This window comes from Aotus nancymaae, unplaced genomic scaffold, assembly GCF_030222135.1.
Source record: "Aotus nancymaae isolate 86718 unplaced genomic scaffold, 86718_ANA_hifiasm-v0.15.2.pri h1tg000040l, whole genome shotgun sequence".
Lineage (NCBI taxonomy): Eukaryota > Metazoa > Chordata > Mammalia > Primates > Aotidae > Aotus > Aotus nancymaae.
The window spans coordinates 8,257,219-8,329,307 of NW_026988454.1; the positions used below are offsets into that span (position 1 = coordinate 8,257,219).

Sequence of the window (72,089 nt, forward strand, 5' to 3'; positions counted from 1 at the left end):
GCAAGACTCTGCTTCAAAAAGAAAAAGTCACATTGGTTGCCTCTTCCAGGTGGAGGGGAGATGGTGGGAGCCCAGTCTTTTGTCTTTTCCCTTTTCTAGAAAAGAGATGAGGTTGCTGGTGCTATTAAAGCTATTCTGGACCATGAGGCAGTTTGAAGACAGACAGCCTGCATCCTTGATGACTCCTTAGAACTTCATCCCAACCCAGGACTGACTGCCCCAGATCTTTGTTACATGAGGGCATACACTCTTGTGTGTTTAAGAAACTGTGCCTGGATCTGTTACTGGAATATGGATGCAGTTAATAACTGGCTCAAAATGACTTCATCTCAACCCACATTGGCTGCCTCTTCCAAACAGTATATAGGTCTGCTCTGTGGTGGTTCTCAGGATGGCTGTGATGTAGCCTCAAGTTTATCCATGGGAAATATTCATGGTGTCCTGATGTTGCAGAGGACATACTGAGCTGGCTGGAGAAACCTGAGACACAACCCAGGAGACTGTAATGTAACTTCCAAGCCCATTCAGGACCCCTACAGTGGCCACCTAAAAAAGGTGGCCAGGTAGGGTGGCTCAAGCCTATATAGATCCCAGCACTTTGGGAGGCCAAGGTGCGAGGATCACTTGAGCCCAGGAGTTTGAGACCAGCCTGGGGAACATGGCAAAACTCTGTTTCTACAAAAAATACAAAAAATTAGCCAGGTGTGGTGGTATGCACCTGTAGTTCCAGCTTCTTGGGAGGCTCAGGTAGGAGAATCACTTGAGCCCAGGAAGTCAAGGCTACAATGAGCCGTGATCATGCCACTGCACTCCAGCCTGGGCAACAAAAAGAAAAAGAAAACAGAACCTGTTCACTGGGTGTGGTAGACGAGGTGATAAACTTTTCTTTACCTCCCATACCCCACAACCTTGGATATGCCCACTCAGGGCTTTCTTTCATAATGATGTAGCTAATGACAGATGTGATGTTGGAAATTCTGACTGCTGCTGCCAGTCCTACCAGCCCCCAGCATTTGGTGCTTGTTCTAAAGGGCATATCCTAGGAGTCACTTTAAACTCTTAAAGTATCACTCTGTACAAACAAGAAGTGCAAGGAAGTGGCCTGAGCTCAGTCTCCCTATAGGGTTATTTTATTATCACTAGATCAGGTCTTTCCATTACAATGACCTGTCTCTGAATCCTGTTGGTTCATCTTTCAAAATGCCCTTTTCTTCCAGTCCTCATAGCTAGTGCCCTAAAGTGACCTGCAGTACCTCCTGCTGAGATGAATGCACCAGCTTCCTAACTAGCCTGCACTCCCTTCATTCTCACAAGTCAGTGCCAGACCACCTTGCCTGAAAACCCACTTTCAGTGTCTCACCTCAGCAGAAATGTTTCTCAGGTTCCAGGTTCCAATTAACAACCACATCACACCCCTGCTCTTGTCTCTGTTTTAAGGGTATCTATAGGCTGGGTGTGGTGGCTCTGGCCTGTAATCCCAGTACTTTGGGAGACCGAGGTGGGCGGATCACTTGAGGTCAGGAGTTCAAGACTAGCCTGGCCAACATGGTGAAACCCCATCTCTACTAAAAATGCAAAAAAAAAAAAAAAAAAAAAAAGCCTGGAATGGTGGTGCATGCCTATAATCCCAGCTACTTGGAAGGCTGAGGCTGGAGAATCACTTGAACCTAGGAGGCAGAAGTTGCAGTGAGCTGAGATCAAGACACTGCACTCCAGCTTAGGCGACAGAGTGAGGCTGTGTCTCAAAAAATAAAAAATAAGAGTACGTATAACCTGGTTCCAGCCTGAATTTCCTTCTTCACCCCAACACATCGCGCTAGTCACATTCTTCTGACGTCTGTAAACAACAGCCCTTCCTGTTGTGAAGGCAATTTCTGGTGGTTTCTCTTTGCCTGAATGTTTTCCCATTCCACTTACCAGAAGCCTTTGGGAGGGGCTGTATCAGGGTTGCAAGAAGCAACGGAAACCATTCGGCACCTGCTACCTTCTATCATACTCTCTTCAATAAAGGGGCAACTCCCACCAATGGCAGTGTAGATTTCCTAACCTCTACACATGGAGGATTCACACCATTCGGGATTGTTTAATGTTAAGAGAGTACTTGATATTTAACAGCTTACTAGGGTACAAGACAGAGCAGGAAAGAATCCTCTTGTCTTTTTATGTTTTCCTGAACAGTTGGTTCACAGAGTTACTGTAAACACACAAAACTTGACTGCTAAGGCTTAGTGGTCAGGAAAGTAGGAACTAGTCCTGACTCATTAACCGTGCCCAAACGAAGCCGCTTAACCTCAGTGAGATTTCATTGTCACCTGGAATCAACAATACCAACCGTAGGGGTAAAATAAAGATAAATGTGTGCAAATCCTGCCTGAAGTCTCGGGGACGTTGTGGGTGTCCAAGAACTGTTCTTAGGCAGCCGGTGGGGACAGTCTGTGTGCCTCTGTCCTAGAGGAGGTCTCAAGGTCGGCTTACTTGCAAAGCAAGGACAGGGCGCTGGCCCTACCCCTCCGCTCACAGGCCGGCTGGGCGGTGCTGACCAGCAGCTAGGCCCCGTCTTCCCTAGGAACGGCCCCGAGGCCCCTGGGAGGGTACGAACGTCTTTTTGAGGCCTCTGGACCCCGCGGCCGCCACAACTCAGCCAAAGCCTAGAGTAGGCGCTGCAGCCGCGTCTTGCAGCACGATCCCCGCGGGCACCCGGAGTGAGCGGAGCCGGAGGCGGGGCCTTTGGGCCGTACCAACTTCACGGGGGCAGAGGTCGCCTTCCCTCGGCTGGCCGCCACCCAAGTACGGCAAACAGGCAGCGAGTTTTCCGAAGCTGAGGTTAGCCACCGCCCTCTTTCTCCAGGGCACTGGGCGCGAGATGTGCGGCCACCGCGGGCGGGCGGACAGGCCCGGGGCCTCCCTGTGTACCCCCCGGGTTTGGCGCGGCGGGTGCAGGGCGGAGCCCGCGGGGGGCGGGGCGGCGGTGCCCTTGCTGCGCCGCTAGGGTCGCTGCGCGGCTCTCCGCGCTCTCATAAGGCCGGCGTGCCGCGCGGGAGTAGGACTTGTGGCTGTGGCGACCTCGGCAGCGGCATCAGCATCAGCACCAGCAGATCCGAGGCTTCAGCGGTAGCACCAGCACCAGCACCAGCACCATGTTGAGCCGGGCGGTGTGTGGGTGAGACGAAAGGGGATCCGGTCACGGCCCCAAGGACGAAGGGGCGCGCGGCGGGCAGGGCCTCCGTGGCGATGGCGACAGTGACCGCCGCGGGCCTAGTGGGGCCGGGGCACGTGCGGGCGGTTCTCCCGGGAGTGCTGGGTGCGGCGGCGGGAGCGGGGATCCGCGGGGAGGGGACATGAGGACTCGGGGGACGCCGCGCACTGCGGTTCTCGGCAGCCCAGTCTGCGTAAACGGTCCTGCCGCGCGGACTGACCGGGCTGTGCTTTCGCGTCTTCAGCACCGGCAGGCAGCTGGCTCCGGCTTTAGGGTATCTGGGCTCCCGGCAGAAGCACAGCCTCCCCGACCTGCCCTACGACTACGGCGCCCTGGAGCCTCACATCAACGCGCAGATCATGCAGCTGCACCACAGCAAGCACCACGCGGCCTACGTGAACAACCTGAACGACACCGAAGAGAAGTACAAGGAGGCGCTGGCCAAGGGTAGGTTCCAGGCCGAGCGGCGGGAGGCAGTCCCCTGCCGACGCTACCCCAGGGGAGCAGGGCCCCACACGGACCGACCTTTCCGTCGGGGAGAACCCGCTTCGTGTTTGTACCGGTTCGGAGTTTTCCAGGCATGACAGTTTCTCTTAAACACATGGTTTACTTCATTGTAGAAGGAGTGCCTCGATGGGTTTGAACACACTTCTGTTATCTCGGGGAACTTGGGGTCCCGCGAAAGAGCTTGTCTCTCCCGTTACCCACATTGCCAGCATTGATGAATTGTAGGCCTTGAAAAGAAAGCTGTACCATGTCACTCGGGTTTTTTTTTTTTTTTTTGCAAATTAGCAAATAATAATTGTTCTTGTTGTATAATGTGCTTTGGGGAAATGTTTGGTTTCAGATAGGTGTGTCAGCTGTTTGCATGAGGGCTGAGAACGCCTGTCCACGGGTGTACCAGACACCATTGGGTCCGCAGGTGTCTCTGAGTGTCAGGGTCACCTCCTGATGGACGTGGGAGTGACGCCTTGCTGCCAGGTCACACTGATGGTGGGAGACGGGAGGACACTGCTCCGTGCTAGGAACCGTGGTCCTTGTCACCTTCCTGAGAGCAAACGGGGTGGGGAGTCCAGCCTAGGACTTGACGATTCCCTGCATCCCCAGCTGCCCTGCGTGTGACACAAACTTCACTGAGCCCGGTTGTTTACTTCACGTGGGAGAAGAGAAGGCAGGAGTTAGCGCTATGGTGTGCGTTACCAAAAAGCAGTAACCTAACAGTGGAACAGTTCAGGACCTTTAGACTTGATACTTTTCTTGATTTAACTTAGGGGTCAAAGTTCACCAGGAAACTAGTTCTTTGGTGGGAAACTGAAACAGGCTTGTGTTTATTTGCTATTTACTTATATTTGTAATGCAATTCAGAGATACGGCGTTACCTTTTTCTTTTTTTTCTTTCAAGAGCTTAGTTGATAAAACCGAGGGTATGTGGACTTTTTGAGTCTATGCCTTTTGGAGTGTGGATGGGAATGTTATGTTTTAACGTTTTTTACAAAATAGCATTGTCCTTTTAATCTATTAGTTAGTGGTTTGCACACGGAAGATAATCGATAGTCCTGCTTTCAGACTCTCTGTATTGCTTGGTAAGCTACATAGTAAAAAATACTTACTTTTCCTTAGATGTTTTGAATTTCGGGGTTATGAAATTTGTTGAGTAATTTTTAGACAGTGACATCTTGTTGACTGGGGGCATCTAGTGGAAAAACGTGGTATTTCAGCCTGATTGACTGAAGTACATGACTCAACTAAAAGAGGAGGAAGTTACCACATTCTGGAAGATTTGCTTGAGACAGATGAACCTTGAATACGGGAAAAGGCCCCGTGATTTAGAAAATAACAAATTCGGGAAAGATGTCATAGGGAGAGACTGGGGAATACCCCAGTTGTGAAAGTACTTCCTGAGAGGCAACATCTGACACCCGGAACCTTTCTCAGTATTTTCAAAACAGTTTCAGTCCTTTACTTATGGAATCCGAGCTTTTCTTATGTAATGCAACCTACTGGGAAAAAGCTTTGTATTATATTGTACTATATTGTTTATAAGTGATTGAATACCTGCAGAGCTTTCTTTTACTTAAACACTGTATTTTTAAAATTATTTTATTTATTTATTTATTTTCGTTTTATTTTCATTTTCTTTTACTTTTTCTTTCTTTCTTTTTTTTATTTAATTTTCATCAACCTCAAATAGCAAAGGTAGATATAAAACATTTTAAAAGTTAGATTTTCATGTTTGAAAACTTGGGAAAAAAGATAAGTAAAGCAATGTCAATCTCATCACATGTAACTAATATAAATACTTTCAACCAAAAGCATTTGATTTTTATTGTGTTTGAGGTAAAAACTAAACTGAAACCAAAGAAAATGTTAAATTTCAGAAAAGTATTCTTAAAAGCAGATATTAAACCTTCAATTTTTATTAATTTTAAAATGAGTAAGCAAACTCTAAGATGTTAAGATTATTGGTTTTTTTTTTTTTTTTTTTTTAGACAGAGTCTTGCTCTGTCACCCAGGCTGGAGTGCAGTGGCGTGATCTCGGCTCACTGCAACCTCTGCCTCCCAGGTTCAAGTGATTTTCCTGCCTCAGCCTCCTGAGTAGCTGGGACCACAGGCGTGTGCTACCACACCTGGCTAATTTTTGTATTTTTAGTAGAGACAGGGTTTTGCTATGTTGACCAGGCTGGTCTCGAACTCCTGGCCTCAGATGATCCTCCCTCCTCAGCCTCCCAAAGTGCTGAGATTACAGGCATGAGGCACCGTGCCCAGCCAGATGTTAAGATTATTAAATTATCTCTCATTAAGCATATATCTTTCTCACTTGAAAAATTTAGTTACTATCAATTTATTTAAAAACAATAGAAAACTTACATTTATTTTTAGGGTGACTCTCAAGAAAAAATAATAAGGGAAACAGATCTATCAGAAAATTGTTTGTAAAAATAGCAAAGGAAAAAAAAGTTGATGTCTTTAAAAAAACCCTTAGAGATTAGCTGTGTATTCAGATATCACTTGGTCCTCTCCTCCTTTCTGAATTGCTAAACAACTGGAACTTGTTTCAGAAAGCAGCATTGCCTACATATGTTCCTTTTTTAAAAAAATGTTATACATTTTATCCAAAAAATAGACAATGTCACACTATGTTGCCCCAGCTGCTCTTAAATTCCTGGGCTCCCCCGTCTACCCACCTTGGGTTTCCAAAGTGCTGGGATTATAGGCATGAGCCACCGTGCCTAGCCAGACATATGTCCTTTTTTTTTTTTTGCTCTGTCCCCTGGGTTGGAGTGCAGTGATGTGATCTTGGCTCACTGCAACCTCCACCTCCTGGGTTCAAGCAATTCTGCCTCAGCCTCCTGGGTAGCTGGGATTACAGGCGCATGCCACCACACTTGGCTACTTTTTGTATTTTTTTTAGTAGAAATGGGGTTTCACCATGTTGGCCAGCCTGGTCTTGAACTCCTGATCTCAAGTGATCTGCCCACCTTGGCCTCCCAAAATGCTGGGATTACAGGCGTGAGTACTTCTTTGTTGTTGTTTGAGATGGAGTGTTGCTCTGTCGCCCAGGCTGGAGTGCAGTGTTGCAATCTCGGCTCTCTGCAACCTCTGCCTCCTGGGTTCAAGCGATTCTCTTGCCTCAGGCTCCTGAGTAGCTGGGATTACAGGCATACACCACCATGCCCAGCTAATTTCTGTATTTTTAGTGGAGAAGGGGTTTCATTATGTTGGCCAGGCTGATTTTAAAATCCTGACTTCAAGAGATCCGTCCGCCTTGGCCTCCCAAAGTGCTGGGATTATAGGAGTGAGCCACCGCACCCAGCCCAGACAGATGTTCTTTCAGAATAGCAGTCAAGAACTTTTTCCAAATGTAAGCTTCTTCAGAGCAGAGCTCTCAGTGAATCTCTGTGTCCTTTACTTTGCTTCTCTTGGTATCCTGTAGATAATACACACACAATATTTATTAAACAAGGGAATTTCCATTTCTTTCTAATATTAATCGTTAAGTTAATCTATAGCTTCTTGAAGGCATAGAAAAGAATATTTTATTTTGCCTACTTGTTTGTTACTCATGCAGTATGTCAGGAGTTACAGGGCCTATTGAGAAAGAGTAAAGGGTCTGGGAGGGGTGGCAGGGAATTGCTAATTCAGGTATGGTGGCTAGAGAAGGCTCTACTGATGGGGTTGATTCCCATTCCTTGAAAGCGGAATCGGAATGCAGCATGACACTGTCTTGGGGAAGAGTGTTCGGCAGAGGCAGAGTGCTCAGCTGGCCTTGAGGGGAGCATGCAAGTTAGTCATGTGAGTGCAAAAAGGCCAGGGTGGCTGCTGCTGGTGAGCACGTGCTCAGTGACGGGGTCAGGTGCGGCACCTCTTGGTAGTGAGAGTAGCTGAGTGTAAGCACCTAGAGTTCACTCCAGTGAGAAGTGGAGCCTTTGGAGGGGGCAAAGTGCCCCTCAACAACTCAGGGGACAGTGGCACCAGTGCGGTGGGAGATACTGGTCCTTGGCAGCAATGAAGTGACAGTAGAGTTAGGAAGAAGGGATTGGGTTCTGCTTTTTTTTTCTTTTTCCCTGTGTTCTTTCATGTAGATTGGATGTATGTTAAAGACAGAGCTGGCTTTGCTGATGTATATGCTGGTGGATTGGATGTAGGGTGAGGGGAGAGGAGTCAGAAATGACATCAGGTTCCCAAGGATGTCCTCAGGGACGCAGCTGGCATTTACTGAGATGGGGAGGACAATAGGGGAGTAAGTTTGGGGCTGAACATCAGGAGTTCAATTTGGAGTATGTTGAATTTCTTGTTAATGTGACTTGGAGATATTGCCCAATCAATGGTGGTCTGTCTGGAAAATGAGAGTTGAAAGTTTTCCGTGTAGTCTATGTTGAGCCATACATTTTAGCATTCTGTTACTTTGTTTGATTGTCCTTTTTGGTGTTTAATTTCCTGAAATCTTTTCTAAGAGAACCCTGAGCCTAGCAGCCAGGAGTGAATTTTCCAGCTTTTCTACCTTTGCTGGGCCCTTCATCAGTTGTTCAGTAAGTCTGGGACAAATAATTTTTTCTCAGTTGGGGACTGGTTGTTTTTTGTAGAATCTGAAATTGCTGAATTTTAGGACCAACAAGGGTATTATAGATAAGCTGGTCCCATTATCTAATAGCTTACAAGGGAACAAAAACAGTGTATAGAATGGTTGAAAAACTAAGAGTTATAAAAAATGTGTTTGCATTTTAACTTTTCAGGAGATGTTACAGCCCAGATAGCTCTTCAGCCTGCGCTGAAGTTCAATGGTGGCGGCCATATCAATCATAGCATTTTCTGGACAAACCTCAGCCCTAACGGTGGTGGAGAACCCAAAGGTTGGTATATACTGGTGCACCCTTATCTGCATTTTGTGCACAGTAGGAATCGATTGTTGATTTACTTAAGTTACCTTTTTCTTACCAGAGGTATCATAGTGGCATATTTTTCATAGCAAGGAGTACAATAAAGTTGTAGCTTTCAAAAGGGCACAGTAGGAATGGAGAATGCCTTCAGGGAATTATGTCATAAGATTTTATGTTCACCCACACATAGACTAACACATCAACTCCACCTTCTGGTTTCATTGGACTGTACTTCATATTAGAGAAAGACAGATAAACTTTGTTTTTAGAAAATATGAACTTTCTCTTTTTTGAGGTGGAGTCTCACTCTGTCACCCAGGCTGGAGTGCAGTGATGCTATCTTGGCTCACTGCAGCCTCCACCTTTCAGGTTCATGCGATTCTCATGCCTCAGCCACCTGAGTAGCTGGGATTACAGGCATGTGCCACCACTCCCAGCTAATTTTTCTACTTTTAGTAGAAACAGGGTTTCGCCGTGTTGTCCAGGATGGTCTCGAACTCCTGGCCTCAAGTGATTCGCTCACCTTGGCCTCCCAAAGTGCTGAGTATGGGCGTGAGTCATCAAGCCCAGCCTAGAAAAGATGAACTTTCTATTTACCAGCTCTAGGGCCTGGGTTAGATGGTTAACCATCTGTACCTTTTTTCATCTATGTGATACAGGGATAGCAATGGTGGTGTTTTGAGAATTAAGTTATAGTGCCATTTGCTATTTTTCACTGTTCCTAACTGGTAAAAAGCCAGTTGTTCCAGAAAATTGGGTTTTCTGGATTTTTTTAAAAAATCTTCAGGGAATGAGGAGAGTGCAGGGCTAGCTGGTCTTGTTCGCTATCACTGTTTCCTTGACTTCCTGTGTAGCCTGTGGAGGCCCAGATGACTTTAATTATCTTCCTCACCCCAGGGAAGGCATGAGACATAAATATAGTTCTTCTCCCTTGTTTCTGGGCTCCATATATGCACCCTAAGTTTCTGTGGTTTTATTGTTCATTTTTAATCAGTGTTATGGAAGGCAACCTTACGCACTTGAAATAAGCAATTTCATTTTAAGGTAATGATGAATGAGAGGAGTTAAGCATGGGAAACTGGGCAACTTATTTTTTCTTTATTTTTATTTTTATTTTATTTATTATTTATTTTGAGATGGAGTCTCGCACTGTCGCCTGGGCTGGAGTGCAGTAGCCTGATCTCAACTCATTGCAACCTCTGCCTTCTGGGTTCAAGCAGTTCTGCCTCAGCCTCCCAAGTAGCTGGGATTACAGGCGCCCGCCACCAGGCCCGGCTAATTTTTGTATTTTTTAGTAGAGACGGGGTTTCACTATGTTGGCAAGGCTGGTCTTAAACTCCTGACCTCGTGATCTGCCCACCTCGGCCTCCCAAAGTGCTGGGATTAGAGGCGTGAGCCACTGGGCCCAGCCTATTTTTATTTTTATTTATTATTGTTATTTTTTGAGATGGAGTTTTGCTCTTTCACCCAGGCTGGAGTGACGTGGCTTGATCTTGGCTCATTGCAACCTCCACCCCACCCCCCTGGGTTCAAGTGATTCTTCTGCCTCAGCCTCCTGAGTAGCTGGGATTATAGGTGCCCACCACCACATCCAGCTTTTTTTTTTTTTTTTTTGTATTTTTAGTAGAGATGGGGTTTCTCCATGTTGGCCAGGCTGGTCTTGAACTCCTGACCCTCAGGTAATCCACCTGTCGCAGCCTCCCAAGGTGCTAGGATTACAGGTGTGAGCTACCGTGCCTGGCCAACTTCTTTTTTTCTGGGTTAAGTCTTCTAGACTATCACTTAATACTTCTGAAGTTTTGTCAATTACCAGAATATCTGATACATTCGTATGCAACCAAAGGTTTTGGTACGTTGCCGTTTTGTTTTTTATCTGTACCACTTCATTCCATCATTTGTGCTTATGAAGATGATTACTTTCAAACCCGTAGAATAAGAGAAGTGAGATTTTTGACCCAGTTGATTTAGTTGATGTGATTAATCTAGAATTATATTCTGTATTGCTACAGAATAAAAGGGTTATAGCTCTTTTTTTTTTTTAATTGCATTTTAGGTTTTGTGGTACATGTGAAGAACATGCAAGATTGTTGCATGGGTTATAGCTCTTAAAGTATACCCTTAGTTCAGTCATAGAGAAACCCGCCCATTTTAAAACAATATAATCAAGACAGGAAGATCTGAGTTGCTTGGAGAAGAACAATAACTTTATTCCCAAATGTAGACATAGAAGAAGTAGGGTAGAAGTCAAAGGAAAATTTTCTATTCAGGGAAAAGAAAACGACAGAAGGTAGTATTTCTTTCCTAACGAAAACAGCACAGTGAGTGAAGAAATCCTAACACGCTTCATTAAAAAATGTGAACTATGCAGCCGGAGGCCGTTATCCTAAGTGAATTAACGCAGGAACAGAAAACCAGATGCCACGTCTCACTTACAAGTGGAGGCTAAACATGGGGTACTTATGGATATAAAGATAGTAACAACAGACACTGGGGACAGAGCAGGGAGGGAGGGAGGAAGAGGGGAGGGGGTGAAAAACTTGTGTACTAAGCTCACTACCTGGATGGGATCATTTGCACCCAAGACCTCATCATCACGTGATAACCCATGTAACAAACCTGCACGTGTACCCTGTGAATTTAAAATAAAAGTTGAATTTATACAAAAAACCAAAACACGTGAATTAAAATTGTGAAACTTAGATCCAGGTGTCGTGTTCTGATGTTGTCTAGTTTCTTGGGCCCTATGACAAAAATATTTGAATACATGTAATACAACATTTTCTTGTAATTGTTGAAATCTGTTCATTTGTGGGTGTTTTTGGATTTTTTTTAAATAGGGGAGTTGCTGGAAGCCATCAAACGTGACTTTGGTTCCTTTGACAAGTTTAAGGGGAAGCTGACGGCTGCGTCTGTTGGTGTCCAAGGCTCAGGTTGGGGTTGGCTTGGTTTCAATAAGGAACGGGGATGCTTACAAATTGCTGCTTGTCCGAATCAGGATCCACTGCAAGGAACAACAGGTTAGATTTAAGAATTGTTATTTCATTTGGGAGAGATGCTCTACTGTAAAGCATTCAACTAGAAGTAAGGATGCTAGCAGTGTTTTAACTTACGAACATGTAATAATTTGTGCAAATCTTAACAGATAACACCCAGAGTCTTGTGTAAGTAAAAATGTTTTAGAAGTCCTGATATTTCATAAAATATACATAATTTTATAGGTACATTAACAAAAATGTTTTAGTTTTATTTATTTATTTTTTTGAGACAGATCTCTCACTCTGTTGCCCAGGCTGGCGTGCAGTGGCACGTTCTCGGCTCACTGTAACCTCTGCCTCCCAGGTTCAAGTGATTCTCTTGCCTCAGCCTCCCAAATAGCTGGGATTACAGGCTCATACCGCCATGCCCGGCTAATTTTTGTATTTTTAGTAGAGATGGGGTTTCACCATATTGTCCAGGCAGGTCTCAAATTCCTAACCTCAGGTGATCCGCCTGCCTTGGCCTCCCAAAGTGCTGGGATTACAGGCATGAGCCGCCACCACACCCAGCCAAATGTTTTACTTATTAACCGTGCTTCATTCTACAGAGAATTAGTATCAGCTTAGATAATTATATGTACTAGAATTTTAAAAAAATAGCTATGGAACAAGGGTGAGGAAAAGAAATATAAGCTGACATTGATTTCAGAGCTTGTACTGTTACCTCCTCTGCTGAGCATTTGAGGTCAAACTGGGGCTAGAACTCAGGTTTCCAGACTTCTGCCTTTGGGGCTCTTTGGTAGAGTATATGAAAATATTTGGCTTAGAAGTGCCAGACTGGCCTCACCAAATACTTTTCTACTGTTGAGGCTAACTGGATTAAAAAAATGTCACTGAAGTGTATGGGAAATAGAGTCATGAGTTGTCTGGCAGTGGACTGGGACTCTGCACTTAAAGTGAAGCCTTCATATTAGCAACAGTCATTCTCTGCCCCTTCTTTTACCCCTGACATCGGGATGCTCTTGCTGTGTGGCTCACTTCCCAGGATAGACTCAGATTTTGGCAGAATCTGAACAGCTCTTTTGGGACAGTGAAATGGCATAACAATTTGTAAAAGCCACAAAAAATTTGTGAGCACTGATCTGTAGAGTCGGGTTATTTATAGAGCCACCTGATCGGAAAGGCTGGTATTTATAAGTGAATTCCAGCTACACTCCTTCCTCTTCTCTCCTGTGGAAAGCCCATTAGAAGGAAAATCAGGGAATATCATGGCTTTTTGTTTACAAAAGTCATTCATAAGTTTTGCTACTTGAAATTATTAATAAATTATTAGTCATCTCCCTCACAACCAATTCAAGACACACTGGTTAAGAATTGTTTGAGAAGAAATAAAAAAATAAATAAAAAAAATATATATATAAAATAATTGTTTGAGAGGTTTTTTTTTTTGAGATGGAGTCTCTGTTGCCCAGGCTGGAGTACAGTGGCACAGTCTTGGCTCACTGCAACTTCTGCCTCCCGGGTTCAAGCAGTTCTCCTGCTTCGGCCTCCTGAGTAGCTGGGATTACAGGCGCCTGCCACCTCGCCCTGTTATTTTTTTGTATTTTTAGTAGAGATAGGGATTCACCATGTTGGCCAGGGTGGTCTTGAACTCCTGACCTTGTGATCCGCCCGCCTCAGCCTCCCAAAGTGCTGGGATTACAGGTGTGAGCCACCATGCCCAGCCCGAGAGTTTTTTTAAATAAATGTCTTATAGATAGAACTAAATTCTTCATTTGCCTCACTTAATTTCTGAAAACACTGTCTTTAGCCCTGTTGGTTTTCCTTGTTAACGTACTCTATTAGTGTCCCCCAACTGCTCTATCCCAAAGATTAAAATTAGCGTTGGGGAGCAGAGCTGGTTTCTCGTAAATTACCCTGAGTGCCCAGACCCTTTGGAGGAGATTCTCGGTGGGCCTTTGCCCACTCCCACGGATGTAACACACGCTTCCTGCTGCTCCTAAGACCACCATGAGGAAGACTGGGAATTGGCTCTAGAATGAATTTGTTGATGTTTTTATTATTATTATTATTATTATTATTATTTTTTGAGACGGAGTTTCGCTCTTGTTACCCAGGCTGGAGTGCAATGGCACGATCTTGGCTCACCACAACCTCTGCCTCCTGGGTTCAGACAATTCTCCTGCCTCACCCTCCTGAGTAGCTGGGATTTCAGGCACGCGCCACAGTACCCAGCTAATTTTTTGTATTTTTAGTAGAGACGGGGTTTCACCATGTTGACCAGGATGGTCTCGATCTCTTGACCTCGTGATCCACCCGCCTCGGCCTCCCAAAGTGCTGGGATTACAGGCGTGAGCCACCGCGCCCGGCCCCAAATTTGTTGATATTTTTAAGAATAGCTATTAAAACACTGTAATTAATTTTCCCAAGTCTATTTTGTTTTTAGTAATTTGTCACATTTTCTTTGTAAATAGTAAATTAAAAATGTTTTATAGGAATATTCATTCTTATCTAGATATCCTATTTATATAAAAAACAAATGAATGAGATTGTTACAAAGGGTAATTTTGTGTGTGTAGAATAATAAAAGTTGAAATTGAGAAGATGCAGTGATTCAGACTGAAATTGATGGTTTGTTCTTTTTTCTCCTTCTCTCTAACAGGCCTTATTCCACTGCTGGGGATTGATGTGTGGGAGCATGCTTATTATCTTCAGTATAAAAATGTCAGACCTGATTACCTAAAAGCTATTTGGAATGTAATCAACTGGGAGAATGTAACGGAAAGATACATGGCTTGCAAAAAGTAAACCAGGATCATTATACTGAGTATGTTAAGCTCTTTACGACTATTTTTGTAGTGGTATAAAATACTGCAGATACAGTAAGCTGCTCTATTGTAGCATTTCTTGATGTTGCTTATTCACATATTTGATAAACAACTTAATGTTCTGAATAATTTCTTACTAAACATTTTGTTATTGGGCAAGTGATTGAAAATAGTAAATGCTTTGTGTGATTGAATCACTTGATTGGACATTTTCTTCAGAGAGTAAAATAGCTAGCAGATTATAATTGTCATTATAAAACCATCAAAAATATTCCATCCCTATACTTCGGGGGCTTGTAGGGATGCCTTTCTAATCTAGTTATAGAAAATCTAGTCTTTTGCTCCAGTTACTTAACAATAAAATAGTAACAGTTTCCCAAGGGAAACACTCAGCTTTCTATAGAAAATTGCACTTTTTGTTGAGTAATTCTCTGCAGTGATACTTCTAGTGGATGTCACCCAGTGGTTTTTGTTTATGGTCAAATGTTCCTGTATAGTTTTTGCAAATACAGCTGTATACTGTTTAAGTGTAGCAGGTGTTACTGAACTGAACAAGTATTTGCTCACCTGCCGCAGTAAAGCCAAACTTCAACACTAGAACTGCAAAAAGGTGGGTTTTGTAGCAAGAGAAGGGAGGATGTTTATTTGCAGGACACCAAGTAAGGAGAATTGGGCAGCTTACGCTCAAGACCCATCTCCTTGATGACTCACAAGCTAGAGTTTTTAGAGGCAGTGGTACATTTCAGGAGAGCAGAAGTTAAAGGCAAAATTGTAAATCAGATGAGATCGGGTGCATTCAGGGTGGTATGGCTGTACACCAAAATTGTAATCAATACGTGAAGCTTATATATTGGTTTGGCTTGAGAGGTTAAGTGGGATAGGCAGGAGGCGGACCTACTCCCTGATGTGTGATTGGTTAAGGAAGCAAAGCTTTTTCTAAAAACTTGGGGTCTGCAGAAAGGAACATTAAGATCTGGCCAGGCCCCTTAGGAAGAAACTTAGAACAAAGAATTGAGGTCAGAGTATAGTCCCTGGTTCCCCCTTATCTGATGTCTGCGTGGATCCATTTGGTGGGGGTCTGAGTTTCTGAAAAGCAGCTCAGGGACATATGTTAAGAGGTCTCTACGTGACTCTAACTTCCCTGGCTATTGTTTGAAACTGTTACTACCTTCTTGCTTAGCAGGCTGCTCGGTTACTTCTCAGGGCTAGCTAGGTGCCTGCAATTTTCTGGGAAGGAACTCAAGATTTTCCTTTATTTCTGTGCTTGTGGGAATCCCCCTGGCACATTCCAAAGAGGTGTCCCTGCTCCATCTCACAGAGACCTTTTTTTGTATTTGGCTTAACATGATCATGCACCTCCCATGTTGTTTCATCATCTTCCTAATTATCTTTAGTGGCTATATAATTTACCAGTTGGGCATTTTCTAATTTACTGTTTTAATTGTCGTTACAGATAATGCTGGGGTGAGTAACTCTGTGCACATAGGTTTTATCTCCTGTTGGAATATTTTCTTTATAGAGGAAAATTTTTTTTGGAGACAGAGTCTTGCTGTCTTGCCCAGGCTGGAGTGCAGTGGTACGATCTCAGCTTACTGCAACCTCCATTCCCAGGTTCAAGCGATTCTCCCACCTCAGCCTCCCAAGTAGCTGGGATACAGGTGTGCACTACCACACCCAACTAATTTTTTTATTTTTAGTAGAGACAGGGTTTTACCATGTTGGCCAGGCTCATCTCGAACTCCTGACCTCAAGTGATCCATCTGCCTCGGCCTCCCAAAGTGCCAGGATTACAGGCGTGAGCCGTTCCACCTGGCCTATGTAGGCTTTTTTCTTAAACCATTTTAGTAATGTTTTCCCAAGTTTTTTATTTTTTCCCCAAACTTTATTTTTCTATTTTTTTCTTCATGGAAAAATGGGGTAACTTAGCAGTTTCAATATTGAAGACTGAAGTTTTAAAATAATTTGAATTCAAGGCACTTTTAGAATTCAATTAGAAAAGTAGCCTTTAAAAATTGTTAGAGACAAGAGTATTGGAACTGTGTGTGTGTGTGTGTGTGTGCATGCTTGTGGACTGGAAAAACTTCGGAGACTGATTGCTTTTCATTTTATATGTATCACAGTGAAATGGCTTTCATGTGTCATGTGATTACTGCTTGCCTCTCTAAACAAGGTCGTGACTGTTTAAATAGATGGGCAAGTGGAACCATTTGAAAGATGAGCTTTTGAATATAAGTTATCTGCTAGATCATGGTTGGCATTGAACTAACAAGATTTGCAGATCTACTGACCTATATAAAGCTTTTTGATTCCTACTAAACTTTAAGATTAAAAAAAAATTCAATGTTGAAATTTCTATGGAGCTCTATTTTTGCTTTGGCTTTCTGGAGAGAGAAGGAGGAAGCATTCTTTCCTTCACTAAGTTTGTCTTTCTTCTCTTCTAGATAGATTGACTTTAAGAGACTAAGAGAATTTGCAAAGTAAAGATTTTAATCATCGGGTGGAAAAGGAGACTTTAAGATTGTTCAGGGCCGGACGTGGTGGCTCACGTCTGTAATCCCAGCACTTTGGGAGGCTGAGGTGGGCAGATCACTTGAAGGAGTTCAAGATCTGCCTGGCCAACATGGTGAAACCCTGTCTCTACTAAAAACACACACACACACACACACACGCGCGCGCGCACACACACACACACACACGGATTCTTTAGCCTGTTTTTCATAATAGAAATAGAAAAAGTAAAATTGCCTTTTCTTCTGAAAAGAACAAGTATTGTTTATCTGAGAAGGGTTGTGGCTGAATCAGCAGGGCCTGCCCTAGTCATAGTTATACTTCAGCATGATTAGTGTTGGAGCAAAACAAGGAGGCAAAGCAAGTCCTGCTTTTGAAATTCTGTCTGTTGCTTGAACTATTTTGTAATAATTAAACTTTGATGTTGAGAAATTATAACTTTATTGCACGCTTTATTGCAACTTGAAATTCATGATCTTAAAGTGAGATTTGAATTTCTATGGAGTGCCTTTAAAAAAGTAATACCAAACCCTAAGTTAAAATTGATGTATATTGAGTCATATCTAAAACCAGGTATAAATATAAATTTTATTTCCTGTTGGGAAGGCTGTTAGGAGGTAAAGGTTTGATAAATTACTATTTCTCATTTTCAGTCATACCCTAATGATTCCAGCAAGATAATGTCCTGTCTTCTAAGATGTGCATCAAGCCTGGTACATAGTGAAAATCCTATAAGGTCCTGGATAATTTTTGTTTGATTATTCATTGAAGAAACATTTATTTTCAATTGTGTGAAGTTTTTGACTGTTAATAAAAGAATCTATCAACCACCAAAGAGGTCTGCATTATGTTTGCATGTCAAAAACATTCAAAATCATATATGTTCCATCATTTTTATGGAGTTTCCATGGGAAAGGAATAGTAAATGATAGGTAGTTGAAATATTACTCTTAAGACCAAGAACTGTATCTTCAGTCATATCTGTAATAACATCATCTGATAACATGAAATCATAGTATTAGGGATACAGGACAAAACCAGTGTTTTTGCTGTTGTCACACACCACTCAATACTTGTACACCAGGTTGTCCAGTGGACACCAGCTGGATGTCCTATAATTCAATTCTGACACTATCTGCCTGGAATTGGAGTCAGATCCCACAGGTGGAGGGCTCAGACCACAAGTCTGCCCCACTTCAGATACCAACCACAAGTCCCAGGTAGTGACCTGTACTTCTGACCAATTGTCTATAAATTGGGGATCCCATGACCCCTTCCATGGGTTTGATTTATTTTTTATTTATTTATTTATTTATTTTTGGAGACGGAGTTTCGCTTTTGTTACCCAGGCTAGAGTGCAATGGCGTGATCTTGGCTCACCGCAACCTCCGCCTCCTGGGTTCAGGCAATTCTCCTGCCTCAGCCTCCTGAATAGCTGGGATTACAGGCACGCGCCACCGTGCCCTGCTAATTTTTTGTATTTTTAGTAGAGACGGGGTTTCACCATGTTGACCAGGATGGTCTCGATCTCTTGACCTCATGATCCACCCGTCTCGGCCTCCCAAAGTGCTGGGATTACAGGCATGAGCCACCGCGCCTGGCTGGGTTTGATTTATTTGCTAGAGCAGCTCACAGAATACAGGGAAACACTCTACTTCTATTTACCCATTTTTAATTTCATTACTTTATTAAAACTACATATTGGGTACAATACCCTTTTATTGTAAAGGCTATTTCATTTATTTATTTATTTATAGATGGAGTCTCGCTCTGTCACCCAGGCTGGAGTGCAATGGCACGATCTCAGTTCACTGCAACCTCCGCCTCCTGAGTTCAAGTGATTCTCGTGCCTCATCCTCCTGAGTAGCTGGGATTACAAGTGTGCACCACCACGCCCGGCTAATTTTTAAATTTTTATTAGAGACAGGACTTCACTGTATTTGCCAGGCTGGTCTCAAACTCCTGACCTCAAGTGATCCACCCACTTCAGCCTCCCAAAGTGCTGGGATTACAGGCGTGAGCCACTGCCTCTGGTCTGTAAAGGATATTTCAAAGGAGGCAGATGAACAGCCAGATGGAAGAGACGCACAGGGCAAGGCATATGGAAAGGGGCATGGAACTTTCATGCCCTCTCTATACCATCAGCTATCCAGAAGCCCATCTGGACCCTGACCCTTTGGGTTTTTATGGAAGCTTCATTATGTTGGCATGATTACCATTGGCCATTGGTGAATAACTCAACCTTCAGCCCTTCTCCCCTTTCTGGAGGTGGCGGGCTGAGGCTGGGAATTCAAACCCTCTAATCTTGCCTTGGTCTTTCTCATGAGCAGTCCCCCATCCTGAAGCTACTAGGGGGTCCCAGCCACCAATCATTTCATTAGCAAACAAAAGACACTTCAAGGGGTTTAGGAGCCAAGAAACCAAGCCAAGGATTAAGACAATATATATATTTCTCATAAATTACAATATCACAAATAGCATTTTATATATTTCTCATAATAGCTGGGTGCGGTGGCTCACACCTATCATCCCAGCTACCAAGAGGCTAAGGCAGGAGGATCACTTAGGCCCAGGAGTTTGAGGCTGCAGTGAGCTATGATTGTGCCACTGCACTCTGGCCTGGGTGACAGCGTGAGACGCTGTCTCTGAAAGTTCTTGTAAAATCTTAGAACATTAACCAACCACAGAATATTGCCTTAAGTCTGGAAAATAAAATGATCAGACTTTTAGAAGATGTATTTTATATAAACTTCTGGTGATGTTTTACTCTGGTCACTGGAATATAGGAGTTTACCACCTGGTGCCACTCTTCCTACAGTGGTGTGCTATTTGGAAAGGGATGTGAAGTTGGCATGACCTGTTTAGTGTGAAGTCATGCAGTCTGTAATTCAGTGTGGGCTTTACAGTAATGAAAGTGCTGCTGTTAAGATGCTTCTGGGACATGTTAAAAAAATTAAGATGTCTCAGTCTGTGAAAGGGAAGGAGCATGGATGCTTTCAAGTTCCTGTGACATGCTGATCATCTTTCAGTGTGTCCCATTGTTGCACCCAGTAGTCTCAATGCACAGTGTCATGGTGATTCTACGTTTGTCTCTGCCCACTATAACATGTGCTCCATGAAGTCCCAGGACATGAGGTTCTTGTTCATTTGTGTGTCTGGGCTCATATCCAAATATTAATGTGATTTACTGTATTTATTGTATTGTAAATATGGGTATCCTCAAGGCTCAGAAGTTAATACAGCATATCCACGGAGAGGTTCGACCACATGGCTTTGGTGACTGGGAAAGCCTTATGCATGCTCCTCCTTCTGCTGCTTGCCTTTGTAGGGGCATGGAAAGAACACTGAATTAGGTACTGGAAGGCCCGGGTCCCGGTCTTAGTGATTTTACTGAAGCACCAGTGGGATATTGGTCAAGATGTCTGGTTTTAGTCCTGCTCCTTTGCTGTGAAAGAGGATCGTAAAGTGCCATCTGGCATTTTATGGTTTTCTCTGTGTATTGACTATGATTACAGTGGATAAATGGATATTGATATTATTAATAGTCATGTCATTTACAGAAGGCATATAACTTATGTTCTTTAAACAAAGTTCTCCAACCAGTAGGGTACACTTGCTGGTAGTGCTCACAGCTGGCACCATTCTTCACTGGGGCTCAGAATGGATGCCAGGAGGAAAACAAAATGAGTCTTTTAGCTCCTAGTTACTGTTAGCATTTTACCAGAAAACAATTAACAAAATGACACACGTAAGTCTTCACCTATCAAGGTTGATTGTGGTAGCCTATACTTGTAATCCCAGCACTTTGGGAGGCCAAGGCAGGAGGATCTCTTGAGTCCAGGGGTTTGAGACCAGCCTAGGCAACAAAGCAAGACCTCATCTGCAAAAAGTTAAAATTTAGCCGGGCATGATGGCACACTTCTATAGTCCCAGCTATTTGAGAGGCTGAGGTGGGAGGATCCTTGAGGCCATGAGTTGGAGTCTACAGTGAGCTGTGATGACACTGCATTCCAGTCTGGATGAAAGAGACCTCATCTCAAAAAAGCAGAAATGATTTTCCTGGAAGAGATTTTTTTTTTTTAAGTCCACATCTCTATTGATGATAATCTTGAATGTAAATGGATTAAATTCTCCCACTTAAAAGATATGGATTGACTGAATGGATTAAAAAACAACCACCACCATAACCCAACTATATGCTGCCTATAAGAAACTTCACCTGTAAAGACAGATAGACCAAAAGTGAAGGGATGGAGAAGGATATTGCATACAAACGGAAGCCAAAAAAGAATAGGAATAACTATGCTTACATCAGACAAAAGAGACTTTAAGTCAAAAACTGTAAAAAGAGGAAGAGGATTATTATACAAGATACAAGGATCAATTCATGCAAGATATAATTATATTTTTTTAATTAAGAATTTTTTTTTTTTGAGATGGAGTCTCGCTCTGTCACCCAGGCTGGAGTGCAGTGGCATGATCTCGGCTCACTGTAACCTCCATCTTTGGGGTTCAAATGATTCTTCTCCTCAGGCTCCCGAGCAGCTGGGATTACGGGTGCATGCCACCACGCCTGGCAAGAAAATTTTTTTGTAGAGATGGGGTTATGCTGTGTTGCCTGGCTAGTCTCAAACTCCGGATCTGAAAGCAGTCCTCCTGCTTTGGCATCCCAAAGTGCTGGGATTATAGGCATGAGCCACTGTGCCAGGCCAGAGGATATAATAATTGTCAATATGTATGTACCCCACACTGGAGCAGCTAGATATAAAGCAAACGTTATTAGATCTAAAGGGAGAAATAGACTCTAAAACAGTAGTAGTTGAGGACTTAACTCTGTTCTGAGCATTGGACAGATTATCTAGATAAAAACATTGAATTTAAATTGCACTTTTACACCAAATGGACTTTTACAGAGAGATATTTACAGAACATTCTAATAGCTGCAGAACACACGTTCTTTTCATCAGCACGTGGAACACTCACCAGGCCACTTCTGGAACCCACTTCCTGGTTCTTTCCACAATGGTGCATGCTAATTCCGACAGAATGCCTCTTATTTGTACTAATAAGTTGTCAGAGGGGCGGGGGGAAAACCTTTTCATGTATAAAACTACTGTAATTTTCTGATTTAATAAAGTAATTCCACTGATGTTTTTGTTTACTTCTTGGTATACATGTTTTAAATGTATCCTTTCATTTCCTCCTTAGTCCCAAAGTATATCATTGTTTACAAAACAGTTTTTTTTAACCCCCTAAAAAGCTTACTTTTATTTGATTACACTTTTCGGTAAGAATATCTGGGATGAGCCCAAAGTGAATGTACCCCTGCAAAGAGGGCAGATGGAAGATGGTGTGTGGCTTTAATTTCTTTTTTTTTGAGACTCAACCATGAAATGGTTAAGGAGTAAGATTCCTTATGTAGTTCTTGTAAACAAATTGGGATTTTGGTTGGGGGTGGGGTGTTGAAAGTGAGACTTTCATTTTTTCAGACAAAATGAGATATTTTGTGCCAGGTTTGGGCCTGTGCATGGTATATACTGAGTGATAGATTTTCTCACTTTGACTGTGTCAAACCTTCTGTCCCAAGTGTCAGTCCTTCTCCGGGGCTTTCTCTATCCCTTTCAGCATCAATGTCAACATGTCAGGGAGGGTCTTTATGTCACAGTTTCCTTCTGAGACAAACTCCTTGCACGTGTGGCCTTCAGTCCGCTTCCTCCTCACCTCCCATCCGCTGATCTTGCTGCTCACCTTCTGCCCCGCGCCACGCCCAGTGTGTGTTCGAACACCGTGCTGAACGTTTGTAGTTTTGTCTGACACGTTTTTCATGAGTCATCCCTCCAGCAATGGTCCCTGGTCTAGTGATGGCCATTTGTCCCAAGATGGGATTCACTGAGTTTCTTCCCTCTAATTTTTAAGACTACAATTTTAAAAGACAGTTGGTTCCTCTCTTTATTACTGAGAACTGTCAAATGTCTTTCTTTTATTTAAGCCAAATGATTCTCATTCCTGGGTACACATTAGAGCCACGTCAAAGGAGTTTTGCCCAAATAATGACGCCAAGCTCTACCCATGAAAGACTGATTCGGTCAATCTGGACACGAGGATGGGGTCTTGCTCTGTCACCCAGGCTGGAGTGCAGTGGCACAATCAGGGCTCACTGCAGCCTAAACCTCCTGGCCTCAAGTTATCCTCCCATCTCAGCCTGCCCTTCTGGAATTGCTGGGACTACAGGACTGTGCCACCACACCTGGCTGATTTTTTTTTTAATGTTAGTAGAGACGAGGTTTCTCTATGTTGCCCAGGCTAGTCTTGAACTCAGCTCAAGCGATCCTCCTGCCTCGGCCTCCAAAATCTTGGGATTACAGGCATAAGCCACTATGCCTGGCAACAAGTGATTCTAATACACATCTAGGGCCAAGAATCATAAACATGGAGCTTCACTGTGAGAGAGACCAGCCCAGAAAAGCATGGAGTAAGCCCACGCTGATCACTCTCCCTCCTGCGCGGGACTGCTGGATGGATGCTGGAGATGGACATCTGCTCCTTGTCTGCTCAACACCTGTGGGGGCCATGGCTGCTGTCCACCAACAGCTTAGGTTACCCTCCCATTGTGCAGAGTGGCTGCTGGGAATGGTGACTCAGCCAGGTATTTTTGCAAGACTTCCCTATGTATAGTAGGGCCCTATGGCTAGTTCTGTATGTGACCAGAGATGGTGGAGAAAAGGATGTGTCTTCTTAACCTTCTTCACCCACTTCTGCTGGCTTGAGAGGAATGAGTGCTACTATTTTTTGTTGTTGTTGTTTTTTATTTTTATTTTATTTTTTACATGGAGACAGGATTTTGCCAAGTTTCCCAGGCTGGTCTCGAACTTCTGAGCTCAAACAATCTGCCTGCCTTAGCCTCCCAAAGTACTGGGATTACAGGCATAAGCCACCATACCTGGCTTAGTGTTACTAATTCAGAAGCTACTTATTGAAACTGGCACAGATACAGAAGAGAAGAAACCTGTTTCCTCAAATCACTGCTTCAGAGAAAGCTGCCTGATTAAGAACACACAGATGATGTGAGTGGTTGGGTATGGTGGCTCATGCCTGTGGTCCCAACTACTTGGGAGGCAGAGTGGGGAGGATGTCTTGAGCCTGGAAGATCCAAGCTGCAGTGAGTTGCGATCATGCCACTGCCCTCCAGCCTGGGTGACAAAGCAAGACCCTGACTCAAAAAAGAAAAATTATGTGAGCAGGAAATCACATTTTAATGTGTTCAGACATAGAAGTGTTGGGATTTGCTTGTTGCAATAACGAACATTACTCATCATCTAGCAGCCATCCCCACCGTCTGATAAAGTCCCCTGCTTATTCTTTGGGGGAGCAAATTCTTTTCCCTTCATCAGGGTTTGGTAAGGTTGTTTATTTCTGCGCTCTGTGGCTTCCTCTCCCCAATTTGACCCATTGCATTGGCTCACAACCCAGACTAGTCATGTTCTTCTTTTATTTTTTGGGTGCATGGTAAGTTCAGAGTTGGGCTCACGACTCAAATTGTGCCAATGAGAATTGTCCTGAAGCCTCAGCATATGGTCAGTGGGAAAGAGTTTTCCCCTTTCTCCGGACTCCTGTGTAGAAGACCCATGAGATGGTACCACCTCATCCAGTACATCAAGGAAGGAAGAGCCGAGCAACTGAGAGAGCCATAGTCCATGGCATTATATGAGTCTCTGGGTCTAGCCAGCCTGAAGCCCATCTTTGGGTTTACCGATTATATGAGCGGAAAGTTCACTAATATTATTGTATTTGATGTTTGTTAAGTTACTTATTTTGCTTAAGCTACTTGAGTTGAATTTTTGTTTCTTGCAGTCAAAAGAGTACCTACACTTCCTCATTACAATTCCAGCTCCGGCCTCCACTCTCTGGACTTCGTAGTGCATACACCCCATCTGACTGCTCCACTGGTGTGGTTAAGAGGCATTCAAGCTGGGTGCAGCTCACGCCTGTAATCCCAGCACTTTGGGAGGCTGAGGTGGGTGGATCACGAGGTCAGGAGTTTCAGACTAGCCTGGCCAACATGGTGAAACCCCATCTCTACTAAAAATACAAAAATTAGCCAGGCGTGATGGCGCACACCTGTAATCAGGAGAATCGCTTGAACCGGGGAGGCGGAGGTTGCAGTGAGCAGAGATCGTGCCACTGTACTCCAGCCTGGGTGACAGAGCGAGACTCCATCTCAAAAAAACAAAACAAAACAAAAAAACCCAGTATTCAAAACTCTGTTGCTTCAAAAGAACTCCGGATTCTGCCAGTTCCCAAATCCACTTATCTCCAAGTCTTTCCCCTCAGTGAATGGCAGCACCTAATTGCTTGAACTCAGAATTTAGGTTACTCTTAAGTCATCTCTTTCTCTCCCCTCCTTTATACAATTTAGCAGCAAGTCTACCTCCAAAATATGACCTTCCCCTCCCTATACTCTCACCTGTACTTCTCCGAAAGCCCCCTAAATGGTCTTCCAGCTTCCAATCCTGCCTCCCTTTAACTCATTTCTTATATAGCAACCCAGAGAATCCTACAGTCATGCATTCTTCTGCTTGAAACTGTCCAGTGTCATTCTTTTGCTCTTAAAATAGAGCTTGAACTTGGGAGGCAGAGGTTTCAGTGAGCTGAGATTGCACCATTGCACTCTAGCCCGGGCGACAGTGCGAGACTGTCTCAAAAAATAGAAAGAAAAAAAAAGATCCTGGATTTTGTCAAATGCTTTTTCTGCATCTATTGAGATGATTATGTGATTTTTGTTTTTAATCCTGTTTATGTGGTGAATTACATTTATTGACTTGCATATGTTAAACCATCCCTGCATCCCTGGTATGAAACCCACTTAATCATGGTTGATTATCTTTTTGATATGATGTTAGATTCAGCTCATATTTTGTTAGGGATTTTAGCATCTGTGTTCATCAGGAATATTGGTCTGTAGTTTTCTTTTTTGGTATGTCCTTTCCTGGTTTTGGTATTAGGGTGATGCTGGCTTCATAGAATGAATTAGGAAGGGTTCCCTCTTTCTCTATCTTGTGAAATAGTGTCAAAAGGATTGGTACCAATTCTTCTTTGAATGTCTGGTAGATTTCTGCTGTGAATCTGTCTGGTCCTGGACTTTTTTTGTTGTTGGTAAGTTTTTAATTATCATTTCAATCTTACTGCTTGCTATTGTTCAGGGTATCTAATTATTCCTAGTTTAAGCTAGAAGGGTTGTATTTTTTCAGAAATTTATTCATCTCTTTCAAGTTATCTAATGTATGTGTGTGAAGGTGTTCATAGTAGCCTTGAATGATCTTTTGTATTTCTGGGGTGTCAGTTGTAATATCTCCCATTTTGTTTCTTAATGAGGTTATTTGGATTTTCTCCCTTCTTTTCCTGGTTAATCTTGCTAATGGTCTATCAATTTTATTTATCTTTTCAAAGAACCAGCTTTTGGTTTTATTTATCTTTCGTGGGTTTTCTGTTTCAACTTCATTTAGTTCTGCTCTGATTTGGTTATTTTCTTTCTTCTGCTGGCTTTGGGTCGGTTTGTTCTTGTTTCTCTAGCTCCTTGACGTGTAACTTTAGAGTGTCAGTTAGTGTTCCTTCAGTCTTTTGGATGTAGGCATTTAGAGATATGAAATTTTCTCTTAGCACCACCTTAGCTGTACCCCAGAGATTCTGATAGGTTGTGTCATGATTGTTGTTTAGTTCAAAGAATTTTTAAATTTTCATCTTGATTCTGTTTTTGACTCAATGCTCATTCAGGAGCAGGTTATTTAATTTCCATGTATTTGCATGGTTTCAAAGGTTCTTTTTGGAGTTGATTTCCAGTTTTATTCCACTGTGGTCTGAGAGGGTGCTTAATATAATTTCAGTGTTCTTAAATTTATTGAGGCTTGTTTTATGGCCTATCATATTGTCTATCTTGGAGAAAGTTCCATGCACTGTTGAATAGAATGTATATTCTGCAGTTGTTGGATGAAATGTTTGATATAGATCTGTTAAGTCCATATGTTCCCAGGTATAGTTTAAATCCATTGCTTCTTTGTTGGCTTTCTGTCTTGATGACCCGTCTAGTGCTGTCAGTGGAGTATTCAAGTCTCCCAGTATTATTGTGTTGCTGTCTATCTCATTTCTTAGGTCTAGTAGTAATTGTTGTATACATTTGAGAGCTCTGATGTTAGATGTACATATGTTTAGGATTGTAATATTTTCCTGTTGGACAAGGCCTTTTGCCATTATATAATGTCCCTCTTTGCCTTTTTTTTTTTTAAACTGCTGTTGCTTTAAAGTTTGTTTTGTCTGATATAAGAATAGCTACCCCTGCTCACTTTTGATGTCCATTTGCAGAAAATGCTTTTTTCCATCCCTTTACTTTATGTGAATCTTGATGTGTTAGGTGAGTCTCCTGAAGGCAGCAGATGGTTGGTTGGTGAATTATTCGTCTATTCTGCAGTTCTGTATTTTTTAAGTGGAGCATTTAGGCCATTTACAATGTTAACAGTAGTGAGATGTGAGGTACCGTTCCATTCAACATGCTATCTGTTGCCTGTGTACCTTGTTTTTTTTGTTTTTCGTTTTTGCTTTTTAACTTGTATTTTAGTTTTATAGGTCCTGTGTGATTTATGCTTTAAAGAGGTTCTGTTTTGATGTGTTCCCTGAATTTGTTTCAAGATTTAGAGTGCCTTTAAGCAGTTCTTGTAGTGGTGGTTTGGTAGTGGCGAATTCTCTTAGCTTTTATCTGCAAATGACTATATCTTTTCTTCATAAAATGATACTTAGTTTCACTGGATTAAAAATTCTTGGCTGATAACTGTTTTGTCTGAGAAGGCTGAAGATAGGGCCCCAGTCCCTTCTAGCTTGTAGGGTTTCTGCTGAGAAATCTGCTGTTAATCTGATATATTTTCCCTAATAGGTTACCTGGTGCTCTTGTCTCATAGCTCTTTTCTTTCCTTCAACTTAACTTCAGATAACCTGTTGACAAAATGCCTAGGTGGTGATCTTTTTATGGTAAATTTCCCAGGTGTTCTTTGGATGGCTGGGTCTCTAGCAAGGCTGGGGATGTTTTCCTTGATTATTCCCACAAATACGTTTTCCAAGTGTTCAGAATTGTCTTCTTCTTCAGGAACACCGACTATTCTTAGGTTTGGTCGTTTAAGATAATCCCAGACTTTGTGGAAGATTTTTTCATATTTTCTTATTGTTTTTTCTTCGTCTTTATTGAATTAGGTTAATTCAACGACCTTGTCTTTAAGCTCTGAATTTCTTTCTTCTACTTGTTCGGTTCCATTGCTGAGACTTTCCAGAGCATTTTGCATTTCTGTAAGTGTGTCCAATGTTTCCCGAAGTTTTGATTGTTTTTCTTTATTCTATCTATTTCTTTGACTATTTCTCCCTTCACTTCTGGTATTGTTTTTCGGGTTTCCTTGCATTAGGCTTCACCTTTCTCTGGTCCCTAACTAACCTCCTGAATTCTTTTTCAGGTAAATCATGGATTTCTTCTTGGTTTGGATCCATTGCTGCTGAGCTAGTGTGATTTTTTGGAGGTGTTAAAGAGCCTTGTTTTGTCATATTACCAGAGTTGGTTTTCTGGTTCCTTCTCATTTGGGTAGGCTCTGTCAGAGGGAAGGTCTAGGGCTGAAGGCTGTTGTTCAGATTCTTTTGTCCCATGGGGAATTCCCTTAATGTAGTACTGTCCCTCTTTATCTATAGATGTGGCTTCCTGTGAGCTGAGCTGCAGTAATTGTTATCTCTCTTCTGGGTCTAGCCACTCGGCAGGTCCACCTGATCTGGCTGGTACTGGAGGTTGTCTGCACAGAGTCCTGTGATGTGAACCGTCTATGGGTCTCTCAGCTGTGGACACCAGCGCCTGCTCTGGTGGAGGTGGCAGGGGTGAAATGAACTGTGAGGGTTCTTAGCTTTGGTGGTTGAATATTCTATTTTCGTGCTGGTTGGTCTCCTGCTGGGAGGTGGCGCTTTCTGGAGAGCATCAGCTACGGTATACGGAGAGGAACTGGCAGTGGGTGGGACCCTAGAACTCCCAAGAGTATATGCCCTTTGTGTTTGGCTACCAGGGTGGGTAAGGAAGGCCCATCAGGTGGGGGCAGGGCTAGGCCTGTCTGGGCTCAGACTCTCCTTGGGTGGGGCGGCTGCTGTGGGGGTTTGGGGGTGAGGTTCCCAGGTCAATGGAGTTGTGTACCTAGGAGGATTATGACTGCCTCTACTGAGCCATGCAGGTTGTCAAGGAAGTCGAGGAAAGCTGGCAGTCTCAGGCCTCACTCAGCTCCCATGCAATCTGAAGGGCTGGTTTCACTCCCACCATGCCCCTGCCAACAGCCCAAGCAGGGCTTCAGAACTTGCCCCAGTCTGCTCACCCCCTAGCTGTAAAGAAAAGGGCTTTGGTTCTTTCCCCGCTGTGGAGTCTGCACACCAGATTCTCATCCTCCCCCAAGTTCTGGCCAGGAGACTTCTCACGCAGTTCAAGTTGTTACAAAGTTCAGCTGGAGACTTCCTTCTCCCTGTGGCATTGCCCACCCTCTCTGAACCCCGCACCTCTGGCCACCCTCTCGGTTGCTGCGGTGCCAGGCAGGAATGGCCTGCTTGGGGACCCAGTGAGCTTCCAGAACCTTTCCACTGCTTCTTCTACCCCTGCATTTCACTCTGCTCTCTAAATGAACTCAGCTCCAGGTAAGGTCGGAAACTTCTCCCGTGGAGCTGCACCTGCTCGGAGAAAGAGGATGTTCTTCCTCTTCTGGGTCTTACTGAGTTGCCCCATGAGTTAGCTTAGGCCTTGCTAGCAGTATTCTCCCTCCTTGAGCCCTGGCCCGGTACCCTACTCACATTCCTTCTCTTTTCTAGGGAATTCATCTTCTCCAAGGCTGCCAAGGTTGGGATGGGGAATGAAAAATTATTTTGTCCTTATTATACCCTCTAGATGAACCCCTTCTCTTAACCTCCCCATTCTAGAGTGTGCCCTGGGGCTCATCTGAAAATCGAAAAGCCATCTGTCACCTGCTCTGAGTTTCAGATTTAATTCTTCGGCATGCCTCAAGGTTTAAAGACCTCTGTTTCCTTTGCTCTCCAACAACTTCTAAAGGCCAATGTCCCTAAAAAGCTCTATTTTCCATTGTCCAAGTAAATCTCAGAATTCTTTTTTTCTGTATTAACTTAAATATATTTGTTCCATAACCAGTAGGTGGTAGTATTTCTACACTTTCTCCCTTTCATGTAGTAGGATTTACCTAAAAGCAGAGTGGGTTCAGAGTGTTGGAGCAGTGTTAAAGGAGTTCTCCTAAGACGCATGTTACCCAGAACTTTTTTTAAATAAAATGGAGTCTCACTATGTTGCCCAGGCTGGTCTTGAACTCTTGGGCTCAAGAGATCCCCCTGCTTTAGCTTCCTGAGGAGCTGGGATTACAGGTGTGAACCACCAAGTAGGGCTCTCCCCAGAACTTCTTTTTTTGTTCACTGAGAACTGATCATCTTTTACTTTATTTTCATTATTAAACTTTTAAATTCTTTTTATTCTGAGACAATCTCAAATTTATATAAAAGTTGCAATTATAGTACAAGAACCTTAGTGTTTCCAGAGTCATTTGGGTGTAAGTTGCTGATGTGACGCCCCTTCACCACTGAATATTTTATGTGCATTTCCAGCAAACAAGGCCATGCTCCTACATAGCCACCATAAGGCCATAAAATCAGGCCATTTCTGTTGATACATTACCATCTTGTAATCCTCAGATACCATTCAGCTTTCACCAGTTGTTCCAATAGTGCTCTTTATAGCAAAACCCAGTCCAAAATCATGCAGTGCATTTACTTATCACCTCTCCTGCTACCCTTCAAACTGGACTGGCTCCACAGACTTTCCTTGTCTTCTGTTACCTGGATACTTTTGAGATTACACACATTATTGTATTTTGTAGCATGTCTCTGAATTTGTGATTGTTGGAATTTTGTAATATTAGATTCGAGTTATGCATATTTGGCAGAAATATCATTGCATGCCATCAGATGGCACACTGTGTTGAATTGTCCATTATCAGTGATGTTAGCTTTGATCATTTGATTCTCCTGGTGTCTGCCAGATTTCCCCACTGGAAACATATTCTCTTTCCCTTTGTAACTAATAGGACTTTGGTGAGGCAGTACTTTGAGACTATGTGTTATGTTTATTCTCAAACTTTCCAATTATTTATTTATTCATATGAGTATGGACTGACGAATTTCTATTTCTTTTAATGGGTTATTTTGATCCTCAAATTGTTTCAGATTCAGTCAGTGGGAACTACTTCAAGATGTCTTTTATGGTCTTTTGATATGCCCATACTAATTTCTGGCACGACATGTTCAAATTTCAGATTGTATTTTCCCTGTTCCCAAATCAGCCATTTCTCCTCAGAACCCTGGGTCTATGTAGTGTGGAGTGGTTTCAGGTAAGCTCATTGCTATTGGAGAATCATTGCTCCCGGGCCTTTTTCATGGGCAGAGCTAAATCTCTATATAGATATAATATCTGTGTATAGATATACATTATACATATACCCATACCTACAGATATTTGTATGTGTACATACACATATACGAAAATATAAATGTATGTACAGATATACATACGTATAGATATAGATATACATATATCAGACAAATATAGCTATATGTATTTATATATTTATATATATTGAAAACCATGGATTCACACCAGAGCTGTGTACATAATTTGCGAGGCATAGTGCAAAATGAAAATGTGTTGTCCCTTGTTCAACAAGCAGAAAAAATTGCTATTAAAGGTAATGAAATGTAGATCTTTATCTTATTTTCACAGCCTCTTTTAGCTTTTCACAGTATTTTTGTTTGCTATTTAATGGCATTCTAAGGAAAGATAATTTAAAATTTAAATTGCTGGCATTAATTTTAACATTCATCTTCATGTTGGGCAGTGCTAGTTTTCTTTCTTTTTTTTGAGATGGAGCCTCACTCTGTCACCCAGATTGGAGTGCAGTGGTGCAACCTCCGCCTCCTGGGTTCAAATAATTCTCTTGCCTCAGCTTCCTGAGTAGCTAGGACTACAGGTATGTGCCACCACACCCAGCTAACTTTTGTATTTTTAGTAGAGATGGGATTTCACCATGTTGGGCAGGCTGATCTCGAACTCCTGACCTCAGATGATCCATCCGCTTCAGCCTCCCAAAGTGTTGGGATTACAGGTGTGAGCCACCACACCTGGCCACCACACCTGGCCACCACACCTGGCCACAGTGCTAGTTTTCAAGGCAAATATAAGCATTTAACTCATATGGGACTCACCCATAATGATACAATGCATAATTTGTGGACTGTACAGGTGTATTTTGTTTCTACCAGAAGGGTGGAAACACCACACAGCACTAACTCACCTGTTTTTATTCCTCCTGATATATTCACATTCTATGACACTCCACCTTGGCTTACTGATGAGTAAGGGAGGACAGAAAGGACAAGGAATGATGTGGAGCCCTCTGTTTCCTTTTCCTTCCACATCACTATTTTCTGCATAGCTGGTTGGTTAATACAAAATAACATGAGTCATAGCGAACATGATAGGGTTCCTTGGTCTTTTGCGTTCCTTTCATTACTTTGGAAACAGGTTCTAGATCAAAAGCAGAGTGTGGCTCTTGGAGCTGTCAGTGCCCTGTCACTCTGTCACAGATGCGACCTGCTTGCCCGTGTACTTGGTTTGGGTGTCACTGGATGCCACTTCTCATGGGCCATGGGAATTCTGTGCTTCTGGGCATCGCCAATGCCACGAATGTCAGTACTGCAGACATGGCATTGTGACTGTCTCCTCTGCTCATTCATTTGTTCTGTGTCCTGTTGGACTTCACGTCCAAAACACAAGTTCAAAGATAACATTATTAAGGCTTCCCAGATGGTGCCAAGTGTTCATTCATTCATTTATTCAATAAGTATTTGTTGATAAAACATAGCGAGGATCTTCTGGGCATGGTCCCCGTGCATCTGCACAGGTCCCACCATCTAGGAAGCTGGCCTTGGCTCTGGCCTCCGACAACCTGGACTAAAACCCACTTGAAATCTGCCTTAGATGCTGCTGTGACCTTTTGCAAGTGGGGACCATGGAAAAAGAGTCTTTCCATGTGTCTTGTCTGATACATTTGAGTAGAGTGTGTAGCCTACACACACAGTCCTGCACATGCCGCCCCAATCTGCCCGGGTTGATTGTTATCACATGCCAATTTGAATGCACTGCTATAGTTCTCCTTTCTCTTACCCATCTAGAAAACATCTCCTAAGGCAGGAACTCATGCTTCAAGTTCTTTTTTCTGAATCCTTTGTTCTGACTTACTTAGGTTACCAGGATGCCACAGTCAGTTTTCAGACATGGGAAGGAGCAGTAGGGTACTGCCTGTGCAAATGCCAATCATCGTGGTGCGTATTTGTTTTATTCCCTTCACTTCCTGCCGAGGAGTCTCTTCCCACAGGAAGGTAATCCGATTTGTGTAGGTTATAATTCTCACTTGTGCCTTCTGTCTGGGAAAATCCCCTTATTATCCAAGATTCGGTGTATTGGTGCCTCTTTTTCAAGTCCTAGGCCAAATTGATCGCTCCCTCTGCTCCTCCCTCCTTTCTGGCACTTACTGGTTTACTCTGCTTCTAGGACTGCTTTCTCCACAAGCGTCACGTTTCTCAGGATGGGAATGGGGCCCTTCTTCACTTTTGTGTCCTGAAAGCTTATCGCGGGGCTTGACACCCAGCACATGTCTATTTCAAACGGGGAATACTTAGAAGCTAACAGCTCTTTCACTGAGTGTTTCCTTCTCACATTTTATTTTAGTCCACCGTTTTCCTCAGTTAAGATGACATATATTTTTAGTTGAAGAAAACAGACTAGAAAGCATTACCCCATACACTGATGGCTTTATTATGAATAACGAGGCGTTGTCTCAATAGACATCTCACGATCATCGGGGAGTGTGACATAAGGTAGCCCCTTCCAAAGCCCAACTGTCACTCTACAGGCTCATTGCTAAGCTCGCTGCATGATTGGGTCAATGTATTTAAGCTTCTGGAAAGTTAAAATGTTTAAAGACATTTCTGGCTCTTTACTAAGATTAAAAAACAACTACAAATAGCATTTCATAGAATTCATTTAAAAACACTTGCCTGCTAAGAATTATCGTGGGTATTCTAATGGCCTGCAGCTTGGACTTCAAGCGTCCATTTGTGTGTCGAGGGGTCCTGGAACCGTACCCTGGGGAACAATGGCCCTGCCTCTGGCTGCCATCCTGGGCCACCTCCTGCGGAGTGAATGCCACATTGTAGTTTATTCTACAGACCCTGCCTCGACCCAGTTCGTCCACAAGGAGGGTGGACCTGTCCATAATTTGCAACATATGCTATAATTTTACTTTGGATAATTGTCAGAGTAAAACCCCAAGCTCCGCTGACCAATAGTGGTGCAAATTAGGAGATAATGATAGGAGTTTGTCTGAAGCGTGGCTGCCTAGCACCCCGCACGGTGATCCGTAACGATAGAGTTTGCTCTCTTCCCACCCTCAACATGGGCTTCCTCCTCTTTGTTAGGATGATGATAAATTCTGTCTGTTCTCTGGATTTTGCTAGATGCTCTAGAAATTATTCTTGAACAGGGCAGACCGTTGGCTGCTTCCCATGAGCACTGAGTGATTGCGGCCTTTTGCAGACCTCCATTCACTGAAAAGGTGGGGAGAAGAACGTAGCTGAGAGCTTGGGCTGCGAGACTGGCGGGCCTGATCTGAACCCAGCTCCGACCCTGGCTCTTCCTCTTGCCAGCCGTGTAACTGCTGGCAGATTGCCTGACCTCTCTGCCTCAGTTTCCTCATCTGTAACATGTTCCAGTGATTCTCGTGCCTCAGCCTCTGGGGTAGCTGGGACTACAGGTGTGTGCCACCATGGCCCAGCTAATTTTTTGTCTTTATAGTAAAGATGGGGTTTCACTATGTTGGCCAGGCTTCATCTCGCTCCCTTTTTTTCTTCTTCTTCCCCTTCATTTTCCTCTTCCTCACTTTCTCCTTCTCCTTCTGGTGGATCAACAGGAAATGTTTTCCTTAAATTGCAGTGTAAGGGTCAGCTATGTTCTGAGAGTTGAGAGATAAGATTAGGAAAGATTATTTCAAGTGTGACTGGTGTGATTTCTAAAGCTGTGTTCTTGGGGTAAAGACACCCTTGACAGGCTTGTGGCAATAATTAAACAAATAATTCATGGACGGCACTTAACACAATGCCTGACCCTAATAACTAAGTACTCTCCTCTCTTTCCATATATATATGTGTGTATGGTGAGATGGGGTCTCGCCACATTGCCCAGGCTGCTGTCAAACTCCTGGGCTCAAGTAATCTTCCTGCCTTGGCTTCCCAAAGTGTTGGGATTACAGGCATGAGCCACCTCACCCAGCTGAGAGATATTTTAATGTATTTTTTAAAGAACTATTTTAACATAGTCATTAACTGCACATTTGTTTACTGTCCTTGGCCAGCATGGAGGTAACATTGTAAGATAGAGGTCCCTTGTGGTATTTTCGTAAGGCTGTTGCCAAAATGTTCATTCATTCATTTATTCAGTAAGTATTTGTTGGTTGACTGTAACATGCCAGACATCATTTAACTTGCTGGTGATAGAGCAATGAGCAAAACATTAAATAACCCCTGCCCTCAAGAAGCTTGCATTCTAGTTGACATTGGGTGAGCAGGCAGGAAGCATAATAAATAAGAAAATGACTGAATACGGGAGAGGGTGAGGGTGCTACGGAGCAGAGCTGAGCGAGGCAGTGAGAGGAGGGGGCATTGTCAGAAGGGTGCACGGTAGGCCTCCCTGAAGGTGTCATTTGAGTGAACGCTTGAAGGAAGCTGGGGTGAGACATGCAGATATCTAGGGAAGAACATCCCCACTCAGGCCTTGAGGTGTGATTGTCCAGGGAAGTGGTTCCCTTGGGCCTTGTTGGCCTGGGGCCCCTGGCTTTTGCTCTGAATGAGATGGGAGCCATTGGAGGGTATGAGTTGAGAGTAGTTGCTCAACTCGTATCTCATAGCTGTCTTCTTTCCCCACCGTCCTTGCTTTCCTCCATCCGTCTTCCTTCTCTCTCTCCCTTCCCTCTCTCCCTTTCTCTCCTCTTACCCACCTCTCTCCCTTCCTTCTTTCCTTCTTTTTAACCTTCTTCCATTCCTTTCTTTCCTTTTCCTTTCTTTCCTTTTTTTTTTTTGGAATGTTCCATTTCTTTTATAATACACAGAGAATACAGAGGGGAGGAAAAAGGGAATACACTTTTTACTAAAAGAGTCGACGATTTTATTTTCACACTTCCCAATACAAATGAAAACTGCGTCTTTGTTGTCCCACTTCTCCCCTCCAAAACTACTCTCTGATAGGACCGGGGAGCAAGTCTTCCTTATGCTGTTTAGAAAACCCACATCACAGCAGCATGATCTCCTGTGAAGCAGAACAGGTAACATAAAACTGATATAATGAGACCTCCCCTCTATCCTTATCTGTCTGGTCGAGTCATTCCGAGCTGAGTGGCACCATCATGGGACAGGCAGGAGGTCTCGTCATTGGGTGCCCAGGCATCACTGGCATGTGGCCTCCCATGGGTGGCCTCATTCTAGGAGCAGGTCCCACTGGCATCCTGGGAGGAGGAGGGCCCATCATTGGCATCTTGGGAAGGCCCCCATATGGGGTGCTGGCATCATACCAGGGCGAGGAGGTCCCAGAAGACGGGGGAGGTGGTGTCATCGCCCCTGCAGGAGGAGGAGCAGAGAATGGAGGTGTCTTTCCTTGTTGAAATGCAGCCATTGTTTTGTCAATCAGGCTCCGAGCCGGCTCTTCCATCCATTTCTGATAGTTGTCTTTCACATTCTCTGCGCGTTTCCTGCCACTGCGGCGCGTCTTTCCCACAGATGGAGAGTCATGGGTGACGTATGTATCGCGGGGGTCACGACAAAACTTGGGCATGTTGCTCTGTAGGCCGTTGGCCACTCCATTCCGTGATGCCCGGAATCCTTTCTTTTCTTTCATCTCTCTCTCTTTTTTTTTTTTGAGACAGGATCTTACTCTGTTGCCCAGGCTGGAGTGTAGTAGGGCAGTCTCGGCTCACTGCAGCCTCTGCCTCCCGGGTTCCAGCGAATCTCATGCCTCAGCCTCTGGGGTAGCTGGGATGACAGGTGTGTGCACCCACGGCCCAGCTCATTTTTTGTGCTTTTAGTAGAGATGGGGTTTGGTTTTGTTGGCCACGTTTCATCTCTCTTTTTTTCTTCCTCTTCCCCTTCATTTTCCTCTTCCTTTCTTTCTCCTTCTCCTAATGGATCAACAGGAGATGTTTTCCTCATATTGCAGTGTAAGGGTCAGCTGTGTTCTTGAGAGTTGAGAGAGAAGATTAGGAAAGATTATTTAAAGTGTGACTGGTGTGATTTCTAAAGCTGTGTTCATTGCGTTGTCAGCCAGAATGCTAGCCTAGATCAGCTCCTCGATCAAAGCGAGCGCTCCTTTTTGGCAGTAGACTATTGGGTTGACGAAGCCTGACTTGGGTGTCTGTATAACTTTCTCAAAGCACTAGCTGACCTTGGAGCACTTGCCACAGTTAGTTATTACCTTCTGGTTACATGATTGTGTGGTTAATAGCTATTTCCTCCACTGGGTCATAAGATCTATGAAGGCACAAGACTTGCTGTTGTTTTGAAAATCAGCATTGTGGCTGAGTGCAGGGACTCATGCCTATAATCTCAGCACTTTGGAAGGCCAAAGTGAGAGAATTGCCTGGGGCCAGGAGTTTGAGACCAACCTGACCAAGACAGTGAGACATTGTCTCTAAAATTAGTTGGGTGTGGTGCCTCACCTGTAATCCTAGCTACTTGGGAGGCTGAGGTAGGAAAAACATTTGAGTCCAGGAGTTTGAGGCTGAAGTGAGCTGTGATTGTGCCACTGTACTACAGCCTGGGAGACAGAGTGAAAAAAAAAATGAAAATAAGTCCAGGCATGGTTCTGAGATCACACCTGCAATCTCAGCCCTTTGGGAGGCTGAGACGGGCAGATCACGAAGTCAGGAGATCGAGACCATCCTGGCTAACATGGTGAAATCCCGTCTCTACTAAAAATACAAAATATTAGCTGGGTGTGGTTGTACGCACCTGTAGTCCCAGCTACTCGGGAGGCTGAGGCAGGAAAATCACTTGAACCCGGGGAGGCAGAGGGAGGTTGCAGTGAGCCGAGATCGTGCCACTGCACTCCAGCCTGGCGACAGAGCGAGACTCTGTCTCTGAAAAAAAAGAAAAGGAAAAGAAAGAAAAGAGAAGAGAGAACAGAAGAGAAGAGAAGAGCAGAGAAAGAAAAGAAAAGAAAATTAGCATTGTATCACCAGAATCTGCTACAGTGTACTGCACACTTAATAAATATTGGTTGAATGAATTGAATCAGAGTGACTATTTTTATTTTTTTATTCCCTCAATGCCAGAACCTATGTTATGACACCTCTGTTTGGAAAGCCACAAGCAGATATATTGTTGAATGAAAATCTGTGTGTTTAAGAGTATGTTGTAAGACTACATTTTATGCTAGCAAGATACGGACCAAGGAGCCTGGCTGATGTCATGACTTAGCAGTTGTCTGAGATTTCCCACCCTGCTAATGTGACATGTGAAATTTCAGAGGAATGGGAAATTTTAATAAGAAACCCATTTTGTGTGTGTGTGTGTGTGTAAATGAAAGAGTTCAGGAGATTCAATTAGCTGTTTCTTTTTTAACTTTAAGTTTTTTTATTATATTTAATATGAATATGTAAAAATACAAGCCTGTAATCTCTCTTCATACAGATCTTGTTCAATTGTAAAATAAGATTGATGTATCTTTTAATCCAAACAAAGTTGTGAAACCAATCTAATTCAAATTAACAGTGTCAGTGAAACAAATTTGCACCTAACCTTGACAGTCTTCCTGCTGCCCCTCCCCTCCTCTGTTGTCTTTGGCAGCCTCTGTTCTGGAGTCGATGCAATTCTGCTAACACTTTTCTTTATTCAGAATATTGCAAAATACATATTTCTTCTGTGGTCTGCAAGGAAATTTACCTTCACTAGGTTAAAAATAATCTGGCTGGGTGCGGTGGCTCAAGCTTGTAATCCCAGGCCGAGGTGGGCAGATCACAAGGTTAGAGATGGAGACCATCCTGGCTAACACAGTGAAACCCTGTCTCTACTAAAAATACAAAGAATTAGCCAGGTGTGGTGGCACGTGCCTGTAGTCCCAGCTACTCGGGAAGCTGAGGCAGGAGAATCGCTTGAATCTGGGAGGCAGAGGTTGCAGTGAGCTGAGATCGCTCCACTGCACTCCAGCCTGGGTGACAGAGAAGGACTCTGTCTCAAAAAAAAAAAAAAAAAAAAAAAACAAACCCTTGGACTGGGCATGCTGGCTTAGTCCTGTAATCCCAGCACTTTGGGAGGCTGAGGCAGGTGGATCACTTGAGGTCAGGAGTTCAAGACCAGCCTGGCCAACATAGTGAAACCCTGTCTGTACTGAAAACACAAAAAAATTAGCCAGGTATGGTGGTACGTATCTGTAGTCTCAGCTACTTGGGAGGCTGTGGTGGGAGAATCACTTGACCTGAGAGGCGGAGGTTGCAGTGAGCTGAGATGGTGCCACTGCACTGCAGCCTGAGCGGCAGAGCGAGACTCTGTCCCCACTCCCCCTACAAAAAATCCTTGATCTATTAAGTCTATCTCTGCATAGCCCACCAAACCTAAAGTGATATTAGTGATATTACCTGATGACCATGCAATCAAGAAGCACAACCACAAATGAAATCAGACACCCAAATCACCCAGAGCGTGCTTGCGTTCACAATGTTAGATTAGTACTGAAATGAAGAGGTACAAATTTAATAATCCAGGCAGAAAACTTGAGAGTCTCCAAAAATATATCAGAGAGCAGTAGCTTAAAAACATTAGGCTAAATAGTACTGCCTATATATTCAGAACCAAATAATAAATTTAGTTATTTTTTTCTTTATGTATGTGCTCATGTATGTAGGGTGTGTGTGTGTGTGTGAGAGAGAGAGAGAGCGAGAGAGAGAAAGGGAGAGAGAGAGAGAAAGAGAAAGAGAAGGAGGGAGAGAGAGGAGTTCTGTTTTTTTTTGAGACAGGGTCTCACTATGTCACCCAGGCTGGGCTGCAGTGGCATGATCATGGCTCATTGCAGCCTTGACCTCCTGGGCTCAGGTGATCCTCCCATCTCAGCCTCCTGAGTAGGTGGGATTACAGGCACCTGCCACCATGCCTGGCTAATATTTTGTAGAGACAGAGTTTCACCATGTTGCCCAGGCTGGTCTCAATCTCCTGGGTTCAAGTAATCCACCTGTCTCGGCCTCCAAAAGTGCTGGGATTACAAGCGTGACCCACCGCGCCTGGCCTCCAAGAGTTATTCTTTAAATATAATTGTTTAAGCTGATTCTTACATTTTGATGGATATATAATCTCTTAGGGAGTTTTTGAAAGAGAGTTAGGCAGTGTGTTAGCCTCTGGTTGTTTTCAAGATTTTTAACATTAAATTGGAATTCTTGAGATGAAAGATACTCTATAGGTCTGGTAAATAAATGCAACAACTTGCAAGTGAGTGTCTCGGGCAAATGCCAGTACTATTGCTTATTTTTTTCCACTTAAGTAAAATGTTTAAAAATTTGTTTGAGACGGTGTTTACCATATTGTTATATTCTAGACCATTCATTACATAGTTTATTTAAAACTTACTGGTGTTTATGTTGCAATACACAAGTTAATTATCTGTTTTTGTTCTTTCATAATTGTCATGAGGCACACTTCAGTTAAAATGTCGTTCCTTTTTTTTCCTCAGCTTTACACAAACATTTTTGAAGTGTTATGTGAATTCTTCAAAAATACAGTGTATATTTACTACTGCCAGAGAATGTACATGTCTTAAATTTGAGTATTTTAACTCTAACATCTGTGAACATTTGAAATACGTTTATGTTTCAAAATTAAATTTTGAAATTAATGTGGAATCTACATCTGGAAAATGTATAGGAGTCTCAAAATTTAGATGACCATATTAAGGAAAAATACAGGGACTTCAAATTCAATTTTATGTTTTATTTTCTAGTTCTGGTCTATGGAGTAGTTTAGGAATACAGTATATTAGCTCTTAATTAGCAAAGTACACAAATGCTAAAATTCAGTTTTTAACTTAATTCCAACAAACTATATTATAGGTAGATCATGGGATGAAAACTTTAACATGTAAAATTCTATTTCATATTTTAAAGCCATGACTATTTGGAGACCCTCACTATTACTTGATTATTTTTAGTTTTCAATTAGATGTTTAGCGTCACATAGACCTGGCCACAGAGTAGCATAGCAAATAGACGTATTTCCTCACGTAGAGTGTGGGCCAGTGTGATACCCTTGGTGTCATGCCTGTTACCTGTGTTTTTGCTCACTGGTTTTACTAGAGCCCCACTGTCTACTTAGCATAAGCTTAAAAAGGGGAAAAGAAGTCAACCTTTTGGAGGGAATAATGGATTTGTGTGTGTGTGTACTTGCAATTACACAATTTTTATTGTGTATAACACCAATTTGTTGAAACACTGTAGAGTATATAAGCACAAACTTGAAAAAAATCATGTTAGACATTTCATTCACATTTTGCGTTTTTCAGGGTGCTAATAGATAAGCACCCACACTCAGGTGAACACTGGGTGAGAAGCATGCTGACCCATGAGACTGAGGGTTGGTCCAAATTGAAGGGGGACCACTAGTGTGTTTTAATTGCAAAGGAGAAGAAATGCCACTCAAGCCAGCTTTAAAGAGAAAATGGAATGACTCACATACAGAAATCCAGGGCTCTGGTGCACGTTGGGGTTGTTTGATCCAGCGGCTCAGTGTGGTTGGTCTTCGAGCATCCAGGTATCTTCTGTCTGTCTGTTCTGACATCTGCAATATCAGTTTCACCCACAGACTAGTTTCCTGAGTAGTTGTGGTTTGGCTGCAGCTGAGTCAGGGCTTTGTGCTTCTCTGTTCACATCCAGTGGGAGAGAGTTTTATGTCTTGTGGTTCTCTGAAGAGGAGAAACCCAGAAACCCAAACTTCTTGCATTGCATTGGTTTGAATTGAGCCACATGCCCATTTCTGAACCAATTCATTCCCGAACGGGTTTAGGCCTAGGTTCCTGAACCAATCTCTACTTAGAGGACCAAATTACAATTGCTTAGTGTGGACCAGTTAGAGTCCGTCCACGGAGCTGGTACCAATCCCTTAAACCAAGCTATTGCAACACAGTGGGTGAGGGCAGGGAGGTCAACCCTCTATCCCTGTATTTGCTGCAGCATGGGCAGGGAAAGAAGGGAGGATAATAGAATACCTCTCTTCAGCAAAAGGCACAAATCCAACTGAAGACCCAGACGTTCTTTTTTACTTCATTTCTTTCCATTCGTTTTCTTTCCCTATTGAGTAGGCTGCAGAAGCTGCTATTTGGAAGCTCATGAGCTCATTCTGGCTGCTGGGTATTCCCACTGCTGCTCCATTCTGGTCTGAAGATGGATTGTCCATTTGAACTCATGATTTCCTGCACAGTCACTGCTTAAATACCAGACATACTCGAATTGGCTTAGGCCTTTGGCCAGTGGTATCTGTGTCTTTTCTTCCTAAATCGTGATGGGCTCAAACCTGCTTTCAGGTGCATCTGCTTATTTGACTTCCTGAAATTATTAAAATCAGACCGTACCTTGGGCTTAGACCCTCAGGCTTCATCCGCCCCATGGGTCCAGATGGATTCTGGTCTAGTTCTTCCCCTGTTGTTCTGTCCTGTCCCATCTGAGCCTGACAGGCCATCTCTCTCTCTCTGCAGTCTCCAGCAGAGCCCTCCTTAACTCCTGCAGCCCCAGGACAGGACTCTTGCAGCCTACCCCTCTCTGTGGGCACAGCCTGAGGCGCCACTTGTCAAGAGCCACCACATCTTTTCTTATCCATTTAACAACACAAACCGACTTGGCACGGCCTGTGGCTCCCAGCCCCTTGTCCACCATCCTCAGTCCCTCGGTTTCCGCACCCTCACTCCACACCACGGCCGCTGCATTATGATGCAGTTTCCCAAGCCCATCTGCTCTCTGGTCTGTGCACAAAGGTCCCCAGTTATCCATGAAACCAGGTTGTGCCTGTTCCTCAAGACTGTGCTCAAGCATCAGCTCTTTCTGGAATGGATGCTGCATCTCTCACACCCCAATGTCCTGTGCTTCGGGACAACTTCCTGTTCCCCCACACAGAGCCTCGAGCCCAGCACAGGATCCTCTCCTGCTGTCATTGATTGAATGATCCAATTAGAACATGAATGAATTTGTTACTTTATCAGCTGGCCAGTTTAGAGACTACAAGGTTTTGTTCATCAAGCATTCAAAGATCATGAGATTCCCTTGTTAGAGGAATCTCTCTCTCTCCTGCAAACCAGGAAGCAGCATGTGGGAATAGAAGAAAACTGGGTGAGAGTGGAGGTCAGTGAGGTGGAGGGAGCATGGGGAGTAGGCGCAGCAGGTGGCAGGGTTTGTGCCAGGTTCTTGCTGCCTGCAGGTGGTACCATAGGACTGTCACTGGGTGCCTGGTCCCAGAGTGGATCCGCTGGTTGTCGTAGTGCCATCAATGTGAAGGCTGTGTTCGACTTCACTGCAAGTGGTGGAGTCCTCTGGTGATGGAGGACAGGCTCCACAGCTAACAGCTAATGCGTGTACCCTCAACAGGGTGACGTCACCCCTGGGGCAAAAGTTTATTCAAAAGTTGGGGCAAAAAATCTTGGAAATGCCAGTGATTTATGGTCCTCTAAAGTCCTTCAGTCCATGACCAATATGCAGCAGATCTGTGTATTACTGAAGCAGCTCACTGTCTGGGGTGACACCTGAGGTTTGTTTCTCATGGCCACGGAGATCAAGGATGTGGACGTACAAAGGGTGAGGTTAAGAGTGGAAATTTAATCGGTAAAAGAACGAGACTATCGCTCTGCTACAGAGAGGGGTCGTTGCCTATCCACAGTGAGATGCGGGGGTTTGTATAAATGAGCTAGGGGGGAGGTGGTTTCTGATCTACACAGGACATGAGAAACCAGTTAGAACCAGGTGTGCCATCTGCATAGGGCATGAATCTCTGGCAGCCCCCACCCCAATCTTTTATTATGCAGGTGGGTTCTCTGCCTGAGCTTCTCTATGTTGCCCATTTCTTACTGTACACATGCTAACAAAAAAGGGGAGGTGGAACTTCCACAGTGTACATGCCTGGCTCCAGGCAGCCTTTTTCTATTGGTGCAGCTGCTGGCATTCCCCGCGCAAGCTTTCAGCTTCCTTCTCTTTGTTTGCAGCTCAATCTTTCTGGCTGCTCTTTGTAAGAAGAAAATGGTTTATTGGGCTGCTTTTTGTTAGAAGGGAAGTTCTGCTGAGGACTCTTTTGCCCTCACTATCTGCCTAAATAATTTCTTTCTATCTCTTGTATCATTACCACTTTATGGCAGGGAGTTATTAGGAAATAAATGTCTAAAAGGCTTCTTGAGAAAAGGGTGGCAATGATAAGAAGGTTGAGAAAAACTGGGCTAATGAGTAGTCTAAAAGCCAAGGAAGAGGAATTCTGACCGGGGATACAATGGAAAATGATGAAGTTTCTGCATGGCCAAAAGGCACCTGGTACTGAGGGTGAGTGGGACTGAGCTCAGCTGCTGTGGAGTACAGCCCTGAATCTTATCCACCCAGAGAAGACCCCTCCTTTAGTTTGCATGTGGCAACTGGGGTGCTTCTGGTCGCCTTGGTCTGGCTGCCCCGCTGCTCACACTTGGCTGTGTTGGGAGGTTCTGGCTAAAAGAAAATCAGGAAGTTTGCCTATTCATTGCCTGGCATATTGTTATTGGGCATTTTTCCTTCTATTATTATTTGTAAGTTTTTTAAAAGTTTAAAGTTTTTAAAATAAGAGTTGGATTATGGACAGGCCAGCCCAGCAGGGATCTGATTCATAGAGGGCACTGCAATAAATCAGAAATGTGACCTCAGGACATGTGAGTCATTCTATCACTGGACACTTAGTGGTCCTGCTCCCACAGGTGCAGAAAAATGCTTCTGCAGGAAAGAAGGAGATGGTGTGGGAGCAAGAAGACACCAGCTGGTCCCTGTGCTTTTATCACCTGCAGATGCTCAAGAGGCTCTCAGCTGAAAGTCAAGGCCGGTTGAAACTCAGATGAATGTCTCTGTCCTATTTCCTAGGAATCAGTTATACTGTCTTCAATAGAAATCCTTTCGTTTGCCTTCTGGATCATCTAATCCTGAAAGTCCCAAAGGAAAACTAAAGAGAACAAAAACTGCAGAAAAGTCAGACACTTGCCAACTTATGTTTTTCCCCAAAACATTCAGTCTGTATTGGCCTGGGGAAAAGGATTAGTCATGAACATGGATTTTTTATTTACTTATTTTTTTTCTTGTGCTGAGATACATTTGAATATTTTTTATTTTTAAAGACACGGTCTTGCCCTATTGCCCAGGCTGGAGTGCAGTGTTGCGATCATAGTTCCCCGCAACCTTGAACTCCTGGGATCAAGGGATCCTTCCTGCTCAGCCTCCTGAGTAGCTTGGGACTATAGGCATGCACCATCACACCCGGCTAATTTTGTTGGTTTGTTTTTGTGGAGACAGAATCTTGCTGTTTCCCAGGCTGGTGTTGAACTCATGGCCTCAAATACTCCTGCCTTGGCCTCCCCAAATGCTGGGATTACAGGCCTGAGTCATTGCTCCTTGTCTTTACTGATCATTTTAACTTCTTTTCTTCTTTCCACATTTGAGTCTTTGATCAACCTGGTATTTATTTTAGAAGTGCGTATCTACTTTAACTTTTCAGTAAGAAAAGTCAGCTGCCCAAAACCACGAACTGAATGATCATCAGTTCTCCACTGGTTGGTAATACCACCTTTATCCTATATCAAGTTTCCAAATATACATATATGTATACTTATATATAACATATGTGTTACATATTATATTAATATTTATACTTTATATACTTATATTTATACACATACAGGTCAGTATATAGGCTCACAATATGTAGGTTCTGATTCACTGATCGTTTTTTAATCAAGACTTGCACAGACACCAAACTGTCTTTTCAAACGAGTTTCATCGAGGTATAATTTGTTAATTATATATTGCACATGTTGTATAATTGTTAATTGGACAATATGTTGCACATATTTATAGTCTCATGAGTTTTGACTTTTATACCCATGAAGCCAGCCCTACAGTCACAGCCGTGTCATCACCCCTGAAAGTTTCCTCGTGCCCTTGGCAATCCTTTTCTTTTGCCTCCCCAACTCCAGATCCCTGGCAACTCATGATTTCCTTTCATAGGGGTGGAGGGACCTTTCTTTCCATCCTCTAATGGATCAATAATTTAAGTCTCTGGAATCAACTGGCAGTAGACAAACAGGAGAAAAGGCATGCAAGTTTATTATGTGCACATGCGCACAGGAATCACACAAAGTACTAGACTCAAAAATGGGCCAGATGGTTGAAGATTAAATAGCATTCTGAGCTACAGAAAGAAATGGGAGAAGGAAATGGGGCTTGGAGGCTCCTGAAGAGTGAAGGTGACAAGCTGTGGGAGAGTTGGGGGAGAAAATGCACTGCGAACAAAGGCTGTCTTGTTATGCAGGCAATGTCTCAGGTAGCCACCTTCGGAAGAATAGGTGAGAGTCTTTCTGGACCTGGTGACCTGGATGGAATTTTTGCCTCCTCTCCTGCAATACAAGTTCGACTTCTCTGGTTAATGTAGATTTCAGGAAAGGGGTTCATGACAATGGCATTCGTTCTGGAGGAACTTCCCTTAGCCAGATAAATAAAACTTCAGAGAAAGCTGCTTCCCATGCTTTGAGAGAGAAAGGATAGAGTGGGGTGGAGAAAGGTCAGAGAGACCATGGTTCTGAGGCTGCTTCTTTAGTTCAAAGCACTCAGCATGTCAATGTGCCATACTTTGGATATCATTCTCTGAGCCCCAGCATTTTCCATCACTGTGCAGGTTGCACTTTGTAGAATTCATGTCAATGGAATCGTACAGTAGGCACTTCTTTTTTGACATCTGACAAAGGGCTAATATCCAGAATCTACAAAGAACTGAAACAGATTTACAAGAAAAAAACAAACCCATCCAAAAGTGGGCAAAGGATATGAACAGACACTTTTCAAAAGGAAACATATATGAAGCCACCAAACATGTGAAAAAATGCTCATCATCACTGGTTGTTAGATAAATGCAAATCAAAACCACATTGAGATACCATCTTATGTCAGTTAGAATGGCAATCATTAAAAAATCTGGAGACAACAGATGCTGGAGAGGATGTGGAGAAATAGGATCACTTTTACACCCTTGGTGGGAGTGTAAATTAGTTCAATCATTGTGGAAGACAGTGTGGTGATTCCTCAAGGATCTAGAAATAGAAATTCCATTTGATTCAGCAATCCCATTACTGGGTATATACCCAAAGGACTATAAATCGTTCTATTATAAAGACACATGCACACGCATGTTCATCGTGGCACTGTTTACAATAGCAGAGACCTGGAACCAACCCAAATGCCCATCGATGACAGACTGGACAAGGAAAATGTGGCACATATACACCATGGAATACTATGCATCCATAAAAAATGATGAGTTTGTGTCCTTTGTAGGAACATGGGTGAACCTGGAAACGATCATTCTCAGCAAACTGACACAAGAGCAGAAAATCAAACACCGCATGTTCTCACTTACAGGTGGGTGTTGAACAATGAGAACACTTGGACACAAAGAGGGGAGCATCACACACTGGGGTCCGTTGTGGGGTACTACGAGAGGGATAGTGGGAGGGAGGGTGGGGAAAGGATAACATGGGGAGAAATGTTAGGTATAGGTGACGGGGGGATGGTAGCAACAAACCACCTTGCCATGAATGTACCTATGCAACAATCTTGCATGTTCTGTACATGTACCCCAGAATCTAAAGTACAATAATAATAATAATAATAATAAAGACAGGATGTACTTTTTCCTTTATTAGAGAAACCCTTATTAGCTCAGGGATGGCACTGGTGAAACCTGTGAACAGACTTTACTCCATGACTGTCTTCTCCTGTATTTACCTTTCCACAGTTTCCTATCTTTGGAAGCCTGGGGCTGTTTTATTTTGTCTTGTCACTTCTCTAAAGTTTATTTATTTATTTTTTTTGTTGTTGTTGTTAGATATATTATATAAGCCACATTCCTAAACTACTGCCAGAGTCACTTTCCACTGAGGCACTGCACACATTAGTAGATTGATTTGTTTCTCTCTTGTTAATCTGTCTCTCTCAACTGCAAACTTTTTTTTTTTGAGACAGAATCTTGCTCTGTGGCCCAGGCTTCAGTGCAATGGCATGGTCTTGCCTCCTGGATTCAAGCGATTCTTGTGCCTCAGCCTCCTGAGTAGCTGGGATTACAGGCATGCGCCACTACATCTGGCTAATTTTTGTATTTTTAATAGAAATGAGATTTTACCATGTTGGCCTGGCTGGTCTTGAACTCCTGGTCTCAAGTGTTCTGCCTGCCTTGGCCTCCCAAGTGTGGGGATTATAAGCATGAGCCACTGTGCCCGGCCTAACAACAAACTTTTGTGGGCTGAAAATATTTTTTTCTCATTCACTACATTTTTAGTTATTATAAAGAAGGTGAAATGAACATTTATGTACAAGTTTTGTTTGGACATATATTTTAATTTCTCTTGGATAAATAAATAATTATGGAATGACTCCCAAAGAAACTTTCTGCCAAAACTTGTCCACATATCACCAACACTTGGAATGATCAATTCTTTTTTTTTTTTTTTGAGTCAGAGTCTTACTCTGTGCAGTGGCTGGATCTCGGCTCACTGCAACCTCCGCCTCCCGGGTTCCTTCAATTCCCCTGCCTCAGCCTCCCGAGTAGCTGGGACTACAGGCATGTGCCACCATGCCTGGCTAATTTTTGTATTTTTTAGTAGAGCCAGGGTTTCACCATATTGGCCAGGCTGGTCTCGAACTCCTGACATCTTGATCCACCTACCTTGGCCTCCCAAAGTGCTGGGATTACAGGCATGAGCCACTGTACCCCAGGGATCAATTCTTTTTAGTATGTAGTGACATCTCATTATAGGTTTTTCTTTTTTTTTTTGAGATGGGGTCTCACTCTGTCCCCGAGGCCAGAGTGCAGTGGCACAATCTCTGCTCACTGCAGCCGTGACCTCTGAGGCTCAAACAATCCTCCTACGTCAGACTCCTGAGTAGCTGGGACTACAGCATGTGCCACCATGCCCAACTACTTTTTGTATTTTTTTTGTAGAGATGAGGTTTTGCCATTTGCCCAGACTCTCACGTTGAACATCTTTTCACATGATAATTTGCTATCTGTGTATTTTCTTTGGTGAGGTGTCTGTTCAAAACTTTGTCTAAGTGTTTTTATTGGATTGTTTTCTTATTTTTGAGTGTTGTGTCCTTCATATTTTCTAGATGTGAATACTTGATCATATATGTGATTTTCAATTTTTTTTTCAGTTTGTGACTTCTCTAGCTTTTTCCTAAAATATGCTTCCTGGTTTTGTGGCATCCAATAAATGTTGATATATTATGTTTTTGTTGTTAGTACTAAATATTTTGTAACTTTCATGTAAGTTTTTCCTTAACCTTCAAATTATTTCAGAAATCTGCCTTTTAATTTCTAAAGGGATTTTTATGTTTTCAATTACAAAGCTACTATTGTTTGTAATTTTATTGCAAACAATAGTCTGGTTTATGTGAGATAATTTTTTGGGCTGTGTTGAGAATTGGTTTCACAGAAGATTGCATATTGTATTTATTGGGATGTACATCAGGCTATTGATTGTATTGCTTGAATCATTTGTGCTCTTATGCTTAATGGAACAGTTTCTGATGGAGATGTGTTAAAAAAAACCACTATGATTATGAATTGTCAATTTCTACTTTTACATTCTGGTAATTTTTGGCATATGTATTTCAAGGATATTTTGTTAGGTGAAGCAAATTTATGATTTCTATATCTTATTAGTTATCTTTTCCTTTGATTATTATCTCCCTCTTTATCTTTATTAGTATTGTTGGCCTTTTCTGTTTAACTAAATTAATAGGATTAAATCGGCCTTATTTTCAAATTTTTATGCTTTTTTGAATAAAAAGCCTAGATATTCTATAAAAACATCTGAGAGTTTCTGTCTTTTAACTAGTGAATCAAAATATTTTACATTTATTATAATTACTATGCATTTGGACTTCTTTCTATCATTTTATTTTGTGTTGACTATGGTTTTCCTTGATTCTTATTCTTCCTCTTTTTTTTTGAGATTGCATTTTGCTTTGTTACCCATGCTGAAAGGTAGTGGCGCAAACATGGCTCGCTGCAGCCTAAACCTCTGGGCTCCAGTGATCCTCCAGCCTCAGCTTCCTGAGTAGCTGGGACCACAGGCAAGCACCACCACGCCCAGCTAATTTTTTAAAAAAATCTTTTGTAGAGACAGAGTTTCTGCATGTTGCCCCGGCTGGTCTTGAACTCCTGGGTTCAAGCAATCCTCCTCTCTTAGCCTCCCAAAGTACTGAGATTCATGAGCCACCACACCAGTCAAGTTCTTTTTTTTTCTTTCCTGCATTCTATTGAACTAAAACAGCTTTTTCTTTTACTTTTTTCTCTTTCTCTTTTCCTTCTTTTTATAAAAAAGTTTCTCTTGTTCTGTGGATTTGGAGATTATTAATATAAGTTCTATTTCTATTCCTATACACACATATATATGTATAATTTTAATTTTTCTAACAAAGTCTAAGGTTAATAAACATCTTTATCCTACTCATGAACATCGAGCTTAGAATGCTGTCACTTCCCTTTGAATACACTTATCATGTTCCATGTTATTGTTATCTATTATTTTAGCTCCACATTTGTTTGTAATCTCAAAAAGAGTTGTTATTTTTACTTTCGAGATAGCTGTTTATTTAGAGTTTCCAAGTTTTCTGTTGTTTGTTTTAAGCTCATTGCTTCATGCACTCTTCTCCCTTCTGGGCTAAATTTTCTTCTTGCTGAAGTAATAACAGTAATTCCCCATCGGGGCCGGGCCCCCTGCAGGAGCTTGCCCTCCTTGGCTCTTTCATCCTCAGTCTCTGCCTCTGGGTGGCTTGCCCCAGGGCGTTTCTCCATGTGCCTCTGCTTCCTTCCTTACAGACCAGCTGGAGATTTCCTCCTACCTGCCCACTAGGCAAGGTTCCCTCTTCTCTCTTTCTCCTAGCACTTTCTCTTTTTCTCCTAGCACTTTTTCTTTCTTGCCTTTGAGCTTGGGTATATATTGCTGAATAACTAATTTTACTCAGATTTCCATGCGTTTGAAGAAGGAATAATGTAGATGAGATATCTCCACTGAAGTCCAAACATATCCTCAGAGAGTTTGGGCTAAGCTATCGGGCATTATGTGGCATTGTAATATCCAGTGAAACTTCAGTGAAAGGGCGCTTTCTGTGTCTTTTTTTTTGACAGCTCACTGCAACCTCCACCTCCTGGGTCCAAGTGATTCTTCTGCCCCAGGCTCCCACGTAGCTGGAATTACAGGCACACACCACCACACCCAGCTAATTTTTGTATTTTTAACAGAGACAGGGTTTCACCATGTTGGCCAGGCTGGTCTCGAACTCCTGACTTCAGGTGATCTGCCCACCTCATCCTCCCAAAATGCTAGGATTACAGGCATTAGCCATCACATCCAGCGATTCTATCTTCTTTATTTGAATATGTGAGCTCAATTATAGTGGAAGTGAATTGAGAGTATTATGGCATATAAAACTGGAACCAGTGAGTCTCAAGTCATTTCATATCCTGTTCCTGAAACGCTTTTTAGGAGTAATATTAATCAGATGATATCAGTTCTGATCCTTATCACTTGTAAATGAAGTGCGATTGTTCAGTTTAATAGCAAGTGCTTCTGAACACCACTACTAACAACAAGCGATGTAGACCCCAGGATACAATTGTACCCCAGTGCCACCTAGAGGAAATAGGTTGCATCAAGAGGCCTGGCATGTCTGCTTCTGTACATCCTCACCACTGAAGCACTGCTTTTGCCTTTTGTATTTCTTTTGTAAAATGAGGCCAACCACAAGACTAGTGTGTCATAGAAATAATTACATAAAATTTCTTATAACTGAAGTCACTAGCTAGTAAGAATTTTAAGGAAGACATGCTAATACTCTTGATTGAAAGACTGCAATTTAGGCTAAAAAGACACTACTGACTAAAAGTGAACATTACTTTTAATTTACAACACGGAAAGCTGTTGAAAAATAAAAATAACTGGCCATCTTAGTGCTCAAGCCAGTGCTGATGCCAGAATTTTTCCTATTCTATTCTTGAGACATTGGCTCAAAGCTATTTGATATATCTTCTTAATCTTGGAGTTCCCCTTCCTGGTAAGTGTGTTGTCTGTCTTATTATGCTCACTGTGAGATATGAACATTTGCACCATTTAGAGAGACTGATGATAGAATAATGTCATTTACTGAGCACTTGGCTTTGAACCAGGAGAATGCACACAAAGTGATAACTCTCAGCACTGCAGCTGGGATTGAAATCCTGAAGATCTTGCCTCTTAGCCTATTATTTTTTATATCACCCTTTATTAATTTATAAAAAACAAAAAGTTAAGAAGTTACTTGGGTCAAGCACGCAGGCAGGAGATAGGGATACAGAGATGACTGTTAAAATGTGTTTTCCTTTACAGGGTTGTTCTCTAGCTGGGGGCTAGCATCCCTAATCCTGATGTGATGTGATCAGAGGGAGGATGAGAGTGCTGTGGAAATGTAAGAGAGGAAGGGATTAATTTTAGGGTGGCGAAGGATGGAAAGAAGGTTGGTGACAGCTTCACAGAGGAGCGCGCATTTGCACTTGTCCTTGAGGGATGACTGCATTCATGATATGGAAAAAGTGACTTCTGGATAAACTTAGTGGATGTACCTCTCCTTTCTCTGGAATTCCCATTCAAACAACCACATAGTGATTTTGAAAAGTTTTAAATTGCAAATGATAAAACAGGAATAGAGAGGACGCTGAGATATTCTGGAAGCCAGAAAACCTCTGGATGAGTGGGCAGTGACCTAGCAGAGCAGAACAGCAGGAGGAGAGGGAAGCCCAGGCTGAAGCTGCCTGTGCAGCAGGACCTGGAGAGGCTCAGATCCTCCGAAGACACAGGTGGGGCTGACACTGGGGGACTGGTCTGCAGGAGAAGTAAGTGGGTCCCTTCGTCCAGCGTGGTCAGGTTGTTACCCCTTCCTTCTACTGGCAGAAGACTGTGTGCTTCTCTGTGAAGACCCTGGACCACAAGAACTCTGGACTCAGCATGCCAGGAACAGTTAAGGCGAGAGATCTGCTGATGGTGAGATCCCCTAGAGCCTTCCCCACTCATTGTTTAGGATGATGGCAACCAGGCTCCTAGCTCACCAGCGGGATACTGGATGAGTTCTCTCTGGGGAAACTGAGCAGCCCAAGTGAAATACCTACAGATACTGACAACAGTGTATGTCACTCATTCTCCCTGCAATGAAAGTCCCTGTCCACACGTTTTGTCCAAGCATTAAGAATTCCAACCGCTTTGTCTGAGATTTACTCTTAAACATGAATGAGGAGGCAAATATCACAAGACTTTGGGGAAAGTTTTGAACATTAAAGACAGATCAGTAAGAAACAAATGGCAAAGATGTGAACAAATAGAAAAAAAGAATTTGGAGGAAATAGAGACACTATACGAAAGAGCAGAAAACTCCTCCTCCCGAGCTCCCCCACAAGCCCCTACTTGTAATCTTGAAAAGACTAAGGAAGGCACAGGCAGAAGTTTTTGCAGTGGGTATTCCTTTCAAACAAAAAGACAGAGCTTTTCTAGGAAAGATGCCCTTGTCCTTCCCCATTCTGTTTTTCCTGGGATGTGGACACAATGCCTGGAGCTACAGCAGTCATCTTGTGACCATGTGAATGAATGTCACAAGCCAAGGATGGCATCACAGAAAGGTGAAAGGAGCTTGACTTCTGAAGGCCCTGTTGAGATTCATGCCTGGGGTTCTTTTTGTGTGTGAAAAATATACTTTTACTTGTTTACATCACTGTAGAAGGGTTTCTGTTACTTGGAAATGGAACATAATCCTAATTCATTTAACAAACATATTGTTTAGAAATATGGAGAAGACACAGTTAAGAGTTGAAAGTGGCTAAGACTTGGGGGACAGGAAAATGGGGCAGGGGACTACTCTTTTTCTATTTATTTATTTATTTATTTATTTATTTATTTATTTATTTATTTTGACAGAGTCTTACTCTGTTGCCAGGCTGGAGTATACTGGTGTGATCTCAGCTCACTGCAACCTCTGCCTCCTGGGTTCAAGCAATTCTTGTGTCTCAGCCTCCTGAGTAGCTGGGATTACAGGCGCCCACCACCATGCCCAGCTAATTTATATATATATGTATTTTTTAGTAGAGACAGGGTTTTGTCACGTTGGCCAGGTTGGTCTTGAACTCCTGACCTAAAGCAATCTGCCCACCTCAGCCTCCAGAAATGCTGGGATTATAGGCGTGAGCCACCATGCCCGGCCTGCTGTTTTTTCTTGTTGTTGTTGTTTTTGAGACAGAGTTTTGCTCTGTCGCCCAGGCTGGAGTGCAGTGGAGAAATCTCCACTTACTGCAACCTCTGCCTCCTGAGTAGCTGGGATTACAGGTATGTGCCACCATGCCTGACTAATTTTTGTATTTTTTAGTAGAGATGGGGTTTGGCCAGTCTGGCCTCGAAATCCTGACCTCAGGTGATCTGCCTGCCTCGGCCTTCCAAAGTACTGGGATTACGGGTATGAGCCACCGCGTCCAGCCTGTTTTTCTTTATTGTAAACTTTATAGAATGATTTTTCTTTTAAATTATATAGTTGTATAACTTTGAGAAAAATAAAAATTTGTTTAAAAAGAAAGAAAAATAAGAGAGGGTAGGACGTTCTGCACTAGTGACATGAGCACAGATGTGAGAACTTGGAGTAGGAGGTCACAGGAAGTTGGTGAGGAGGCAGGAGGAGCAGGAGATGAGATTAGAAAGAAGGAAGCTGATTGTCAAAAAGCCAAAAAACAATAGGTGCTGTCAAAGCTATGGAGAAAGGAGACACTTACATGCTGTTGGTGGGAATCTAAATTAGTTCAGCCACTGTGGAAAGCTGTTTGGAGATTTCTCAAAGAAATTAAAACAGAACAATCATTCAACCCAGCAATCCCAATACAGGGTATATATGCAAAAGAAAATACATTGTTTTACTAAAAAGACACATGCACTAGTATGTTCCTCACAGCACTATTTACCACAGCAAAGACAGGGAATCAACTTAGGTGCCCATTAACAGTGGATTGGATAAAGAAAATTTGGTACAGATACACCATGGAATATCATGCAGCCATAAAAAGAATGAAATCATGTTATTTGCAGCAACATGGATACAGCTGGAGGCCATTATCCTAAGTGAATTAATGCAGGAACAGAAAACCAAATATAGCATGTTCTGACTTATAAGTAGGACCTAAACCTTGGATACTCATGGACATAAAGATGGCAACAATAGACACTGGGACTACTAGAGTGGGGAGATGGAGAGGAGGGCAAGAGCTGAAAAGCCAACTACTGAGTCCTATGCTCACTACCTGGTTAACAGGGTACCCCAAACCTCAGCATCACGCAATACACCCAGGTAATAAACCTGCACACGTACCCCCGAATCTAAAATAAAAATTGAAATTATTTTTGTAAAAATAAAGGAAAAAAGAAAGCTAGAGGCAGGCCATGAAAGGCTCAATTTGCCAAGCTGTAGAATTTGGACAGTAAAAAATATTCTAAATGTGAATGAATTAGCCCAGTGGCCAGGAAAACCTAATCAGAGTCATTTCCCTACAAAGGAGCTAGCTACCCATTCGCCTGGAAGAGCAGAGCTACGACCAATCCAATTTAATCAGTCAATCAGAAAAAGAAGCCTGGTTCCATTTTGACTGTGTTAATGATTATTTTGAACTGATCTGTTTCTCTTGTCTCAGAAAAGAGATAAATAGGAATTTGATACATTAACATGGACAAAAATGCTATGCAATTTTACTAAGCTTGAGTGCCAGAGAACAAATACAATAGACCTGTATGGGATTTACATTGGGCAACTTACTTGACTTCTCCATGTTTCAGTTTTTTCATCTGTAAATTCTTATAACACTACCTACTTCACAAGGTTGTTGGGGGATCTGATGAGCAAATAAATGCAAAGTGCTCAAAACAGTGCCTGGAAGAAAGTAAATCCTATTTAAGAGTTTACTATTATTATTGGACATGCTTAGATGTCAAGAACTAAATACACCTGGAAAAGATCTACTGAGGATCCAATTATAGGGCAAATAACAATATTTTACTGTGTAGATGAGGATTGAAAACATGTTACCTATCTGGACAAACAGGAGACAATATCTGAAAGCAATCAAAGGAGAATTAATAAAGAACAATTGGGTAAATGATCTGTGAACAATAGCCTCATAAATGTGCCATTTAAAACCTGGCTTTGAGCAGAAGGTTCACAGAGAGAAAAGGGGAAAAAGTGAGCGAGAAGGTGGGGAGTAGAATAGGCCATTATGGATAAATCTTATGGAGCAAATTTTTTTTTTTGAGACAGATTTTGCTCTTGTTACCCAGGCTGGAGTGCAATGGCGTGATCTCGGCTCACTGCAACTTCTACCTCCTGGGTTCAAGCAATTCTCCTGCCTCAGCCTCCTGAGTAGCTGGGATTACAGGCGCGCGCTACCATGCCCAGCTAATTTTTGCATTTTTAGTAGAGACGGGGTTTCACCATGTTGACCAGGATGGTCTCGATCTCTTGACCTCGTGATCCACCCGCCTTGGCCTCCCAAAGTGTTGGGATTATAGGCGTGAGCCACCGCTCCCGGCCTTGGAGCAAATATTATGGATAAATCTTATGGTCTTATGGAGCATGAGTGAATGATACGATCTGCAGCCTATAAAAAGCAAAAGCCTCCTTTGGACACGGTCACAGACCCGTGCTCAATAGCAGAACGTGCTTCATTATTCCATTTCCTTTGGCTCTTGCTGGGCCCCAGTTGAAAAGTCTATTCAGTCTCTTTTTGTTACATTTCCAAAATTCACACATTGGAAAAAGTTGAGAGGAGTATAGCAATTTGACCTGGTGTGTGGAAGAAAAGAGGAATATCGAAAGTTTATGACAAGCACCAAAACTAGCTTGATGCTGACTTGACCCCTTGTGGCTAATGTTTGGAAGAGAGAGACATCGATTATTCTAATTAGCCATGAACAGTGGGACAAGAAACTGCAATGGAATATGCCTGCAGGAGGAATTGTACTGACTATTAGGAATATCTTACACAAGAGGACCTGCTGCCAACAGAGGCTAGGAATGGTGCTGGGAATCTTACGGGGTCAGAGACATAAACATGAACTCAAAGTTGAGAGAATACTGTGATCACTTAAGTCCAGCTCAGGACAGTATGTCCTCCCTCTTTCTCTGAGTATAAATTTCCTTTACTGATCTCGAAGCCAAGGACTGCTAGATGATCATGATAATTTTGTAGATGGTTAAAATCACACTCAGGCGCATCTCATTCCAGCCACATTCATGGCTGCTCAGTGCTTATTGATGGTGATAATTCTATTCCCCGTGGTTTTCCTAAGGCTGCAATGGAAAGCTCTTTTGCTTTTGTCTGTATTCACGCCATCTCATAGGGAAACCACTGAGGGGTCACTTTTACTACCATTACTACATAAGATCTAAGCAAATGGAAGAAACAGGAAAACGTGGTGTAGGGCCGGAAACAACACTAATGCAGGCCTGTGGAAGGGGTTTGTCAGTGCTGTCCTGCGGTCAGGTCAAATGTCCCATTCTCAAATATCACCTTCTCAGAAATGTCTTTCCTGACTTTCCTTCTTAAAGTAGGCTCTTCCGACTGGGCCTGGTGGCTCACACCTGTAAACCTAGTACTTTGGGAGGGTGAGGCGGGTGTATCACCTCAGGTCAGGAGTTCGAGACCAGCCTGCTTAACATGGCGAAACCCATCTCTACTAAAAATACAAAAATTTACCAGGTATGGTGGTGGGCATCTGTAATCCCAGCAACTCGGGAGGCTGAGGCAGGAGAATCTCTTGGAGGTGGAGGTTGCAGTGAGCCAAGATCACACCATTGCACTCCAGCCTGAGAAATAGAGCGAGACTACGACTCAAAAAAAAAAGAAAAAAAAGAAAGAAAAATTAAGTAAAAATAAATAAATAAAGTAGACTTCCATGCCCAGAGGCAATACCTTAATCAGGCACCTCTTCAACAATTTATTTGCCACCTCGTCATCATCTGCCTCCCTCACTGAGTGCAAACTCCAAGAGCCAAGTCACATGTCACCTAACATCTAGGATGGTGCCTTGCATTTAAAAACTGTTTTTTGAAGGCTGGGCATGTTGACTTACGCCTGTAATCTCAGCACTTTGGGAGGTTGAGGCAGGCAGACTGCTTGAGTCCAGGAGTTGAGTTCGAGACCAGCCTGGGCAACACAGCAAAACCCCGTCTCTACAACTAGCCAAGCATGGTGATGTGCACCTGTAGTCTCAGCTACTTGGGTGTTCTGCAGCAGGAGGATGGCTTCAGCCTGGGAGGTCGAAGCTGTAGTGAGCCGAGATTGTGTCACTGCCCTTCAAACTAAGTGACAGAGCAAGATCCTGTCTCAAAAAATAAAAATAATGTATGTATATAGGACTATTATTTAGGGATTTTCTAGCTTGGGCAGGTCAAGATGTCTAGGAAAGCCTACATATTTTCTTTTCTTTTTTTTTTTTTTTTTGAGATGGAGTCTTGCTCTGTCACCAGGCTGGAGTGCAATGGCATGATCTTGGCTCACTGCAACCTCTGATTCCCTGGTTTAAGCAATTCTCCTGCCTCAGCCTCCCAAGTAGCTGGGATTACAGGCATGTGCCACCACGCCCAGCTAAGTTTTGTATTTTTAGTTGAGACAGGGTTTCACCATGTTGGCCAGGCTGGTCTCGATCTCCAGACCTCGTGATCCACCCACCTCCGCCTCCCAAAGTGCTGAGATTCCAGGTGTGAGCCACCACACCTGACCAGCCTGCATATTTTATTTGACTAAAGATATGCGTACAAGAGCAAGAGCTGAGACAGGAAAAAAACAAACTGATGAGAACAAAAGGCTAAAGTTAGAGATTTAAGCTTTCCCTCTACAGCCTGTAGATTCATGGGGTGATCATGTGTACCGGCTTCCCTTCATCAGTCCTGGCTTATACCTGCTGTCCTGGTGTCATTCTTGGTAGTGTCCCTTTACAGCTTCAGAAGTTTCCTGGGTTGGATGATAAATTATATGTTCATGATATCTGTGAGGACCTGTTCCCTGCCTTTCAGTCCCTAGTCACAGTCACAGTGTTTGCTGAGATGACGAAGAAATACTTGTTAGATGGTGGAAGATGTTACAGTAATTTTGGAGTTCACAAACGAGGTAAGAAACCCTCAAATATTTATTGACTCTCATAATATGTTTCTCCTAAGATTCTGCCAGCCAGATGGTCTCTGTGATTCCTCTTGTTCATTACCCAAGGACGTCTGGAGCCATCGTTTCAGAGGGGCAATGGATCTGCTCAATTTACATGATCTGAAGACAGCTGTGTCTCAGTATCTTCCCAGATTTTCATAAAGATGTCAGTTTTATTCAAGGTCTTGCTCTCTTTAGGTCTCAGGAAAGTCTGTTCTTGAGAGCTCTTTGGAGGACAGTTAGAGAGAGGGGCTGTATTCATAACTGCACCTTCCTTTAAGGCTAAGGGGTTTTTCTTTAGCCAAGCTTTGAACACTGATTCCCTTCTCCTTAAGGATAAGTCTTTCTCCAGGAGGCTTGTGAGTCCTTGAAGAGTGCTGAAGCCACACTAAGATGTCAGAATCCTTGAGTCAACAGACAGCCCCATAAAGTCTGATAACACAGGAAACCATCCAATGTATTAATGTATCTGATCCCTTTAAAGTGGCCAATTAATGCCTGCCTTTTTTTTCTTTTTGTAGACAGAGTCTCATTCTGTCACCCAGGCTGGAGTGTAATGCCTCCATATCGACTCACTGCAAAATCTGCCTCCTTAGTTCAAGCAATTCTCATGCCTCAGCCTCTCTGGTAGCTGAGATTACAGGAATGTGCCACCATGCCTAGTTAATTTTGTGTGTTTTTTTTTTTAGTTGAGATGGGATTTTACCATGTTGGCCCGGCTGGTCTCGAACTCCTGTCCCATTAGGCCTCAGGTGATCCTAGTGCCTGTTTTTAAATGACTGGAGAAAGTCATTTGGAGTGATTTTAACAGGAATGTACATCACCCGTTATGCCACAGTGGTGAGATGATTAATTTCCCAAACTGGTGATTGATGTGGCCAACAGGATATGGCGGAGTTTAGAAACAGCTTATTTGACAGTTGCTTGATATTTTCTTCTGGATGATTGCTTACAGATACTTGTGCATCTACGTTGCTTAAAGCTCTCCTTTATGGTAGACTTTTCACGTATGGGATATATGGCATTTTAGGATAATGGCCAGATGCGGTGGCTCATGCCTGTAATCCCAGCACTTTGGGAGGCCAAGGCAGAAGAATCATCTGAGGTCAAGAGTTTGAGACCAACCTGGGCAAAGTAGCGAGACCTCATTTTTACTGAAAATAAACAAAAGCCTGGCATGGTGGCACATGCCTGTAGTCCCAGCTACTTAGGAGGGTGAGGTGAGAGGATGGCTGGAGCCCTGGAAGTTGAGGCTGCAGTGAGTTGAGATCATGCCACTGCATTCTAGCCTGGGTGACAAAGCAAGACCCTGTCTCAAAAAAAAAAAAAAAAGTTAAAAAAATTTAAAAAGATTTTGTAGCTTCTGATTGCTGAGATTTTCCACTTTTGTAGGAAGTGTTGGAAAATGTTGTGAATGATCTTGAAGAATTTTGAAATAGAGTAGCCAGACAGGAGGAGTAAGGTTAGAACTAGTACTTACTGGGTGCCTGTTACATGTCGCGCACAGAGCCATGTGCTGCACAGCTGTTAACCCATTTTGTCCTCACAACAACCTTAAGAGGTAGGTACTATTATTTTTCCACTTTACTTAACTTCATAGAAGGGTTATGGACAAAGAAACTCTAGTTAAATTCTTGATACACCGTGTTGTACTGTAGCTGGTGAGGCCATGATCAACTTTCAGGAGGTGACTGCTCTGTTGAGAGCTCCTCTATGAGCAAAAGCTGCCTGGGTTTTAGCAAAAGAAGAAAATCACTGTCAAGAGGAATGGTAATTAATCCCGGGTTTCACAATTTATAAAGCCCAGTAAGAAGTAAATCCCAAAGCAGTAATGTGTTTCAAACATGAATATGTAACAGCTGTGCTCTTAATTCTTTGCTGAGTATAATTCTATTATTCTAAACATTTTCTCTGTGTTTAGAACAAATCCTACTTTTATTTTAATGTTCTGACCGTGCCACCCAGCTGCCTATTCTGAATTTAGATCCAATTCTCTCTTTCTCTGTCTCTCTCCCCGACCCCCCGAAGCCTTGTATAGACAGGGCTAAAGTTCTAAAAGAGCAAATTGCTAAATTCTTCATCCTATTTTGACATCTGTTTATGCTTTTAGAATATATACATATTTAATGACTTTTAAAGGAAGTCTCCCCACTCCTATCTAAAAAAAAATCCTCACAAACTAATACTCTCACTCTCTTTCTTTTATTTTCCTTTCTCTCTTTTTTCTCTTTCTCTCCTTGTCTCCCTCTCTCCCTCCGACCATCCCTTCTTTCTTTTCTTTTTTGTTTTTTAGGATGTTTCAAGGGAAAATAATTCCTTAATGTCTGTGCTAGAAGTTTGAGGGGTGGGTAAATATATTTATGTTCCCTTCTGAGCCCTGAGTCCTGAGTCACTGAGTTTTTTCGTTTTTGTTTGTTTTGTAAAGCTAGCACCCATAAGCATGTTTGCACTGTCAAAACTAAACTCCACGATTTAAAATATCAGCCAACCAACCAACCAACCAACTCATCCCCCTAAAATGAAAAATGATCCAAAAAACTTGAATCTAACAAAAAACCTGCCCAGGTAACTCAGGTCCTCACTTTGGATCAAATCCAGATGACCCTTTTGCCTAATTCTTCCTGCTGTAAATAGAGGACACGTCTCTGGAAATGCCAAATGAAAATTTATATATGCGCAATTCTTGAGAAATTCTTACCCTTTAAATATTCAGTCTCTTTTCCAGCATGTTATTATTATAAAATTCTTTTTCTTATAGGATCCACCTTAGAAATGCCATTAGAGAGGGAGCAAGAGTTTGGGAGGTGGTTGCTTTCCTGCCTATCTGCTCTTTCAGAAAGTATCTAGCAGTGGCTGGCGGGACATTATGCTGTAGGTGTTGGAAGGTCCTAGTTGGAATCTATGGCGGAGATGTGTCCCGGCAAATCTATCACCAAATAGGATGGGCCCCATAGAAGCCTTTACAGTGGGGTTGGGATGGGGATCCTGGGAGGCAGAGATGCCAGAATTTTAAGTGGGTGGATGCTAAGGATGGCCTCCAAGCTAGAAGGGCGTAGTGGGGAGGTAGGTATGTCTGACAGCTGTGTGTGTGTACGGCTTCCTACAAGATTCAGATGAAACTTCTTTCACTGATCAAAGAATGCAGAAGAGGGCAGCTGCTGATGGCTGTGGGTGCGGTAGGGAAGGAAGCCAATCCTTTCAGTCCCTTTGTGGAGTCCCCACCCAAGAGGTGCTCCCCGGGATAGAATCTGAACCTTGACCCCACTGGAGCCTGGGCTTGTTGGCGAACTGACGATGGGAGATGCGAGGCTAGCATGTTTGCTGAGTCTGGGAGAACGCTCACCTTCCGCAGGAGGGGAAGCAGGATTCCGCGTCTCCATCACTGGAGGGGAGAGGTGCTTCCGGGCATCAACCAGCGTGCAGGGGAGGGGTGGGCTTTTTATGGCACATGTGAGAGACCCCTAGGGGACCCCAGGAAATAGGAAGCCTGGGAGTGAGGGGGAAGTCCGTGCGGGTGGGCAGGGCTGGGAGCCGAAGTTGGGGGGTTTGGTGGGATTCGGAGGTGGGGAATGGGGTGGGTCTTGTGTTGGGAAGTGTAGGCCAGCCCCAGCGCGGCTTGGAATTCTTATAATCAATGTGATCTTGTTTGTATCCATAGAGGAGCGAAGTTTGGAGGAGCCTGGAGTTTGACCCATACTCTAGACAAGACTGCCCACTGCACACCGTGTCAGTGCGTCTAGATGCACTTCACAGTCCTGACAGGTGAGTAGCCCTGCGTCTTACGCTGCTGCTGGCACAGGCGCACAGCTTCTGATTCGATGGGCTCTCCATCAGCTTCCACAATGCCCTCCAAGTTTGGTTTTCTTCCTGGCTTAATAAAGATTCCCGCACGCCCTCCGTCGCATCCCAGCTCACATATTCCGCCGAGGCAACTGCGCTGGCCTTTTTGGGCGGTGAGGTGGCATTCCACTCAACATTGCACACGTGCTATTTCAGTCACACGCCACAGGCGGCTCTCCTTTATCAAAGGGAGCCAGCCCCTAACAACATTGTCAAGCATAGATCCTCGTGGACAAAACTTTGCAGATGTCATATTTACTAAAGCTTAGCTCTGCTTATCTTTAAATATGGTTGGATAAATCAAAGTCAGTTTGCCAAAATGTCTTAAGTTTTCAATTTCAGTCAACTGCAGTAAATGTTTCGGGGAGTCTGCTGTGTATCAGGCGCTGGCTCAAGCATTATCGTCTTACCAGTGCCCTTTAGGCACTAGTTATTCTTGTAAAAGGTATGGAGTTTTTTTTAAAGTATTTACCGTTACTGATACATTCATAAAATAACATCTTTTTTCATTATATCTTAATTTTGTTTTTGCTGGTATATGGGAAAGTAGTTTAAATGTTTTTCTTACTTGTCACTTCATTGAAAACTTCTGTTAATTTTAACTTTGAAATCTCTATTTCCGCCCTTTGTGGCATAGGACTGTATCATTCGCAAATTTTTCTCTTTATGTGCAATATTTACATATCTGAATAAAATTTCTAAGCATTTTGTAACTCAGTGGAGACTTTTAATTCAAATGATAAGATGTGCCAGAAACTTACTTTATTTCCATTAGAGCTAATATGATACATTTGGTTATGTGGATGCGTAATATGTAATGAGGAAGTATGTTCTTTGTGGATGGCTGCAGCAGTTTCACATAATTCAATTTTATTTCTTGCCAGAGAAGCATATATTCCAGCATGTAAGTTACTTTTGGAAGTTATATTTATAAAGAAACTGTTCCAGAGAAGATATTTAATAAATATTTCACTGAAAATTTGATTAAGTGTCATATATGAGCTTTTGTAATCTTTGCCTTTTAATCCTCAAGTTGCATATTTGTTAAATATGTTGGATTCTTGGGCATCTGGTCCATGTAACAGGCTGGTCCCTAGGAGAAGGGTGGGACAAGTACTAGGTCCTGGAAAAGAAAATAGGAGTCTGTGGTGTAGGTCTTTCTGGGAAGAGATGGTGTTTCATAGAGATGTCCACCTGAGCTGGGGCCCTGAGCTCAGACATAGACAACAGGATGGAAAGTCTATAATGAATGCTTTGAACATGAGGACTTGTTTGTAACACAAGGCATTTTTAGATCTCTTTATAGGTGTGTCAGTTACCTATTTATGGCCTCTTAGCTCTATCCCCATCCTTCATTGCCTGCTCTATGATAATGGAGCTGGGCCTTGTGAGCCCAGCATCTGGCATGCTGTTAAACTGTCAACAGAGGGCACTAGATGAGCAGTAAAGAAGAATGGACATCATCACTTCCAGGTTCCAGTGTTCTGGTTTTGTCAGTTTCTTTTAAATCTTACTGTGGCAGCCAGTGGCATGAGTGGAGGACATCCAGTGGTGTTCACCTCCATTGAGCTTCAGGGGCATCCCACAGGCAGATTCTCAGTGAGTCTAGCAGGCACCTTAGTGGTCAGCTGCTCAGCCTTGAGCTTCTTTACCTTAGCAGGATGTTTCCTGATTGCCAGTCCCAGCTGCAGCTCCTTGCCCATAGCTTGGACTACCAGCAACCAGTGGGAGGCTTCTAGCCTGCCAGTCCCAGCTCATGTTACTCTGCCTGCCACCCTCTGCCTAGCCCAGGTGGACTGGCTCTGGCTCAGGAAAACCCAGAGAGTTTCTCCACCAGCCTGTGAGCTGCAAGCACACCTCTTCCAGTGAGATCTGAATCCCGGCCTTGGAGAGGTGGGTCCTCTCGTTTTTACCTCTGTTTTTTCATTGAGTACTCTCCTTGGCGATTCTTTAGAGTTCTGCTTACCCCTATGACTACAAAAGTTCATATATGACACTTAATCAAAATTTCAGTGAAATGTTTATTAACCCCCCTCTTTGTCCCTATGTTCTATTTATCTCTGGGATGCACTTAATCCTCTGTTATAATTAACAATTCTTTATATTAAACTTTCCCTGTTAAAACTCTGGTGTGGTTTCTTTTGTCTCCTTATTAGACCCCTACTGATTCAAGATGATAGTACATAATTGATGGACATGTTGAGTTTGTTCCCGTATATGATTTATTTCCTTCTTGTCTGAAGCCTAGAGTAAGGAGAAGTCAGGAGACTGGCAGGAGGTTGGAGCTCTGTGGCGCTGGCCCTAATGGGTGCATGCCCTTAGAAGCTGTCAGCTGCACCCAGTGGGGCTGGACCCCAGGCATCTGCTACCCAGACTCACTGAAGATTTCTGCATCTGATGAAACCTCTGGGGAGATTGAATGAGAACTGATGAGGGAACAGTAGCCTTACATCTGGGTGACAGGAATTCGGGGAAAAACCATTTGAATTTCCTGCCTGTCCAGAGGGATGGGAACTCAGAATTGGAATTAAGCTGAGTTAAAGAGAGTAACTATAACATTTTCAGTGCATCTGCTTTGTAGTAGTTTTACTTTTTATGTCAAATCACTCAGAAAAAATATTTTGATAAAAACGGATTAAATTTAGTAATGCCTTACATAACCTTACATTTTATGATTTACAAAGTGTTTACATACATTTGAAACCAGTATATATAGCACTTTATTCACTTGTTTTGTCTATAGACCCGGGGATTTTCTGCTGGAAGGAAGTAACTCCCAGCCCCACTGGGATCAGAGGCTCACAGCTCTGATAGCTTGAAGAGATTGCTGTAATTATAAGAATGGAAATAGTACTGATAGTCAAGAGCTCGTTAGTACATAGAATGCTGATGATATCATCTTTTGAAAACTCTTAAGAGGCTGCAATCTGGCTTTCATTTGCAAATCTCTGTTCCCACCCTTAGGTTTTCTTTGTTCATATTTTGAGAGGATAAACAATCACTTTTTTTTTTTTTTGCATTGGAATATGAACTATTCCCAAGAGAAGATGCTCCTCTAAGGGAAGGGCACTGGCCCTGCTTGGGCCAGATAGAGAATGACATTGAATGAGAAGTTGGCTGCTGCCACCAGCTGAGATGATGCCAGAAGAACAAAATGACCTGGAGATTACTCCTATCCACCCAGCTACCCACCCTCCTTCTTCTTCATTTCTGTTTCCCCAATTTTTTTCCCCTCTGGAAATAGGGGAAGCCTCTGATGTGCCCTCAGTCATATTTTTTATTTCTCTACCCTTCTTATTTTAAAATTTGTATACTAATATTTATAAAGATGCCATGAATAGTTACAATCAATATCAAATTTATTAATCAACAAATGTGATATAATTATATTAATTTATAAACAATAAAGTATAAACATGCTAATATTTATAGAGACATAATGAATGTACTTTTTATTTGTATAAATTTAAGGAAGTTTGGGAAGCCAAGGCAGGTGGATCACCTGAGGTCAGGAGTTCGAGACCAGCCTGGCCAACAAGGTGAAACCCTATCTCTACTAAAAATACAAATATTAGCTGGGCCTGGTGGCAGGCAGCTATAATCCCAGCTGCTTGGGAGACTGAGGCAGGAGAATTGCTGGAACCGAGGAGGCAGAGGTTGCAGTGAGCCGAAATCTCTCCATTTCACTCCAGCCTAGGGGACAAAAGCAAGACTCTATCTTAAAAAAAAAAAAATTGACAGGTGTAAGTGCAACTTTGTTTCATGGTTACATTGTGTAGAGGTGAAGTCTGGGCTTTTAGTAAAATCATCACTTAAATTATGTACATTTTATGCCTTAAGAAATTTCTCATCCTTCACCTCCTTCTACCCTTCTGAGTCTCCACTGTCAATTATTCCACACTCTATGTCCATGTGACCACATTATTTAGCTCCCACTTATAAGTGAGGACATACGATATTTGACTTTCTGTTTGAGTTATTTCACTTAAGATAATGGTCTCTAGTTCCATCTATGTTGCTGCAAAAGACACAATTTTATTCTTTTTTTATGGCTACTATTTCGTTGTGTATATATACCACATTTCTTCATCTAATCATCTGTTGATGGACACTTAGGTTGATTCTACATCTTTGCTACTGTGAATATTGCTGTGATAAACAAATGATTGCAGGTATCATTTTGATATAATGATTTCTTTTCCTTTGGATAATGATATGGTTTGGCTGTGTCCCCAGAGTAACCCTTCCTGTTCTGCAGCCACACTTCCTGTTCTGCAGCTGCTGCAGGTGATCGCCAGGCAAGCAGGTTCTGGAGTGGACCTCCAGCAGTCCTAAAGCAGAGGGGCCTGACTGTTAAAAGGAAAACTAAAAAACAGAAAGAAATAACTTCATCATCAACAAAAATGACGTCTACTCAGAGACCCCATCCAGAAGTCACCAACTACAAAGACCAGAGGTAGATAAAGCCACTAAAATGCAAAGAAACCAGCACAAAAAAGATGAAAACACCCAAAACCAGAATGCCTCTCCTCCTCCAAGGGATCACCACTCCTCATCAGCAAGGGAACAAGGCTGGATGGAGAATGAATCTGATGAACTGACAGAAACAGGCTTCAGAAAGTGGGTAATAACAAACTTCTCTGAGCTAAAAGAACATGTTCTAACCCAATTCAAAGAAACTAAGAACCTTGAAAAAAGATTTGACGAAATGCTGATGAGAATAAACAGCTTAGAAAAGAATATAAATGAATTGGTGGAGCTGAAAAACACAACACGAGAACTTCACGAAGCGTACATAAGTTTCAATAGCCGAATCAACCAAGCAGAAGAAAGGATATCAGAGATTGAAGATCAAATTAATGAAATAAAATGATAAGTCAAGATTAGAGAAAAAATAATGAGAAGAAATGAACAAAGCCTCCAAGAAATATGGGATTATGTGAAAAGACCTAAACTACGTTTGATAGGTGTACCTGAATGAGACGGAGAGAATGAATCCAAGCTGGAAAACATTCTTCAGGATATTATCCAGGAGAACTTCCCCAACCTACCAAGGCAGGCCAACATTAAAATCCAGGAAATACAGAGAACACCACAAAGATATTCCTCAAGAAGAGCAGCCCCAAGGCACATAATCGTCAGATTCACCAAGGTCGAAATGAAGGAAAAAATGCTAAAGGCAGCCGGAGAGAAAGATTGGGTTACCCACAAAGGGAAGCTCATCAGCCTCACAGTGGATCTCTCAGCAGAAACCCTACAAGCCAAAAGAGAGTGGAGGCCAATATTCAACATCCTTAAAGAAAAGAACTTTCAACCTAGAATTTCATATCCAGCCAAGCTAACCTTCATAAGTGAAGAAGCAATAAAATCCTTTTTGGACAAGCAATTACTGAGAGATTTTGTCAACACCAGGCCTGCCTTACAAGAGCTCCTGAAAGAAGCACTAAACATAGAAAGGAATAACCAGTACCAGCCACTCCAAAAATGTTCCAAATGGTAAAGAGCCTTGACACAATGAAGAAACTCATCAACTAATGGGCAAAACAACCAGCTAGCATCAAAATGGCAGGATCAAATTCACACATAACAATATTAACCTTAAATGTAAATGGGCTAAATGCCCCAATCAAAAGACACAGACTGGCAAATTGGATAAAAAGTCAAAACCCATCAGTGTGCTGGATCCAGGAAACCCATCTCACATGCAAGGATACACATAGGCTCAAAATAAAGTGATGGAGGAAGATTTGCCAAGCAAATGGACAGCAAAAAAAAAAAGCAGAATTTGCAATCCTACTCTCTGATAAAATAGACTTTAAGCCAACAAAGATCAAAAGAGACAAGGGCTTTACATAATGGTAGAAGGATCAATGCAACAAGAAGAGCTAATGATCCTAAATATAGATGCACCCGATATAGGAGCACCCAGATACATAAAACAAGTTCTTAATGACCTACAAAGAGACTTAGACTCCCACACAATAGTAGTGGGAGACTTTAACACTCCACAGTCAACATTAGACAGATCAACAAGACAGAAAATTGACAAGGATATTCAGGATTTGAACTCAGATCTGGACCAAGCAAACCTAATAGACATTTACAGAACTCTTCACCCCAAATCCACAGAATATACATTCTTCTCAGCACCACATCACACCTACTCTAAAATTGACCACGTAATTGGAAGTAAATCACTCCTCAGCAAATGCAAAAGAATGGAAATCATAGCAAACCATCTCTCAGACCACAGTGCAATCAAATTAGAACTCAGGATTCAGAAACTAACACAGAACAGCACAACTTCATGGAAACCAAACAAATGGCTCTTGAATGTTGACTGGATAAACAATGAAATGAAGGGAGAAATAAAGATGTTCTTTGAAACCAACAAGAATGAAGACACAACGTACCAGAATCTTGGGACACATTTAAAGCAACGTCTAGAGGAAAATTTATAGCAATAAATGCCCACATGAGAAGCAAGGAAAGATCTAAAATTGAAGCCCTATCATCAAAATTGAAAGAGCTAGAGGAGCAAGATCAAAAACACTCAAAAGCTAGCAGAAGACGAGAAATAACTAAGATCAGAGCAGAACTGAAGGAGATAGAGACACAAAAAAACCCTTCAAAAAATGAATAAATCCAGGAGCTGGTTTTTTGACAAGATCAACAAAATAGACAGACCTCTAGCCAGGTTAATAAAAAAGAAAAGAGAGAAGAATCAAATAGATGCAATAAAAAATGATAAAGGGGATATCACCACCAATTCCATAGAAATACAAACTACCATCAAGATTACTACAAACAACTCTATGCACATAAACCAGTAAACCTGGAAGAAATGGATAAATTCCTGGACACTTGCACCCTCCCAAGCTTAAACCAGGAAGAAATAGAAATGCTGAATAGACCAATAACAAGGGCTGAAGTTGAGGCAACAATTAATAGCCTACCAACCAAAAAAGCCCAGGTCCAGATGGAATATCTGGAATTCTACCAGATATACAAAGAGGATTTAGTACCACTCCTTCTGAAATTATTTCAAACAATTCAAAAAGACGGAATCCTTCCCAAATCATTTTATGAGACCAACATCATCCCAAAACCTGGAAGAGACTCAACAAGAAAAGAAAACTTCAGGCCAATATCCATGATGAACATAGATGCAAAAATCTTCAATAAAATACTGGCAAACCAATTGCAACAGCACATCAAAAAGCTTATCCATTACGATCAAGTAGGCTTCATCCCGGGAATGCAAGGCTGGTTCAACATACGCAAGTGTATAAACGTAATTCACCACATAAACAGAACCAAAGACAAAAACCACATGATTATCTCAATAGATGCAGAGAAGGCCTTTGACAAAATTCAACAGCCTTTTATGCTAAAAACTCTCAATAAACTAGGTATTGACAGAACATATCTCAAAATAATAAAAGCTATTTATGACAAACCCACAGCCAATATCATACTGAAAGGGCAAAAACTGGAGGCATTCCCTTTGAAATCCGGCACTAGACAAGGATGTCCTCTCTCACCACTCCTATTCAATATAGTATTGGAAGTTCTAGCCAGAGCAACCAGGCAAGAAAAAGAAGTAAAGCATATTCAATTAGGAAAAGAGGAAGTAAAATTGTCTCTATTTGCAGATGACATGATTGTATATTTAGAAGATCCCATCATCTCAGCCCAAAATCTCCTGAAACTGATAAGTAACTTTAGCAAAGTCTCAGGATACAAAATCAATGTGCAGAAATTGCAAGCATTCCTATACACCAATAACAGACTTAAAGAGAGCCAAATCAAGAACGAACTGCCATTCACAATTGCTACAAAGAGAATAAAATACCTAAGAATACAACTAACGAAGGATGTAAAGGACCTCTTCAAGGAAAACTACAAACCACTGCTCAAGGAAATAAGAGAGGACACAAACAGATGGAGAAACATTCCATGCTCATGGTTAGGAAAAATCAATATTGTGAAAATGGCCATACTGCCCAAAGTAATTTATAGATTCAATGCTATCCCCATCAAGCTACCTATCACCCTCTTCACAGAACTGGAAAAAAACCACCTTGAACTTCATATGGAACCAAAAGGGAGCCTGAATAGCCAAGTCAATTCTAAGCAAAAAGAACAAAGCTGGAGGCGTCACGCTACCTGACTTCAAACCACATTACAAGCCTACAGTAATCAAAACACAGATATAGACCAATGGAATAGAACAGAAGCCTCAGAAGTAATGCCACATAGCTACAACCATCTGATCTTTAACAAACCAGGCAAAAATAAGCAATGGGGAAAGGATTCCCTGTTTAATAAATGGTGTTGGGAAAACTGGCTAGCCATGTGCAGAAAGCAGAAACTCGACCCCTTCCTGACACCTTACACTAAAATTAACTCCAAATGGATTAAAGACTTAAACATAAGACCTAACACCATAAAACCCCTAGAAGAAAACCTAGGCAAAACCATTCAGGACATAGGCATAGACAAGGACTTCATGACTAAAACACCAAAAGCACTGGCAACCAAAGCCAAAATAGACAAATGAGATCTAATTAAATTCCAGAGCTTCTGCACAGCAAAAGAAACAATCATTAGAGTGAACTGGCAACCAATAGAATGGGAAAAAATTTTTGCAATCTACCCATCTGACAAAGGTCTAATATCCAGAATCTACAAAGAACTAAAACAGATT

The 72,089-nt window shown here is 42.6% G+C and overlaps 1 protein-coding gene and 1 pseudogene across 3 annotated transcripts; one reads left to right on the forward strand and one right to left on the reverse strand.

Moving 5' to 3' along the window:
- The first annotated feature begins 3,021 nt into the window (after positions 1-3,021).
- SOD2 (superoxide dismutase 2) lies at positions 3,022-22,034 on the forward strand. 3 transcript variants are annotated; one of them, XM_064360485.1, is made up of 6 exons: positions 3,022-3,160; positions 3,441-3,643; positions 8,431-8,547; positions 11,412-11,591; positions 14,212-14,376; positions 18,643-22,034. In XM_064360485.1, the coding sequence occupies exons 1-5, from the start codon at positions 3,138-3,140 to the stop codon at positions 14,355-14,357; spliced, it is 669 nt and encodes a 222-aa protein (XP_064216555.1). In that variant the 5' UTR covers positions 3,022-3,137; the 3' UTR covers positions 14,358-14,376; positions 18,643-22,034. The 3 variants fall into 3 exon arrangements, with proteins under 3 accessions (XP_064216555.1, XP_012306790.2, XP_012306783.2); XM_012451367.2 differs by lacking the exon at positions 18,643-22,034 and adding an exon at positions 17,539-17,720; XM_012451360.2 differs by lacking the exon at positions 18,643-22,034 and having other exon boundaries at positions 14,212-17,720.
- Positions 22,035-36,411: 14,377 nt separating this feature from the next.
- On the reverse strand, positions 36,412-36,878 carry LOC105717954 (U1 small nuclear ribonucleoprotein C-like; annotated as a pseudogene).
- Between the last annotated feature and the right edge of the window lie 35,211 nt (positions 36,879-72,089).

Excerpts from the sequence above, each read along its gene's own strand:
- SOD2 (XM_064360485.1), top strand. The coding sequence starts at position 3,138 with ATGTTGAGCCGGGCGGTGTGTGG. Across the intron at positions 3,161-3,440 it reads TTGAGCCGGGCGGTGTGTGG|CACCGGCAGGCAGCTGGCTC; the intron begins GTGAGACGAAAG and ends TCGCGTCTTCAG. Across the intron at positions 3,644-8,430 it reads CAAGGAGGCGCTGGCCAAGG|GAGATGTTACAGCCCAGATA; the intron begins GTAGGTTCCAGG and ends TTAACTTTTCAG.